The 60,948-nt window shown below is 45.3% G+C and overlaps 1 protein-coding gene across 5 annotated transcripts; it reads right to left on the bottom strand.

Annotated features, from left to right (window-relative positions):
• Positions 1-1,909: 1,909 nt before the first annotated feature.
• Positions 1,910-39,014, bottom strand: LOC142769285 (uncharacterized). Of its 5 annotated transcripts, XM_075872399.1 has the most exons (7): positions 38,894-39,014; positions 36,413-36,487; positions 34,953-35,003; positions 14,458-14,600; positions 9,296-9,378; positions 4,478-4,564; positions 1,910-2,160 (listed from the first exon to the last, which is right to left on the bottom strand). In XM_075872399.1, the coding sequence occupies exons 1-7, from the start codon at positions 38,966-38,968 to the stop codon at positions 1,991-1,993; spliced, it is 684 nt and encodes a 227-aa protein (XP_075728514.1). In that variant the 5' UTR covers positions 38,969-39,014; the 3' UTR covers positions 1,910-1,990. The 5 variants fall into 5 exon arrangements, with proteins under 5 accessions (XP_075728514.1, XP_075728515.1, XP_075728516.1 ...); XM_075872400.1 differs by lacking the exon at positions 34,953-35,003; XM_075872401.1 differs by lacking the exon at positions 36,413-36,487.
• Between the last annotated feature and the right edge of the window lie 21,934 nt (positions 39,015-60,948).

The raw sequence follows: 60,948 nt of genomic DNA, 5'->3' as shown, positions 1-60,948 counted from the left end.
GACCCCCTTACTGCGATACAGGATATGCTGGTGCCCAGCATATACCCTTATCAGCTGTCTGAGCACTATTATCTGAAGTTTGGTAATTTATGCTACTTTTCATTTTTATTACATACCATGTACATACCATGTACCATGTCTGCCTAAGTAGAAATTTCAGGAGCTGTTCTGCAGTAACTATATCATGTGTTGTTGGCGATGCGAGCGTGGCAGAAATCAGCAATTTTAACAAGGACAAGAGCAAGCGTGCCCTTCTCTTTAAGATTGTTTTAAAATGTAACGTCTTTTTCACGGGTGGCCGAAGCACGCTCAGACACAAAGCAGCACTTCATGCAGCGCTCTAGCGCCGCAGAGAAAAAATGTAATTGTATGTAACACTCTTTACCGAGCGAAGCTGAATGATGATTATTCGTTTAGAACTCGATTGCTGTGGAGAGGTTGCCTGGTGGGTTCGCAAGTCTACTTGTTTGCAAGACCAAACCCGCAAAGTTGATGCAATCTTCACCGATGACCTGGACTGCGATTTTAACAACATAGCCTCCGTCGTACACCCCCGGGCCATCGATGAGACACCGCGATATTCTGCAAGCTGTTGCTGCATACTTCTAAATGCTGGATAGAGACGCGTTTATCGAGGTATCGAAAGACGCACCCGAACTAATTAATATCGCACGGAGGACACTGCAGATTACGAGCGGAAACACTCACACAAGTTTCACTTTCGTACCAGCAATGCAGTCAGCGGCATGAGCATGCTCGTTGGCCTTCCTGGCCGTGTCGATTAGGTCGGTACTACTACAACTTCATCATTGCACTCAAAAACATTAGTTTCAGGTGTCAGTTGACCATCGCCAGGCTGTTTGTTCGAAAAAGTTCCAATCAGAAGAAAACTATCTACTCAAAGAAACAGCGGGTACGGCAGTGCAGTTGAGAGTGCAGTCCCCGAGCTTACGTCTCCCGCGAGACCAAAATCCAGAAGCGAATAGACCACCGTGGCAATTATTGTGCTCCTGTTGGCCACGCTGTTCCATTATGGTTACCACCTACTGAAAGATGCTGTATATAACTACTGTGTTGCCACTGTGCTGCAATGTAAAAGCGGAATGGTCACTGGACTAGTAACAAATGACCTGATAGAGATCGTATAGAGGAATCTCTAGGCTATCAGTCAGTTCTCTGGTAGGTTTTTTTACTAGTAATCAGCAAGACGCACAGAATATTATTCTGTTATGAAGACAACGACGAGCGATTATCTGCGCAACTATAAAAAATACTCAATTAGGCACGAATGTTCGAAAAAATTCTGGCATTGATGTTAATACGACAATAACCATGGCATGTCCAAAGCTTTTCAAATTGAATCAGCTGTATTACTTTCAAAAGGGCAGTAAGTATGGGGGCTTATTTGAAACTTTGCTGCAAGCATTATGCCCAATTGCCTAAATAGAAAACTTAGAATTGACTTAACTCGACTACCTCAGGGTATAAGTAACGTCAGCTTCGGACAGACGCACTAGTGATCGAGTTCACGCGAATAAAACTGTGGTTCACTAGGAGTGCGTCAATAAGGGAGCTTCCAGTTCTTATCTGGCACGCCAGATATGCGACGTGTGACGTCACTGCTCCTGGGGAATGCGCAGCGTCGCTCTCCATAAGCCACGCGAGACTGCTCAATCTGGGCGAGTGTAGCTCACGGTACAAAACGTCTGCCATTCCGCAGAAGCAGTGGCGTAGCCAGAGGTTGGCACGTTGATTGCATGCCCGACCCCCATTTTTTCTCGCAATGGCATAATGAAGAAATGATGACCATGCAAAAAATATCTCTTCACCCTGCCCCGGGAACTCAAGGAGGTAACTCCCTGAAATAATTTTTGTCCACGTCCCTACACAAGAGTAAATACTTCATGAATGAACACTTCATATTATTTTATTGAGATATTGCCCACAAAAATACTTGCTCATTTTTCCTATAAGTTCGAGACCTTGCTCACTAGACTAAAATAACTTTGCCAATTCTTTCGTCACACTCGGAAATAAAGTATTGTTTTGGGGTATGGGGTTTGCAGTACTTCCAGAAATTTGCTGTGCAAAATTTGAGGCCGTCGGTGTTTCTGTCAAAGAACTGATCGTTCACCCACACTTCACATACTTGCTTGTAACCTGTGAAAACAGAGTTATTGATTAGCTTTTCTAACAAAATTACGTTTTCCGACACCGTTCAATGCACTGAGAGGCACTAGTACCGTTGCATCGTGTTTGTCTAAAAACGTCTATCATTATTTAGCGTATATTTTTAATATTATCGTATTCTGTGAGCAACAATCAGATTGTAATGGGAGTAAAACTGAATCACGAATTCGCAAATGTGTTTTTTTTTCATATTTATGTTGGCTGAGAGCCGCGGTTTTTGATTTACATATCTTGACCCAGAGAACATTTATACCGCAGGACGATAATACATTATAGTAGTTTTCTCTTTTCATAATCAAAGTTAACCTACTGTAGTATTTAGTCCTTCTATTTATGCTTCATGCAGGTATATGCACCGTGTCACCGCAACTGTGCTGCTGTGCAAGATACGCTATGATAGGTGTTTGGGTGTCTTGTGTTCGAGTGGCATTCTCTAGCGTTTTGTCACTGATTTGTTTTTCTCTATGACCATTATTCGGTCGCAATTTGATGCTCTGCATAATTAAAGTTAGAAAAACATTTAAGAAGACCAATTCTGCCCATGACAAGCGTATTTTGCAGTTTTTTTTTGAGGCTGAGCATTATACAGCCCAAAGGTGACTCCTTAGAAATGTAAAAGGGAGGCTCCATTTAATAAAGCATACACTCTACTACTCTTGTCTACCTCTCCTCGCCACCCATAATTATCAACCCCCGTATATCCGATAATTTCACTTATATAATGTTAGCAGACACTCAAGTAGTATTATTGTCGTAATCTCAATGCGCTTTATAATCACACATCTCATGCTCTAACGTGTCCATAACTACTGTTTTCTGACTTCCGAATTCTTATCATTTTCCAGAACATGTGAACACGATGCATAGCATCGCGGTTCAATGCGATGTATTGATCAGCTTAGTTATCCTTTGCCTGATTGCGTCTGTACATACACTCTGAGATCCAACAGGAAATCTTCGTACTAGTGGTTTTAGAAAGAGGTCAGCCTGGATTGCCGGTGTCTCTAAAGGTGCGGTGTGGTTGTGTGATTCCCTGACGACACAGGAACTTCATGATAAGGAAGGTTAGTGAGCCCTCCAAGTGTTAAAAATTGAGCGAATGTAATAACTGCGTTGTCAAGCATCAGGAAAAGAAATAGTGATGGTGTACAATGAACCTTCAGTTCAAGTTATGCGAAACTTCTAATTAGTTGCAGTAAGTTCAAGATTGATTTGTCTGCCGTTATGCGCAGGCGGTTTTTGACTGTTCGTGCAGCACTTTGGCAGTAGCCTACGCATCATGACATGGGATGCGTAAAAAACTTGCAACATAATGTTCCTCGCACTGGTAGAATCTGATATGTGGATGCGATTTCCCGATTAGTTGCTGTACACGTCAGACGTTTGCCGGAATATAGTATATTTCACGCTGCGCCATTAAACGACGATTTGCAATCGAAAGTGAAAGACCGTCATATCAATGCAACTACTTATTGCGCTTTCTTAACAAGCGCAGTTTTAAAAAGAATAATGTACGTTTTCACGAAAAAAGATTCTCTCACAAACAACAGTTTAGCAAAGCAACGCCACATGAAAAAGCACCCCCCATTTCATTCTGACGGCTGAAATTTTAACGCTGCCACTCTTGGAATAATTGCTGTTACTGCTGAAGTATGAGACATTCGAGGTCACGCGTCCACGCAACATTAACAGGTCGCTTTTCTCGCATGCTGATGTCTCTAACTAAAGAGAACCTTTCAATCAGCATGGTTAGTGTAATACTAACATACTCATCAAGTTTGTGTAGAACAACACTTCACACAATGAGGTGTGCACTGCAGTGCTGCTCAGGCGTAGGGAGGCAGAAAATTTGGCAATGTTTGGGGTCGTTGTGCTGTACAGGCAACTTTTAGCGAAAAGGAATCTTTCGTTGTCCGTGGAAAAGTAAAGGCCCTGTACGCCTTTGTACTCATTTGTACTACCATGAGAGAGTGCGACGATGTCATTAACAAGTATCCCTTGACTTCGTAATATTCAGTCATGCTTCTTCGACCAGTCGTATGTGTTTAGCGCATGAGGAGAGGCCTTCTTTTGACAACTGTCGATATATCTATGTAGTGGTTTATTAAAACAAGCTACTGCGCATGTCCACGCACACCACTGCCACGATGTATGTACATCTCATAAAATCTTTCCCACGTTTTGATGCTGAATGAGCCTCTCTGTGTGCTTGTAATAACAATTATATTTTCACGCGGAGTTCCTTCACATATCGCGTTTTAATTTTGAGCTAGTATACGGTACTTACCTCCTCTTTTTGTATTCTTTGTCTTGTTTACAATAGCACAATCCTTATATATGTGGTGAAGCGTATACGTTGTTTTTTCACCCGTGCCTGCAATTCAAGCGCTTGATAAATACTAAGCTGTTTTAGCAAAACGTTTCAACACTAGACCACGATGTAAGGTCTCTCTTTTTTTTTGAGCAAAATAACATCGCGCAGATGTATCTGGTGAACAAGCAATGTAGCAATACCTTAATTGGTCAAACGGGATTTATTTATTATGTGTAGGGGTTCTATATATCTCTGTGGTGTTTTTGTTAATTTAAACAATATTCTAGTATACGCCAGCCTAATAACAACTTCCCTCAACATTGTTCGCAGGAACCGTGGTATAAAAACATCGCAATAATAAAGGATGTCTTGACAAACTGATTTGCCATAGTTATAGCGGTTACGTTGTAGACGTTGAAAACATTTGAAATACTAAAGCACCGATTTTGAAAAAAAAAACCTAGAATCCCTGATCTTTTGAAATATTTATTTGCAAATTCAAGAAAATGGTTACTATTGACTGACTAAATATACCGCAAATATTTGAAGTGAGAAGTAAACCTTTTTACAGCAGTGGGACCAGCCGCTCAGGCGTCATAATACTGCGGTCCGAATACAGCTGTGACGTCGCATTGAGGCGGTACTTTGTTATCACTATTTCAATCTTCTTTTATGTAAAAAAAACGTTTGATAATTCAACACCATCATTCATCCTTCATAATCGCTTTGGATTCAGGACATTGCTGGTTGAGTAACATTAAAGTAGGCGTTGCTTAGCCCGTGGAGGAGCTTGACCTACTGATTTTTTGTCTGTCTTACTTTTCTTCCATTCATGTTTTGTTCGAAATAGCCTATAATATATGTTTTCCGCTGGTTTCTTTTCCCGCCACCGTTACGTTACGTACACACACACACGCACTCACGCACACACACATACGCACGCTATATATATATATATATATATATATATATATATCTGAGCCATAATAAAAAATAATGTAATCGCAATATTTTCCGAATTGCAACACTAGTTATAAAAAAAACCGCACCTCCTAGCTTCCCCACACACCGCGTTAAACGAGTCGGCCTACGTACTGTGTTCAGCAACATTATCATCGAATAATTTCCGTACACAAATTATATACACATTATGGAGAACTCGGACGTACTTTGACATCCTCTTTATCACCCGTAAGATGGTGTGAAGGACGCGCTTTGAAGGTCGATGCCCCGCTCAATAACCGTCACGGTCGTGTGTGATGTCTAAGAGTGGCACCGGTCTTTGACGCGCGCGCAGTCGGAGCGATAGAAAGACAAAGACCGCATTAGAACAATAAAATAAAATAAAATTAACATTTTTATAGTCAGCAATTCACCGATAATTTCCGATTGTTTTCTCATCTGAAGTCAATTTTCCCGTATATTGACCACTGGTTTTATAGCTAATTCCCCAAAATGGGTAAAAGCTATATAGGAAAGATCAAGCGAGCAAGCAAATATGCAAGCAAGCTGGCCCACCAATGGGTGTTGTCTCCATCTGTTTTTTTTCAGCCTAAAATGAAGCACATTCCAAAAAAAAGAACACTTTCTATCGAACTTAAAGATTACTGAATTACTAAATTCACTTCGTGCGAAAAAAAAATGCAAGACAATCTGATATGTACTTTATGCCCATTCATCATCGACTGAATGACTCTTGATATACAGTTGACTGCACGTATTTCGGTTTGTTGTTACTGCATGACAACATCATATCGCCGAAATTTAGGAGCACTTCTGTAGGGTGTCCCTCATGATCATATTGTTGTTTTGCGACTTTAGATTGCCGCTAGTATAACCAAGCACTTTCATTTTGCAGTGAATAATTAAGTGGTTCTTATGACAGTGGAATAAAAATGAAATGTGCACAAAATTATGAAAAAAGTAAGCAGATGCGTTGACACAATGACTTCTCGCGCTGAATTGTTTGGTATTAAAAAGGCCTACCTCTTTACGCTTTTTCTCAGACATCGCATCGGAGGCGCGTATTTCATAGCAATATGAACCAGTGCGTTGGTCAACTTTCCTAATTACCTGCAGAATACGCATTAATCATGCTGTTTTTTATACCGGGTGTTCAAAATTAAGCTTTATGATTTTTTTAAAATTAGGCGCTCGAAGGCACGTGAGAACCACTTGTGCAAATAAGTTAAGCGGCCAGGGGGACAGAAAGTTAGATGATAATTATCGCTGTCAGCAGCCCAATTAACTAAAATTTAATAATTAACTTTTTACTGGCTGCGGTAAGTTGGCATGTTTATATTGAAAAAATGTAGGCAGTGGTGTTTGTACACAGTTTCAGTTGGAAGATTTTTTCTAGCACGCCTGTGTTCCGAGATATCCGGCTCCAAAGTTTAATTGTCTTTCGCACGATTACGCATGCAAGAGGGTGAGGGTCCGCGCAAAGCTCCTCCCTAAAGTGACGCATCTGTTGCGTGTGGTGTTTAGTGTGTGAAGAGGGTGGAAGCGTAGGCATAGGTGATAGCAATTACCCTTGCCCTCTTCGGCCGTCGAAATCAAAAATCGAAGAACGCTTGCAACCAGTGTCGTAACACGCAACTGCAGAGCCTCTAACGATAGTGGCAGATACCATGCCGAGATAATGGTGCGAGCGGAGAATCTGGATGCCAGTGCGCGTGCGTAATAATCACTAGAGAAGCATGCGTGGTCGTTGCCTGGGCTACGCGAATAGCGTGACTGCTGATGTCCGAGTACTGTAACTTTTATTGAAACAAGAGCAACAACTCCACCAATAATAACTGAAACAGTTTTATCCTTGCTAACGCATATTTCCTGCTGCTACATAAGCATATTTCGGTCATGCACAAATCTCATCGAAACTCTTCACCTCTCAAGACGTCAATGCCCCAAAAAGTGTTCAAAATGCCTGCCTTCGGCAGCAACGCAAAGCATGAACCGCTGTCGCGTCGACTCGATGACTCGGCGCAGTACTTCTGCAGGAATACTCGCACAGGCAGATGTTATCCTGTCCTTCATGTCATTAACATCGCTGGGCTCTGTTACGTAAACTCGATCTTTAACGTAGCCCCAAAGGAAAAAGTCGAGCGGAGAAAGGTCAGGTGATCTTGGTGGCCAAAACATCGCTCCTGCGCGCCCAATCCACTGTTGTGGAAAACGTCTGTCCAACCAGTTCTTCGCCCTGGTAGAAAAATGTGGTGGTGCTCCATCGTGCTGAAACCATACTTGGCGCAGGTCATTCAGGGAAAGACTGCAGACAAGATCATCAATGACAACACCTAATATTTCTTCTGTGTACATCTTTCCGTTCAAGTTGTCCTCAAAAAAGTGAGGTCCGATGATCCTGTCCCCGAGTATGCCGCACCACACATTCACACTCCAGCGAACTTGATGCTTGTGCTGCCTCAGCCAGTGTGGGTTTTCTTGTGCCCAATAATGGGCGTTGTGAAGATTAACACTTCCATTTCGGCAAAACCGAGCTTCATCAGTCCAAATTATCCTGTGCAAAAAGTCATTTTCTTGATCAGTTTTGATGAGGCCCCAATTGCAGAAGTCAACTCGCCTTTCAAAGTCCGCCTCATTTAGGTCCTGATGAAGGTAAACGTGATATGGATGGAACTTGTGCTTTCTTAAAACATTTGTGACTGTTCCGATGCTGCGACCGCACTGATCGGCAATCTGTCGGATGCTGAGCTCTGGCATCGAGGTTACGCACGCGACAACGTCGATTTCAAAGTCTTCATCGACGATTGCCTTCCTGGTCCGTCTCGGAAGGTGGACAGAGCCTGTTGTGCAGAAGCGTCGAAACAGGTTTGTGAAAGTGGGCCTTGTTGGAAGGGGACGGTGTGGGTGGCGAGACGCGTAAAGCTCCATTGCTAACGAAGCGTTGCCATTCATTTCAGCCATTGCAAGCACCACGTCTACTTTTACTTTGGTAGAATACCTCACGCCAGAAGCAGCCATATTAGCTCGAAAGGACTCCACGTGGATTTCCTTGGTAGACCTTCAATGCAGAGACGCTGTGCTCTAACCGGAGGCACCCTAGTGCAGGACGGTCCTGCTAACGCGTTCACAAGAAGATGTCTCAGTGTGATCTAAAGTCACGAAAAAACGTCGCGAAAAATGGTCTCCTGTTATCGCGTTCATCAGGATCATGCGTAAGGCTCATGGCGCACCGCGCTGTCACATTTTGATTTCGCCGGCCGAAGAGGGCAAGGGTAATTGCTATCACCTATGCCTACGCTTCCACCCTCTTCACACACTAAACACCACACGCAACAGATGCGTCACTTTAGGGAGGAGCTTTGCGCGGACCCTCACCCTCTTGCATGCGTAATCGTGCGAAAGACAATTAAACTTTGGAGCCGGATATCTCGGAACACAGGCGTGCTAGAAAAAATCTTCCAACTGAAACTGTGTACAAACACCACTGCCTACATTTTTTCAATATAAACATGCCAACTTACCGCAGCCAGTAAAAAGTTAATTATTAAATTTTAGTTAATTGGGCTGCTGACAGCGATAATTATCATCTAACTTTCTGTCCCCCTGGCCGCTTAACTTATTTGCACAAGTGGTTCTCACGTGCCTTTGAGCGCCTAATTTTAAAAAAATCATAAAGCTTAATTTTGAACACCCGGTATACTGCCACATATCATAAAAGCTAGAATAGTGAATACAATCTCAATACCTAGCTGCACAGAATGCCCCAAACTGAGAAGCTGTTTTGCTGTATGTTTGGAATCGAAAATGTAACAAATTTAGATTGCTTACTCTTATTAAAAGACGTGAACCCTCTAACTTTCTTGTTATTTTTCCATATTGGTGTGTAATCCACATACTCATAATCATAGCTCCTGGAAAGAAGAAACAAAAAAGAAAACTATGAACCATATCCCCAAAGGGAATTCTGATGGGATGCGAAGCAGCAGTGGGGCGCAAGGCGTTGGCCCCGTTCAAACGGGCGTCGATGCGGGTGGTAGAAGAACGGTTTGAAACGAAGCTTAGTGCAGCGTTTACTCGAGTAAACGTTTGTTTGAAACGCAGAGACGCAGTGGTGGATTGGGTTTTGTGTAAAATTTATCGCAGATAAACAAGTCGAAAGAGTGTTTCAACTAGACCTGTGGTCGAACGTTGCGGGTGGGGGAGGAGGTGAAGCGAAAGAGAAATGTTTTGCGAGTGGGCTGAGCAGCCGGAAGCTGTGGGCGCTGCAACGAGCATGCTGCGGGTGAGTAAAAGAGTGGCGTCAGCGTGCTCCTGTGAAGGAAGCATGTGAGAGGAGCGTTACGTTCATGCGTAGCGGCGACGTGCCTTCCATAGCGCTGCTCCCACTACTCCGGCGAGGTGGACGCGTTGTGGCGTGTTTGCACGGACGCACATAAGTACGGCGTTACACGCGTGAGTCAAAGAGCTGCTTCGCATCCCATAATGCATAAATAATGCGCCTACCGGCATTATACCCCTGTTTTTTTCAGCAGATAAGACTCTCACCCCTCCTCTTACGAATATATATTAACAACCTACCATCCATTTATCGTCTAATATTAGTTCATTTGTTTACAACTGTGTCATCTACCGCACAATTTTAACATTGCTGATCAAACTGCCCTCAATCAGGACCTTAATCTTGTGCAAGAGTGGTGTAATGTTTGGCCCATGAAGCTTAATCCCACTAAATGCAAAGTCGTTTCCAGTATTCGGCAGCGTCACCTTTTATAATCCTCCTATTTAAACTCTAATTCCACTGTTGAACATGTTGAATCATATAAATACCTAGGTGTCACCTTATCATCTAACCTTTCCTGGAACGCACATATCAACAACCTTATATCACCCGCGAACAGGTGCCTCAGTTATCTAAAGCATCGTTTGTGTTACGCACCCCTAGACATAGTACTTCTCGCGTACAAATTTCTCATCCGATCAAAACTACAATATGCAGCGCATCTAGAGCGTACACCAGGCATACCTTATTACCCACCTAGATTCTGTACAAAATCATACCACCAGACTCATTCATTTTCAGACTAATATGATAGAAGTATATCATCCCTAAAAAGTGAAACTGATGTTACTGATGTTTGTGTGCGTCGCCTCGTTGTCAGTCTTTGTTTAATTCGCAAACTATTTACAGTTCCTTCAATCAAGCTCCTCCCATCATCCCGTCATCGCGCATTTCTCGCCGCACTACCCATCCTTCATCATTCACACTCACACGTGCTTCCACTAATGTCTTTGCCGCATCAGTATATTTTCGCGCAGCAGCGTAATGAAATGACCTCCCCTGTGACATTGCATCCATCACGCGTACATCACCTTTTGCGGACAACATAACTGCATATTGTTCGTTGTGAAGATCACTCTCTACAACCCACATTTGCTAACCCACCCGTTGTGTAATACCGCCTAACCGGGGTCTTTAAGTTAATAAAGAGAAGTGAAGAAGTGAAGAGATTGCTGACCTACTCGCATGCCCCTTCTCAGACCCTGTCAGAGAGAGATAAAGATGCAAAGAAAAGCAGGGAGGTTAACCAGACGCACATCTGGTTTGCTACCCTGCACTGGGGAAGGAATGAAGTGGATAAAAGAGGTTGTAGAAAGATAAGAACGTACACACAATCACGAGCACACTCGGGGGAGCACACACAGTCTACAGGTGGTCGCTCAGGTTTGTTTACTTTAAGCAAAGTAGAAGTGCTTTAGTCGCTTTCTGCGCAACTGAGGCAGATGCCCAAGGTCCTGGAATCTTCTGCACCCAAAATGGTCTGGAGTCAAGTTGATACAAAACCATTCGGAGCTGGCATCGCTGTGTGTCGTAGCAAGCGCAGCTGCACAGGACGTGTTCAATGGTCTTTTCAGCTCCGCAGTAGTCGCATGTAGAGGTGTCTGCCATATCAATGCGAGAGGCATGCTATTGGTATATAACTGTTCCTTCATGTGGTGGTGCCAGACTTCACCTCGTTAAGAGCATATACTCTCCTCCAGGATTTATTTCACAAGGATATGGGATGATTTAATCCCATGGGTACAGGTCCAAAACGCTCACAGGAAACAGGGCAGGAATAAATTTTACCAGGATAGTTTAACGTATGTGCTGTATATCACATGCATTTTGATTCACACACAGTGTTTCATGCAGATGCGGTAGTGATCACATTTTGTTAGAAAGCGCCTTTCTGTAGATGCATGTAAACTGGTAGATAAGGTTTACTTATATAACTGCACAAATGGTACAATTTAATTACAGTGCTGTGCAGGAACTCGGCAGATATTTCATTTAGAAACATGAGGTGCTGTTTACCGCATACCGAAATGGCCAACAATTACTAATTGATGAACCAATAGCACCCGGTAAAAAATAGTTCCCTCGTGCGAAAGTATAACACGCATTTGAACTTCCAGTTGGCTGGAGAATAACAGTGTTTGGTTGGTACAACAAACCCAGCACGCTTTGAACCGATAAGCAGCAGAGCTGACACATAGTGCGCATTTCCAGTGAATGTGATTTTTTTCACATGATGGTGGCGTAATTAATCGCCCTTCCGGTGATGCTGTCGTTCACAAAAAGCGTGCGTTGGTGACCCAGTAAGTGATTCTTAAAGGAAAGAAACGAAGATAAAAGTGAGCCCCGTAACTGTCTGCTCACAGCGCGACACCTCAACAGTGGCTATTGAGGAATGGGGGTAAGGAGAGATTAGAAGGAATAGAAATAGAAAAAGAATAGCGATAGAGATGAGGCCAGCGACAGTGACATAAAGAAGTAAAGAAGAAATAGGAAAGATGCGGACACGGTCGAAAGATCCGAGGACGGGGCACCACTCAGCGGGAGCTCTTGCCGGCGTCAGGCGATGGCGAAGGGCGAGCCTGTCCGCCAGAGTGGCGCTTTCGTCAGAGGTCGCGGGAGTACAACCGGTCGGCATGGAATCCAGCGAGCGAGTCCAAAACACGCAGCTTGCTTGACGTACATAGTGTGAAAGAAAACCTTTATTGATGATGCGGTGGCGCACTCTATCCTGTCGTTTTCCTCTTTCAATTTCCCTTCTTGGGGTTTAACAACATTTCTTCTCACCTTACAAACATTTCCCATTCCTTGCGCGATAGGGAACGTGCACCGATCATTTATGAGTTAGGGCCATGCTCACATGCACTTTAGTTGACACACCGAATTGTTAGTTAAATATGGCACATACTACAGCCCATACACAACTCATGTGTTATCCAAACCTTGGCACTTTTGTGAGTGAGTGAGTTACAATTGATCGAGCACAATTTAGGATAAGCTTTCTCATTTTTCTCACTTAATGTGGGTGCCGGTGCGCCTTCGTGGTACCGATCTTTATATTCTCATGTATTTTTTATCAGATAAAACTGGTTGGCAGTGAACACTCGTGTCCTCGTCTTTTCTTTTTTAGTGTTGTCCATTCGCGCTTTAATCTATTCCGGAAGATGCCGGCCCGCATGGCAAATCATTTAGTTATGTTATCTGAGGAATCTGTTTACGTTATTACGAAATGTGTGTTTTTGGACTAACCCTTTCAGACGCCAACTTTTAAGAGGTGTCTGTAAATGTGTCAAATCATTATAACGTTACTTCAAGGTACTCAATATTGCATTGCAAAAAAACGAGATAGTTGTGGAATGTATGTGTGTCAATATAACTCCTTTTAATTAGGAAGCAATTAAATATCAATTTATTCCGAAGTAATTGATGCTTGCTTTTGGCGTAAATAGAATCTAATGTGAGGCTAGATATGTAGTGCAAATTCATTTTTCATTATGCCAATTGTGAGCAAGAAAATTTCTTCTTTTCACAATGCTTGCCGGAAGCGGCACATTGCACGACTCCTCAAACGTGGTAGTGCCTTCAGAAAAGTGATCATATTTATTAGTACACTGCAAATTGAGGTTAAATGAAGACAAATTAATTATGGAGGAGCATTCCTCTAATGTACGTTATATCTTGCTCTTTCTTAGCCTCTACTAGATGCAAATAACGAGAACGAGTGGTGCACACGAGTGTGTACATAGCGTCTGAAAGGGTTATAAAGAGGGGTACCTTATAATTTCAGAGAAATTTTGAGGAATGAGGAAAAAGTTCTCATATATGATTGTAATAAAAATATTAGCAATAATGTAAAAATTATCATCAGTGAACAAATGAAAATATTCATTTATGATTGCCAGTTGTCTCTACTGAACTTAAGTTAACCCGGACCGACATCGCAACCCAGCCATATACACGTTGGGTTAAAGGATAGACAGTATTTGAACAATGTAGCTAGCATTACACACTGCACCCTACAAATGTGGTGCGGCCCTGCTCAAAAGGAGAGTTCGCAAAAGGAGGCGTAATCAGGACCAGATGATACCCGAAATTAATGAAGCTGCAGAAATAGAAAGGCTGCGCATTGCGTGTGTCAGCAGCCCTTCAATTGCTCTATCACAAAGAGAAATAAATTTTTTTCAGAACGTTGGCACACTTGATGTTCATGGCGCGTTATCACTATGATTACTAGGTTGTTGGTGAATTCTGTTTTGTTTGATTTGTCTTTTCTCTTTTTATTAGATACTGCTCAAATATATATTGCATGGTTCCAGCAAATAAATCCTAATGTAAGTCAGTGCCGCTCTCTCTCTCCTGCTTTTCTTGTCCCTCGTTATTGGCGCTGTTTTTTATGTGCATTATTTCGTACCAACTCGCCCAAGCAACCACGTTAGATAATGAAATGAATTTCGGGCTGCAAGAGCACTCATTTTTTTCGTTCATAGTCACATATACCTCAGCAGTGCAACGCTTATCACAATAAACACAGAAATGTGTTGAAGGTTTGAGCGCTCTGGAAGTGTTTCCACTGAAAATATTTGTAACTGAAGTTCAATGATGTAATTGCGAGGCATATAATCAGTTTAACGAAACTGTAGTTAAAAATACTTACCACTTCTGAGAAGACTTGAACACCAATACCTGAGACAAGGTTCGTGCCGTCGGATTCATCTTTGTCCTTATTGCTTTAATGCACGCTACTCCAGGAATCCCCCGCGTAGTGAGGTGCAAATACATAGGGTTTGTAAGCATGAACTATGAAAAATAATACAATGTGACATTACTCCAATATCCTTCGCAATCTTCTAAAGCCGATGAGAAATGGTATGTATATATGTGGTATACCTGCTAAAGTTTTCACGGGAAGTATTCACGTAAGTAGGGAGTGGCCCAGCCTCTTAAAATACGCATGCATCCATAAAAAAGCAGCCAGAAACTCAGGATGCTTCAAGCTAAATGTGTGTCGTTTTGTTGTCATACAAATTCCTTAGTGTCTATTATTGTATATATAATGGCGTTCATGATAACCTTTAAATGACCGAAGCAATACCTCATCAGTTATTTTCGAAATTTGCGGAGATGAACTCAAACAGGCATGTATTAGGTTAAAAAACGCATAATGTATGGGTATATTGCACTAATTTTATTTACTTTTTGCAGCGCTTAATATCATGAGTGCACCAGAGACAAGTCTTTGGCCCAAGGAACCAGAAATTACAGTGGAGTCGCTTTCAAATTTTTATAGGGTATGCTGTTGTGGAAGGCTGATAAAATTTCAACCGGTTGGTGTTCTTTACTCTGGGCCTATGTCTGAGTAACCGGGACTCAACACAAAGTATAATTGCAGTTTCTGAAAGTTGTTCAATACGACGAATCAGTCAAACATATTATCAGGAAATCTTGAGTAGATGCGTAGAGAGATTAACTTGCGAAGTATGCTTAGCATTCTTTATCACACAGAAAGGCTACATGTCTTTGACTACCACACAATTCAGTATAGTATCGAAGACATCTATACTAAATAGTATCCCAGGTATTCTTTCAATATCTTGTGTATGATGAATGCATGTATTTCCAGAATATAAATATATTGAGTAACTCAGGATGATGATTGATATGCGTTGTCAACGACCCAAATCAATAACATGATTATGAGAGACGCCGTAGTAACTTAAGAGCTATGTCATATTGATTGCTACACCAACTTGTGAAACAATGAACATTGGCTATCCTTGGCTTCTCAAGCTGACAATGCTTCAGTAAGCCACCCGAATAAAACAAATTGCAGGGACATTTTTTATGATTTGCACAAAAGCCAATCAGCAAGGGGCTCCAAGAAGATCTCTGGGTTCCTAAAGTTAGAGCAGAGGCATGTCATGGTGCTTGCCTTATCACAAAAATACAAGCAGATGAACGTGGAGACACCGCTAGCCGTTTATTTCCTCTTTTTTTGCCTAGATCTGCCAGTGCCCTGATGCATGAAGACATAGCTACTGTCCTCAACTAGATATTGGAATTAGGTTCGACATTTAATGCCCTAAATCTGATGCCAATATTGTGCACTTATGAAAACCTCTCTTTCATGGCGCTTTGTTACGACATTGGAAGAATGTAAGAACTGAGGGTTTATATCGCATGGCTATCAAACATCAATCACTTCAATAATCTAGCGGACTTAAAGTTGGCTTACTGTGAAACTAACTTATATTCTGCAATGAAGATCCACGCTGTTATGAAATGCAGAAGACACTGGGCAGAGGAGAAAAGAAGACCATGTTCGCCTTAGTGAATCCGAACGCTTGCGTCAGTCCAAATGTTAGTTGTGCCGTGATGGTGTCTGCGATCTATTAAAAAAGCGCTGCACTGAAACGCATTCTTTTATTAGAGGGAAGCGCTAGGTACTGTACCGTCCTGCAACTTCACAAAAGTATTTTGGCTCCAGTTCATTCCATAACTACTGGCAGCGACCAGCAGCCTAGGACCCCGAGAACAACCCTAAGAACTGTTAGTTGGTCCGGTACTCTTTGGCGATGCTACCTGCCCTCTCTAGTGATACTCACAAAAAGGATGAGGATGCGTAAGGCTTGTCTAATTAGTACAATCTGTTACACGAGCACAGGAAATGATGCGCATAAGTTTAATTGTGAATTTTTTTAGTCAAAGACATCGTCAGACACTGGATTTGTTAGCACAGCGGCGACCTACCTATGCTGTCGGCCTACAGAACTGTATTCGTTGAGCTTTGCCGACGTCCAAAGAAGTGCCGGGCAGCACTTGTATCATAGAGTTCTATGAAATGGTGAAATGACACGAGAGGTGCTATGCAAGATGACGCGAGCTTCTCGGGGCCGACGATTGATTGATTGATTGGTTCGTGGGGTTTAACGTTCCAAAACCACCATTTGATTATGAGAGACGCCGTAGTGGGGGGCTCCGGAAATTTTGACCACCTGGGGTTATTTAACGTGCACCCAAATCTGAGCACACGGGCCTACAACATTTCAGCTTCCACCGGAAATGCAGCTGCCGCAGCCGGGATTTGAACCCGCGACCTGCGGGTCAGCAGCCGAATACCTTAGCCACTAGACCACCGCGGCGGGGCTCGGTGCAGACGAGTTTTTCCGAAGCTTACCCTACGGTGGCCATGAATGAGAACAGTGCGGAGTGCGTGTAAGCAGCGTTGATAAAATTCTCTACTAGAACGCACGTGGCGTAGGAAATGCATGTTGGACTTTCGCAGCAGTTATAAAAAAAACATGGCGTGTGAACACGTCAGCGAAGCCACTCAGTGAATATTTTAACAGTGCAGCAATGTTAGCGCGATTGTCGGGGCATCTTTTTTCCAACTCAGTACGTGCCTCCAACAGGCGTGTTCATGGGGCGTTTGTGCTCTTTCGGGCAGAAGTTTTCGTTCCACCCGGTGCATGAAAATTTCCACACTAGAAGGCAGCAAGGGTGCACATGCAGCATTCTCGTGCTGTTCATTTCACTTCTATAAAATATTGCAGGTGAATATTAAGACAGGTGGTCGCCAGGGGCGCTCACATCACGGCGGCTACGTCCTGATCGCGGCGGCTACGTCCTGAGTGGATACGTCCTGATCGCCATGAAATTGAATGCGAGACATTGTAGCCACGGCGTAATACCACTTTCTGTTCTACTGGGGTGTGTGCTCAGTCTGCGCGATAAAGCTGATAGATTATTGTGCCGCTAGGCTTCAGTACTGCTCCTCAGCAAAAGCAAACGTAGCGCGCGTAGCCGATCTTCCCCGCGGGCGTCTGTCAATAAAACTGATTGACGCGTCTATTCGGAAATAAGCTATATAGTTGATTCTGAGAAGGCACCAGTTCAACTCGTGACTTTCATAGTGCCTGTTCAACTGCCAAGAAATTGATGCGGCAAACGGTAAGCGGCAGCTTTTATGCGTATAAAATAATCTGATCAGCTTGCACTACTTGACCAGGCTGGAGCCATACGTGAGCTTGTAATAACCTAGCTTCTTTTAGCTTTTTAAGTCGGTTGTCTACTGATATGCTCGACCAGCTTTAAAGTGAAGATCACATCAACTCTGTCTTTATTTTTATTACACTAATTGCCCAGCCCCGGTGGCCTAGTGGGTAAGGTACTCGGCTGCAGACCCGAAGGAAGCGGGATTGAATGCCGGCTGCGGCAGCTGCAATTTCATTGAAGGCGAAAACGCTGTAGGCCCGTGTTGTCAGATTTGTGTGCATATTATCGAACGCAAGGTGGTCAACATTTCTGGAGCCCTCCACTACGGCGTCTCGCATAATCATATGATACTTTATCACGGTAAACACCACATATCAATCATTATACCAATTGACAAAAGCTTAATGACTATTACACTGAATTGTCTTCAAATCATTCACAAGGTTTCAAGTAAAAGACAATTATCTCGGGCGCAATTAGCAAGGTCATCATCAGTATGAGACTAATTACCAAAATACTCATTAGGCCAATCCTAAACATCATCATATTAGTAAGGGCTAGTTACCAAGGTGTTAGCGTACTGACGCATTAATCGGCAACCATAATTAACGTCGTGTTAGTAGCATGATTTGGTTATAAGGACTTCGTGCTGAGTTTTATATACACGTCTGCTATAACATAGGTCCGTTTGTGTGTAACGCGTCATTTATAGGTGTTTCTGATATCTTACCCTTCCACTCTCTTTCTATAGAGGTGGTATTACACTACTTCTCCAGAAAGACTTCTTGTCCACGCGAACAGAAGATTGGGCCCTAATACCCTGCTTATAGTAGGTTACAAGCTATTAGCGAACATCTCGGTGCACCGATTCGGCCAGTCTCTAACATCATTATTCGCTTCGCGCTCGGTTGGTTCCGTTCCGGGCCCAGACATAGACATTCATACTTGATTAATGCGCAAAATCATTCACTACACTACTGCCTGATTTGCCCAATAGCTGTTGGCTTCCTTAAATCAGGAAAATGCTTTTGATTTCATAGAAATTGACTACTTACTAAATGTTTTGCATGCATTTAGACTTCAGGACAGGTACCATCAGCTCATTCGCGTGATGTGCACGGATTCACAAATTATTCTTTACGTAGGTTCCAGTGAATCGCCCCTTTCAAGTCACGCGTTGGCATGCTACTAGCTTTACTACCAAGCTGTGGCGTCACCCCGTCATGTGAGAGGATATATGGGATGTATCAGCGCTGGAACACAAATAGCTTCTGGATCATTTTTCACAGTGCCAAAAGAGTGCGAAACGGAAGCAGAATGGTATCCTCTCTTTTTTAGGTATTTTCTCTTTCTCTCATAGAACCGGAAAGCACGTTGCCGCCATTGAGGGCCACAAACGCTTTCTGCAGGCACGTCAAGTCAAACAAAGGAGGCGTTGGTGAAGTAAACATGCGTTGGCAAAATTTGAAATAACAAACGTACGTTTGTGTCCCATTTATAAGGACCTTCGTGTATGGGTTCTAATAGAAGTGCTTGATGGATTTCATGCTGAACAGTCACGTTTCCGCAATTTTTGAGGCCAGGGTAGCTCTTCTGGATCAGCGCACCGTTCACCATCTCCTGACGATGCGTACAGCACACGTCAAGTGGTGCCCCGTCTTCGCACTCTTCAATCGTGTCCCTATCCTTCTTCCCTCATCTCTCGTCTTTTTGCATTGTTGTGCGGCGAATGCTCTGTCTACACATCTCTCTACTTCTGCTCTTTTTCTTATCCTCTTTCCCAACTCTCCACAAGATGTTTAGCCATGTAGGGTACAAGGCAGAGTAAAACTAGCTTTTTTTTTGCTTTGCTTCAAAAAGCACTTGCTACGGTTTTATTCTTGCACGTAACGACTGCTTATTTGCTGGTTTCTACTTCGAGTAGACGCACCGGCACCATTTTGCTTTGGCGTTTGGCAATATAACTTGTGCATTGCTCCAGCCAGGCGTATATTGAGCTGTTGGACCATTACGCCTAGAAACACGTCATGTGAAATGTGAAAGTACGATTCATCAGGGCATTTGTCGAAAAAAGGTGCAGCACTCCTCAACCGCACGTCAATTACATCTTAAAAGACGCCAAGCAGTTTTTATATTGTCTCATGCTCGTGGTGAACGGTCTCTCTCTGGTGCACTTATTTTACGCCGCTTTTTTCCAACTACATTGCATCTTTTATGCTGCTTGGGGAGCTGCCCAAAGCCCCAGCCAGTGAAACATGCTTAATTTAACCCTTTTCTCGGGGGAGGCTGGTCTTTGGGCCACTGGCTAAATCGATCAGTTGAGGCTGGGGAGCTGAGCCTGCCTAGAGTTGCCGGCGATGGGGCTCCCGGACGTCTATCACCCAACCACTTTTATAATTTGTCAATGCGCAGCAGCTGTTTGACTAGCCTGTTGTGGTGAGCAAGGGTAATGGGCCCAGGTCAACGGACGCACTCAAGATAGCCTGGTGAATACAAAGACAATAATTATATAGGACTAGGACTATATCACACAAAAGAACGTCAGAACGATGCGAGATTAAAGAGGGTCTACAAAGAAACTGCTGCCCACGTGAGATGTTGATATACGTCTTAACACCCAACGCACTTCATCCTCCTGCCAAGTTTTCAAGACCATAATTCCGCACACCGTCGTTGCAGTGGCCGTAGCACCAAGCAACGTGGCGTTGAGCCCGTCGCGGTAGCGTTCATGATGGGAACACGCCTTCTCGTGTAGCTTGCTGGCTCGAGCTTACGTCGGTGCCCGCGTCCTGACGACTTGTCGGCGTCCAGGTCATGCTCGACCGGGGCGAGTGCCCAGGACACGGTGTCCAAAGCCCCGACAACCTTCGAAGCCGGCTGAGCACGCTCTCTATACCAGTCCCACTACGGCGTCTCTCATAATCATATAGTGGTTTTGGGACGTTAAACCCCACATATCAATCAATCAATCAATCAATCAATCAATCAATCTCTATACCAGTCTTCTTTCTTTGCCCTTTTTCGTTTTAATTGGGCGCTCAGGGTTTTGCCCCCATGGCTCACTTATCACAGTCCTTACATTCTTCCCCCTGTTTCAGAAAGTCGCACGCACTTTGGCTGCTGCTGTTGAACTAGCCCACAGAGCGTGTAACTTGACGATGCCAGAAGATGTAGAAGTGGTGTTGGCTTGACACTTTGGTTGCTGACGCTCATGTGGTTGGAAGTCCGTTGCCGATTTGACGTTCAAACTCATAATTTGGAGATTGCATCAATCTGGGAGGCTGAAATTTCCAAGTGCTTCACCGACACTCATACACTCATAGATTTACCAGAATGGAAGCACACTCATTGCAGCAATAGTTCCGATGTTACATTGACTAGTTTCTCTATGTTTCACGAAGGAACATGTCATGCACAGATTTCACGTGAATCTATCCCAAAACGGAAAGCGATGCAACTCATTCTGTTGTCTTATGACATGTCACGCCCCCTAAGATTCGCTAGTGAGCACGACATATCTACACATAGAATGGGAGCACAGGCCAGATTGGTATCAGTGCACCAGGTTTATAGGCTGATTTTTTTTCTTCCAAGTGCTCGCGGTGAACCAGCGCTCTTCTTTTCTGCTAGCTTCTGGCTAACGCTGAGCCTTGTCGAAGCTGCTGATTTAACACCCAGTACTCAACCATGAAGTCTGCACCTGAGTGTCCGGTTGGGTGGCCCCCACAATGCGGCAAGCTTTATCTGGGTTCATGCACATATGTTCTAGAGTGTTACCATTAGCCATACATTAGGCTCATGGCGTTCCTAACTGCGCTATTGCTTTGGGGGTTCAGGTCTTTTTTGCCCGACCTTTGCGCTTGCGGCTGTATTTGAGGAATGTTGACAGGAACTTTCTTTATTTTGAGGTTTTGAACAATCATTTCAGTTGCCAAGATAGTTGCCTTGCTTGGGCCTAGCATGCCTCCTGCTGGCATGCTTTCGCGGAGGACCCAAGCTTCCGGCAGGTCAACAGTACCATGGTTACTGGCTGCGCAATCCTCCACATCACTCCTGCTACCACAACCACTTGGTAGTTCTGGAGTCACCAACTGAGATATGTTTGCAACACTCTTAGTTTGACGAACAGGTCCTAGCTGAGGAAGGCAAAGACCAAGTTGCTCTCTACCACTGCGACCTGTGTTTTCGTGACATGCCTGATTAACACCTGTAGTTGCAGACTGTGTATCTGGATTAACAACGTCAAGTTCTTTATCAGTCACGTTTCCGCGTGTGACTTCAAAATTTTACCCTATTCAGTGATATATGTCTCTTATTGGTGAGCTTCTATACCACCCACCTCATTAGCCTCCTTACGCGCTGCTTTACGTCTTGCACCTTTTCGTATGTCTAAGATAGCCGTGTGTATTTGTGAGAGTAGCTTCTCACCTTCCCGTCTTAGGCACTCATAGTCGTAAATTTTGCATTTGTACTGCAGCTTGAAATCAATCCCCTTGCGTTCGTTTTCGAGGTCTTCTCGTAACATTTGCCCTAAATTGCACAAAAACCATCCGACCTCCTCTTCAATACGTTAACACGCGTATTGTGCGTGACCTGCTCTAGGTTGAAAGATGGTAAGGGCCGGACCTGGCAAGGCTCGCCAATTGTGACAGCTTCGCGTGGGCACAGATGCTCAAACGACGAGAGATGTGACGTAAGCAACGACCGCACGTTTATACGACATGGACACGAGTATATGAAATATTTACAATAATATAAGGGATCCAAAGATTCCTTGCGGAAAAAATTTTCCTTTGCTTCTATAGCCTCCAGTACACGGTTCCCGCGGCCTTGACACAGCGAACCTATTTCAGACAACACTCACACGACGAGATGGTCTGACGTGCCGCCATGTCGTCTAGATGGTTCAACGTGCCACCCTGTCGCCTCGAGGTAGTGGTGCTAGAGCGTGGTTCTCCTATCACGACAGTCACCGGGACGGCCGCTTCGCTGTAGCCTGGCTGGCCAGACGCGCGCTTGCAACCACTCCTGGAACACCGGTAAGCCAGTCTCGCAGGCTTCAGTTTACCTGACTCAGTTGCTTCCAGAGTCGCCTACTTTGACTAGCCTCCGTACAATGCGCCGCGCTCCGCAGATGTTGGCGTGGCGCCTAGTAGGTGACATCGCCACTGCGCGTTGACGTCACCGTCCCCTCGAAATGCGCGCCTCACTTTTAGACCATAGCTGGCTGATAAATGGGTAAATAACTGGTTACGGTACAATTCTTCATTTTGTCAATAATTTACGCCATCGAAATCGTTTCGACATGTAATCTCGGCGAGAGAAATGCATTCGAAGTTCCTCGCGATTCCCTTCGGGGCAAAAGCGGCAGTTTTTAAAACAGTTTTATGCCTCACTTTGTGCGCTGTCCGGTATTCAGGCACCGTGCCAGTACTGCGTCTCCCTTTCACGCAGGAGTTAAAAAATGTTGTGAGCGCTGGAACGCCGATGGCGTCTGAACGATGCCAAAATAATGGGAATACTAACGCATTGGAAACAGAAACAGATTAGTCGGGTGGCTCGCTGTGATTTGCAGTAAAAGTTAAAACAAACAAGCATATTCGGGGAATGAATGAAGAAGAGGAGGAGAAAAAAATTGGCAGCATATTCACGGAGTGAATGATGGAGAGTGGGGCAAAGCATTCGTCCGTCCATTCGTTCTTGCTTCCTTCCCTCTGTGCGACGGTCCATGCGTCCATCCGCCCGTCCGTGCGTGCGTCCGTTCCTGCGTTCGTCAATGCATCTACCCCTGCGTCCGTTCATGCGTCCATTCATGCATCTGTCTTTGTGTGCGTTCGTCCATCTATTCAACACTCCAAGTACCACCATCTCGCATCTTTTCATCATATATTCCCCATATAGAAACACCGCCATCCAGCGGACATTCCAAGGACTGAATGAAGAGGTGGCACACGCACACTTTCTAACAGCTTGCGCTTCGGATCTACTTGCCACCTTTAACCACCTCGAGTTCATGGTATATACTAGTTGACTGTATTCATGGCACTGCGGCCCAACACTCGCTAAACTTTTCTAAAACCAAGGAGGTTACGCCCAGCGAGTATAACGTAGCAACCTTTTCCTGGCAGATAGAGCTCAATGTACATGCAATGGCTGCTAGTGGAGATCGCAGCGTGCACGTTAACTAAAAGCCGAATGCTCCTGTGTCTCATACTCCATTATCAGCTATTGGCATGTACATTGAGCACTATTTTTTGTTGTTCAACAACGCACAGATAGAATCTCTCACCGGCACCACCTTGGAGGTCATAGTGTTTGCAGGTCAAAGCGTAAGAATGGTTACATACTACGCGGGACGAACGGTTGCCGCTAGAAAGAGCTTCGTCCTTAAAACTTTATTTATCCCAAGAGGGAAAGGTGTGGTGGTGGAGTGTCAGAGGAGCCTCCCCGGCGTAGGTCTCCGCTACCCTCTTGGCCCAATCCAAGATCTGATCCTGGACTTCGGGTGCCGAGCTGCATATAGCAGCCTTCCACTGCTCCTTACTATTATTGTGTAGATAATTAGGTGGTGGGTTTCGAGTACACCCCCACATGATATGGTCTAGCTTAGCTCTTTTTTGACAGAAAATGCACAAAGCGGAGGGGTATATCGCAAGGTGCATAAGATGGCGAAAAGATGGGGTAGGAATTGTACGGGTTTGAAACTGGCACCATAGTATTTCATGGTAGCGCGAAGCTCCATGATGTAAGGGGGGGGGAGGCATATAGTGTGCTGTAGGTGGTAGTGATTTCTTATATCGTGGAAGGTCAAAGGACAATCTCTATCCAACGATATTTTGGATGCATGTTTTTAGGAAGGGGCGGTATGAGGAATCGTTTGCGTATGTGAATGAAGATAAGTGGGGCGAAGCGTTCGTTCGTCCATCCAATCGTGCGGGTGTCTCCGTGCCCGACGCGTTCGAGAATGCAGAAGGCGCGCGGGTAGCACCGACGAGACATGAGTGAAGAAAGCTCAGCGCAAGCGTCTTAAACGCGACCGCCACTTGGCTTCGCCCATGCTTCATCAACGATCCACCTCGTACAGCGACTATCCAGGACACTGAGAGAGGCACTCCTTCTCCACACAGACCACGCAGCACTATTCAAAGAGTAGCGATACAGCGCCATTTATAGTATCCTGACTCAATTGCAGTTTGCATGCACTTCTATAAACAGAGCCGTCTATCGTACCAGAACATAACCTCTATTATACAGATCGAGAGATACTGCCTTCTTTTTTTCCTCGTCTCTTTTCTTGATTACGCGTGGCGCATGACAAGGTTAGACAAAGAGGAGCTTCGCCCCTGAAGCTCGCACTTATTCCGTCTGTCTGCAATTCCACTAAAATGTAGAAAACACATGGCATATTCAATTGAATGGCCATAGGCTTCACTGACATCCGTTAAAAAGGCTGGAAGACGCATCCCCGCTCTCCCAGACGAACGCTTTTGAAGCCAACGAAAAGTCCCTTCGCTGTCCCGTATGCTGGTGTCTCCTGGGTGTTTTAGACGCGTAACTCAAATATTATCTTGCGGACGTTGTTGTGATGGCATTTCTTGTGTTTCTTATAACATTATCGCGATCACGCGACGCTTCAACAAAAAAAATAGGCAGATCACAGTTACAGTGGGAAGTGATGATATGCAAAGCACGAATGAGAAAAGTTGATATGTCACTTTAAAATCAGCACAACATTACGACGTGGAGCTAAATGATGCCGTACATAAGTTCCAAGTCACGACTATCATGTTTGGATATGTCGTTTCCCCTCATCATCTATTCACGTCACGTCATACCAAATATAGTATATGTGGAGCTAGCAAAACGGCCGCGAGCACGCCATGAAAGTGGTATGTTGTCGTGTTTTTTGCATGGCATGCGTGTCAGGATTATCAACTTTGCACCAGTAATATCATTCTTCATTCATTGACGTCACGTAACACCCAATTTGTTATATGTGGAGCTAGCGAAATGGCCGCGAACGCAAAACAAAGGGCCCAATATACTCCAATGTAGCGTTGACGCGGGCGTACGCTGGGCACAGCGACGCTACGTTAGCGAAACGGGAGCACTCTATAGTCTTACGCCAGGCGCAGCCAGCGTCCGTTATCGCGGTCCGACGGCAACCGGGCGAAATGCGACGTGCTGCATTTCGCGCCGATGCGTTACCCAGACAACACTGCGTCTCCCTCTTTTCGTGATGGAGGGACTCCGGACGAGCTGAAAGGCGCATGCGTCACAGCAACGCAGCGCGGCGCACGCCTGCGAACATATGGCAGGACTGGCGCCTGGCGTGACAACGCCGGCGAGCACGCGCACCACGTCAAGTCGAAATGTATTGACGCCTTGACTGTGGCATGTAGTTATGTTATCACATGACACGCATCTCGTGATTATCATGTTTGCACCAATCACATATCTTTGTCATTCATTGGCGTCCCGTAATACCACATTTGGCACATGGAAAGCTAGCGAGACGGCCGCGAGAGCATCATCAGTGTGGCATGTAGCCATGTTATTACATGACACACATGTCATGGTTATGTTTGGATCTGTCATTTACCCAAGTCGTCCTTTGAGCCGTCACGAAATACAGAGTTAGCTACATGTGAAGCTAGCGAAACGGCCGCGAGCGCTTCACGAGTGTAGCATGTAGTCATGTTGTTACATGACACGCATCTCATGATTATCATGTTCGCGCCAGTCACACACTTTCGTGATCCAATCACGTACCTTAAAACCGAATTTGGTTCATGAGAAGCAGGCGAAATGGCAACGAGCGCATCATGAGCATGGCATGTAGTCGTGTTGTTACATGACACGCATCTCAGGATTATAACGTTTGCACCAGTCACATAACTTCGTCATCCATTCACGCACCCCAATACCAAACTTAGTATATCTGACGCTAACGAAACAACCGCAAGTGCGTCATGACCGTGGCATGTAATCATGTTTTCACATGACACACATGTCATGACTTTCATGTTAGGGTCTGTTCCTTGTGTTCGCCATGCAATCATGCCATACCATACCAGTTTTGCAACATGCCATGTGAACAAAACACCGCAAGGGCTGCAAGACCATGAATTGTAAATCACGACATTCATGACATACATCTCATAATTTTCATAAGATGACTGCTCAAACATGTTCTTCATACAGTGATGTAATGCCATACCGAGTTGGGTATCGAATAGACCAGGAGAGCTAAATGTCGTGGGCGGATAGATAGATAGATAGATAGATAGATAGATAGATAGATAGATAGATAGATAGATAGATAGATAGATAGATAGATAGATAGATACGCTCAAAGCCGCCGAATTTTGATAAGAAAGGCTTAGCATTTAGGAATCACAGCATATCCATGGTGTGCATGATGAAGAGTGAGGCGAAGCGTTGTCCGTTCATTCATTCATTCTTGCTTCCGTGTGTCCATGAGTCCAACCGTGCGACCATTCATGCGTCATCCGTCCATGCGTTCATCTGTGCGTTCATCTATCAATTCATTCATTCGTTCGTCCATTCATCCATCTGTGCGCCAGTCCGTCATTTTCATCATATATTCAGCATACAGGTGGTAACAGCACCATTTCTTACGGTCTGCGCTTCGTGTCTACTTCCCACTTTTCAGCGCCTCTACTTCATGGTCATATACTAGTTTTGTATATTCATGGCATCGCGGCCCAGCCCTCGTTAAACCTTGCTAGGGAGGTAGGTAAGCAGCTTTATTGTTTCACGAAGGAATAATTTGAGGGGGGGGGGTGGCAGGGGAAGTGAAAGCAGGCTGACGACGGGCCCTCGGGCCGCTCTAGGTGGCCGGACACTGCTGTGCTTCGGTGACCCTTCTGGTCGAGCTCCCTGTCCGGAGCTGTAATCCCAGTACCCCAGTTGCAAGCTGCGCAGAGCAGCCTCTGATTGCTCCTGGTGTTCTGACCCTTGCCACGGGGGCTTGGGTTCATTCGGACAATTCAGAAATATGTGCTGGAAGTCGGTTCTGGTGCTAGGACATAAGTGTCAATGAGGCGAGGTTTCGCCATGTGTAAAAAGGGAGAGAAGGAAAGGAGTCGTCACTGTGGCCATTTGAAGTCTGCGTCACAAAGCCTGGTCACTTCTGGGAAGAGATTTATGTGGTGGGGGATACGTTAGGCGGGAATTTCGGTAAAATGGCGTGATATCTTGATAGCTGAGGAGTCGATTCCTGGCACCTCGAAGCGAAGGCAGGTGGCTGTGAGCCCGGTTGGCGAGTGCTCGGGTTGGGTGTGAGCGGCCGTGTTGCCTGGGTGTCCACAGTGCGCAGGGACCCAGAGGAGGGTGATGAGGCGATCAGGCGGAGCAGATTATTCAAGAATTTTAGCAGCTTAAGAATGAATTCGGAAAGTGACGCAATTATAAATGGCAGTTTTTGAACCGGAAAATAATATACTAAGCGGAGGAGTGAACAAGGGCTAAATCTGTTGCCACCTCCTCTGCTTCCAGGGATTCTGTTGAATTTGGAAGGGACGCCCTAGCGACCAGTTTTGTAAATCGGTCTACAACGGCTGTCGCGAAAGCTTGATAATCAGCAAATTCTGCAGCGTGTACATAGACTGCGGGAGAATTAGGAAGGAAGCGCTTCTGAAGAGACTTGGCTCGAGCTTCCCGTCACGCCCGATGATGTTCTGGGTGAGTATTCTTGGGGAGTGGCGGGATTAATAGATTGCTGCTAACAGTGACGAGAACTGCGTGCGTGGCCGTGGTGTGACCAGAAACGTTGGTTCTATGTCGGCACAGGAGCACATGTCCTGTTTCTCTGAGGGATAGTCTTTGATATTGGCTGAAGAGATGCGCATCTACAAGCTCTCCCAGAGTGTTGTGCACCACAAGTTGAAGTAAATTATTCGTGGCTGTTGATTTAGGGAGATGGAGTGCAGTTTTATAGGCAGAGCGAATGAGCCTGTTAAGTTGCTCGGCCTCCGTGGGTGAGAGATAGAGGTATGGGATGGAAAAGGTAATTCTGCATAAGCCAACGGCCTGAATTAGGCGGCGTGTGTGTGCTTCCCTCATGCCACGATGACTATATGATTTGCGCCTAATGAGGGAAGCTGTAATATGAACTGAAATGCAGAATAACTTTATGGTGTCAGCGTTCGAACCAATGTGGGAAATATTAAGGCATAAAATTTTGATTTTGTTGACCCTGCGATTAGGGGTGTTATCAAGCATGACTTGAATGTGACGTGTATATATTGCTATTTAAAGTAAATTATTAGGAGTTCTGATTTAGCCACCGAGCAGGTGAGACCAATACTGTTGGCGTGTTTGACAACAATGTCAGCGGCCAACTGAAGCTTCGATTTGATTTCTCCATGGTTATCGTCATTGACCCAGATGGTGATGACATCCGCGTATAAGGAGTGATTGATGAAAGAAAGTTTCGCAAGTTCCCACGCCAGCGGTATTAAATTAACGTTGAAGAGAAACGGGGACAATGCCGATACCTGGGGCGTTTCCTTGCTACCTAGCGTGAAGGAATCGGTTTTGAAAGTTCTTAATTGTAGGTGGACGGACCTGTTGCTGAGAAAGGCAGTGACATACCTGTGCGGGCGAGAGCCTACGTTTAGTTCGCTAAGAGATAGTAAAATCGAGGAATGAGAAACATTATCGAAAGCCCTAGTCAGGTCCAATGCAAGGATGGCTCTGTTGATATGTGGAAAAGTAGGATTTAGCACGTGCTCCTTACGCTGCAGCATGACATCCTGAGCGGAGATTGCCGCTTCGAAGCCGTACATGATGTAGGGAAAGAGTTTTTAGATGCGGAGCATCTTGTCCTCGCGCCTTGTTGTGCGCCGTCCGCGCCGTCCGCACCGCTTCTCGAACATTCGACAGCTGACGCGCGCGCATGCGCCGTCGCGCCGTCGCCCACTCTTCCACCATCTGTGCATCCCTTCCTCCTCTACACACCGCACGCGCTTCACTCCTCCACCATCTGTGCACCCTTCCTCCTCTACACACCGCGTTCGACATCTACAATTCTCCTGATTCTCCAGTGGACGCGCATGTGGCGTCGTGCTTCGAGAACATTCAACAGCTGACAGTGCATGCGCCGTCGTGCTGTATATATACTCAAGGTCGGCGCTCGCTCGCTTAGTTGCCCCTCGTCGGTTGGTTTGTACGGCGCGTCGACGTCCAAGGTCGCGGTGAAATGAATTCCAACGAATCCACAAACACAATGATCGACGTCCCTTCGACCAGCGCCGCCCTTTCGCATACGTGTGTACGTGTTCACTCATTTAACACCCCCTCCTACAACCACGTTAACCAATTTAGCCATCGACCCAAGTAAGTCGCAATTTAACACCCCATTTCACAACCACGTTAACCAATTTAGCCATCGACCCAAGTAAGTCGCACTTTAACACCCCGTTAACCAATTATATGGTCCGCATCCTCCTCAGTGTTCCCCCGAGGGAAGCTGCGGGCAATTTTTTTGTTTTATGTGCCATTAACACGATTGACAATTACATGCTATATAAGTTTTCCCGTACTTGAGGTAAGAGAGATTAGTCTAAAATAATTAAGGTCTAACGACTTATTATGGTTGGGTATGAAAGTCACCTTAGCTGATTTAAAATCCTGGGGCAGGGTGCCCTTCTCCCATTGTTGATTTTTATAATCGGTAAAAGCAGCCACTTACTTAGAGTCTAACTTTCGTAGTGTCTTGCTAGTAATTCCATCGAGTCCTGAAGCGGATGAGGTGCGAAGTTTGCTTAGTGCAGGCCAAACTTCCGCCTCTGCAATCGGTGCATCGAAGTCTAGATTGGGAGCTCCATTGTAGGTAGGTAATGATTCTCGCCTTGGGCTAGGGATATAGGAAGTTTTAGGAGCAGTTTTAACGTCTTGCCGTTGTTTTTCTACTTCAACCAAGACTTTCCTAATTTGCTTATTACTTTCAGATCGCGAGGAGCATGGGTCTAACATATGGTGAAGCAGGGACCAAGAGTTCTTCATATGTTGAGTGCCGTCGAGTCGGTTACATATCTGGTTCCATTGCTGCGATGAAAGTTCGGACGCGTGTCCAGTTACAAACTAGAGTGTTTGTGCCATTTTGCGTTTTAGTTTGCGTTTATATTTTTGCTTGAGCCATCGTTTCTCCAAGCTCTGATTGGCCTCCCATAGGTGGAGTAGCCTGCTGTCTACTGGATTGCGAATATGTGCTGCTGGGGCTACTTTTTCGCTAAGAGCTACATCCCGTTTAAGCTGAGACGCCCAGTCTTTGTTGTCTTGAATTTCTTTTTTCGGGTTTCAGTCTCGGATTTCGCGAAATTCGTTCCAGTCAACAATAGGTTTTTAATGAAACTGTGGACGAAAATTGGCATGAGACAGTGTCATTGTTAGGATGTAATGGTCACTGCCGAGGTTGACTCCACTGTGTGTCCAGTTAGCTTATCGCACGTTTTAAGTGAAAGTAAGGTCTGGGTTGGTATCTCTGCTCACACTGTTGCCAAGTCGTGTTGGTAGCATGCAGTCAGTGACTACAGTGTACCTGTTTCGCTGATTGTATTGAAAAAGGCTGGCGCCCTTTCGAGTGTTTCTCCCGTACCCCCAATCTACGTGCGGGGCAATAAAGTCACCTGTTACATATATAAGAACAGAATTTGCTATTTGGATGGCTCTATCAATTGCTTCAAAAACAGCAGTGAGGCCATTTCTAGGATGAGAATAAATATTCAAAATAAAATATATGCCTTCTTCTGTATGATGTGGGAGAAGTTCAAGAAGAAGGCAGTCACTGTAAAGATCGAATAGATCGTGCGCTATAAACGAGATATTCCTGTGTATATATGTGTAGCCCATGGGGAGCTACGGTGCGAATGTACTGCCTGATAACCAAGGAGTTTGCAAGCTTTTTAAATGCTCCTGTACAGAGATGGCATCAGAGCCCGCGTAGACCGCTCTATATTATGTGAGAGATTGTCTCTCTTGTTTCCTAATCCACAGCAATTCCATTGACATATGCAGAGTGAAGAAGGTGAGGATGAGGCAAAGGTGCAGGAGGGGGTTATGGCGGCGAAGGTGCTGGAATGGGGTGAGATTGTGGGAGAGACTCGAGCCGAGCAACTAATAACCTCTAGAATACTCTCTATCTTAGTGAAGTGCTCAGCGATTTCCGTAAAGCCTAAATCAACCTTTTGTTTCAGTTCCCGGTGTTCTTTAAGAATTTTTAGACTGATGCATTTAAAATCATCTTCGATGACTCGGGCTGCTCTGTCTTTTTCTTTTCTGCTGGCTGTGGGGAGGAATTTATAATATCGGTCCCTGACTCAGCTGCCATATCAGGCTTTATGATAGCGGCAGAAATGGATAGGGGTGGAGAAGACACAGGTGGGGCAGCTGTAAGCTGTAAGCACCAGAGCCAATTGTTGCTTTAGCTCTTGATTCTCTCGCATTAGACGTTGCATAGTCTCCTGAGTTTTAGAATTTTCCTTGGCGTCAGAGAGCATAAGACAGAAGCAGGAGGCTTGCTTTGCCCAGCTCACCTTATTGGGCTTGGTGCCAAAGTCATGGCTTTGTGATGCACTTCGTCCAGTACTCTTGCTTCTGCTGCTGCGGTTTCATCCAGGACTCTTGCTTCCGCTACAATGAATTCTATCGTCAATGATTTGAAAAAACTCCGTCTCGAGCTGGAACTCGGGCTGCTCCTGCTGGTGCTCTTGTTGTGGCCTCTGTCGTGACCGAGAGAGACGTCTGGAGCCACGCTGAAATCGTTGCTTGCATGCCGTGTTGCCCATCTTGTGAGCGTCCCCATAGACGACGCAGGAGTGCAGGGATAGTCCTCCGGGTGTTTATGTCCGCAGCTTGAGCAAGTGAGGCGATTTGGCAACGGACATACATCTCGTCGGTGGCCAACTTTTCTGAAGTTTAGGCACGCTTCCATCTTCGATCGAAAGTTGTAAACGGCGTAGAGGATGCCGAACATTTTACAGACGGAGGAGCTCCTCAGCCATGAAGTGAATGAGCACTGAGCGTGACGTACGCCCCATGTCCCTTGCTTGGGCTATTGGTAGAAGGGGATTTGCCCAACATAATTCTTGAAGCAAGTGCTGAGGTGATTCACCATTGCAAGCGCGGTAGATGATGCCCCGTCCGGCGGAGCTATGTACGCATGAAATCCCAGTTTCTTAGCACGTAGCGTGAGTTCTCGTACTTTTGCACAGTAGGCAACTCGGTCGGCGCAAGATTTAGACACGGTGAAAATATTCTTGGCCAGATTTGTGCACACAAGGTCTTCTTCGGCCACCACACAGTGGTGTCCTCTGTTGGCGACTACAGCTGCTCGTAACTCTCCATCGTTGTGCTGGGCCAGATGTACGTCAGCACTCGGACGAAAGACGATGTTGAAGTCATCGACTGGAAACTGTGGCAGTCGTTTTAAGCGAGGACGTGCCACAGCTGTGTCGTCGAGCTTTCAGGAAATGATGGGTGCTAATTCCGTTTTGCGTGCTGGCGTTACGTCGGCTGCCGCCGCTTTACTTGACTGCGTCCCTTCAGTTTCTTTTGACTAATGCCGAGGTGAGCGTTGTCGGGCATTCGGGACTACACTTCATTCTTCTGGGTTGAATTCTGTGGCAGGTAGATCCATGCCATTCACTTTGTATGCCATTGCGTTGCCGAATGAACTTGCGCACGCGTGTGGAAGCACGAGCCCGACGCCGGTGCCGGTGGCGTTCTAGCTAACGAGGTGGCGTTCCCCCGCTCAGCAAGAGTTGAAGTTTGCAAAGCTCCTCAAGAACGAAAAGCTTTGAAGCACTCACCAGCAGCGTTGGCAACTTGCAAAAGTGAAAGAGAGACCACTGTTGGAACCAAAAAAGCAGTCTTGGTTTAAGAAAAACTTCGTAGAATACTGAGCCCATGCGAGGCACAGCAGCCTTGCGAAGCACAACAGCGGAAGTCCATCTTGCTAAAACCAAGAAGGTTACGCCTAGCGGGTTTAACGCGGCAACCTTTTCTGGCCAGATAGTGCTCAAAGTGCGTCCTTCTCACACTAGGTTTTTTTTAGGTAAACATCGAATTGAAGGCAAACGGTATTGAAGATTAGGTCACCAATACTTGTCTTTTTAGTTTTACAACTATCTTTTATTTATGAATAATGTGCGCGGGATTCCTCCTCAATTGAAAAGGGTGTGCACGTGCCGTTCCTCAACTACTACTACTACTAGTACTGCTACTACTACTACTACTACTACTACCAATACTGCACATACTTCCCGGATGCACGACCCATGGCGTAGGGAGCTTCGCCCACAAAATTACAGATGCCATAGAGGCACCATATAAATACGGCGAAGTGCTGTAGTCTACAACTAGTGCATACAACACACCCTACGACTAACCATCACTTAGAACGTACAATACCGCTACACGAAAAATGACAGATGCCATAGCAACACCCTCCGAATACGACGGAATGTTGTAACCTGCAACCTTACAATTACTCATCAGTCAGGTAACAAAAAAATTGTCACAAAATCTTTTTACCCCCCCCCCTCTAAAAAAAGCTATGAGTGCATTGGTAGCCAAAATTGCAAAGGCTTGTCTTTTATAAGTGGTGCGGAAAAGAAAGCAGCACTGGGATGATATCAGTTCGAACGTGACTGCAAAACGGTCACTGCAAAGTCTGATTTCTGGAGACGGCTTCTAGTTGTCCTTCTCTGAGTTACTGATCCACTTCTTGTATATTTAAGGCCTCGAGGTTGGGAAACAGCTTATAAGAAAAACCAAACCGCTTCAACACACCTCGTAAAAATGCGAACAACTACCACAATTTTCACTCAGAATGGGCTAAAAGAAAATCTAATTTTATAGTACTGGGCGTGGAATGTCTTTGCGATGACATTTTCGGTAAATGCATACAGTTTACAGCGCTAGCTGGCATTTAATTAAAAAGAAGTGAAACGATCTAGCGCTGGCAGCTGGTGACTGTCCATGGCGGTGACTTCTGGCAAAGAAATCGTGGCTTCCGGTGGCTTCAACCACGCGCGCTGGATGTGTCATCCAGTAGAGATGAGTGGTAGGCTTTCGCGGTAATACAATTCGGAATTTACAAAGGGTCCTTAAAGGTTTAAAGTATCTTACCAGATAAGGAAGCGATTTCTGCGGTACATATTTTGAGGCTGGACGACTGACCTAGAAAAAAAAAAGAGAAATTAGTCAGCTCCACTGGAATTCACAAAAAACGTTAAACAAGAATCTATTCATTCAATTCACACACGCTTTTCAGGTATATTTGATATTGCTGGCCTGTGTAGCCGGTTATGGCGGTGTTTTGAATATCTCTCCTGACTGACAACTTCAGCGCACTAAATAAATACTAAATAAAACATCATGCACATCTTTCCAAGACTGGTGTTTGAATATAGTTTGCCCATTTAGACGGTGATTGCCTCAAACTCTTAATCACAGATCCTTGTTCATCCAGTGCGTCCTGAAATGAATAATAGTTTACGAGCGAAGGTCCTTTGAGCGTAGTCTTGTCCTAGTTTTTCACGCTACACAAAGCGGAAACTAAAGCTGTGTGCCAGCTGTGTATATCAATGAAGTATATGACAACACAAAACATGACCATCTGCGCTTTCCATCTGTACGTCCCATAGTGCGTCTGTATACCCGTCCGTAAATCTGTCCATGCAACCGTTTTTCTGCCCGTCTGTGCGTCCGTACTTCTGTGTGTCCGTTCATGAATATGTGCCACCATCCGTGCATCTGCACCACTGTCCGTTCGTCCGTCCTTGCACATATGCGTCCTTTATACCAGTCTGGGTCTTCAACGTAGGCATTGCGGAGCTTCGGACGAAGCTTCGCCCGCTGATCACCAATCATTTCGTCGAGATGCGTTTTTTTTTGCGTGGTACCGAAGCCGCAAACCACATCCGTAACTGCCGGGAGCATGCAGTACATGCTCAATGAAAACTGGAAAAGTGGTCTTTTTAGACATTATTAAAGACTGTGAGAGAGACTATTAAAAGTATATTTGCATGGTATCCACTACAGCAGAAATACGTGTGAAGTGCATAATCACGCACATTGTCATTAGCAATCACACACAGAAATGCGGTACTCGCTGCACATCCATAAGGCGCTACGTACCCTTTGTTGATGCTTCATCGTGCTCTGGATGGCGGAGCCTTGCTGGGCAGACTTTGTAGACAAGTCGCCTTCACAGATGATGGTACCTAATATGAGCAAAAGACCACAAATACTCCCCGCTCATTGCGCCAATCACCTAGACTCCACCAAATCACAACCCTACTGACGTCCCTCTGCCGCTTGGTAGGACAGGCTGCTGACTTCAAGTTCTACAAGCGGCTTTGAACAAGGCTTCTGGGTTTCACGGACGAATTGGTAGCGTACAATGAATTTGCCGCTGCAGCCTGTCAATCACGGCTAGTGGAGTGAGCGGACTATGCCGTCCTTCCATCAATGCGAGCTTCTCCGCGGTAAAGCTGTTCATCTAGCTGCTCACGCCGTTGATGAGGAATCTGCTGAGCGACTGGGCTTTTTGGCTCAATGCCAGCGCTCCGACAATCTGGTCTCACCTGTTCTTTTTGGTTTCCTTGGTCTTCTGTTAAGCAGCACCTTGCGCAAGTATTTGCGGTAGATTCACTGGCCTCCTACAAACAAAAGAGAACTACAGGTAAAATGTCTTTTGCAAAGGTTAAGTTGATATATCAACGCGCTTCCGTCTAATCTCACTTGAAAGTGATGACATGCAGTTCTTACCTTTGTTGATCACCTTGCCAAGACACGTAGAACTGAAGCATGTCTGCTGCCTTACGGCTAGCTGACTCCTGATCCCCTTTGTCAAAAAAACTTGAGAGTAATCGGCCGCATTCAGTGCTCCAACACAAAGATCGAAGCCATCTTCTTTTTTGAGCAGGCTTTCCGCTTCTTCCTGGGAACTCAAACAGTGTTGTTCAACAAGTCTCCCTCTCATATACACTTTGTAGCTGGCATCATGAGGCTTGCTGCAGAAAAACAGGACAACTTTTTCCGACACCAAAGTAGCTTCTTCGCATAACGCCGATGTGCAATAAAGTACTCCATCCAGGTTAGCAAAACAATGCTTAGTCCAGCACTCAGAAGGTGTTTGCAGGTAAAATAAAAAGTTCAAATCGTTCCGTGCCTCATCTGAGCTGGCTGCACTTGGCGCTTCTTCGCTAGCGATAAATTTATCAGCTTGTAGCAGCGACTGGTCGTCCGGGTCAATTTCAGTGGACGGCGCGTGTGCCGCAGTCCGATGTTTGGTACTGCTGGTCGGTCGGTCACCTTGTTGCTTTCTTTTAGTCCTGTGTTAGGGAGTCCTTTTGCTGAAGTACGCGGGGAGATTCGGAAGGATCGTCGGTACAGAGTCTTCTGACAGCGTTGGTCTTCCACGAGGTATGCGTACCTCTTTGCCGTCTATATTATGAACGTAGTCCCTGATTACAAAATGTGGCTCGAAATGCAATTCGCACACTGTGCACGGTTCATAAAGCTCCTTATCCTCGCGGTACAGCTTCCTTTCCCACTGTCTTTTATTTTCTTCGTCTTGAGGAACGTTGAAAAGGGACGCCTTCGGCGCGCCCTTCACACGGCTGTAACCATTCGGGCATCCCGATGCGAAACAGTGATTGTGCCGCTCGGTAGGCATACTTGCTTAGCATGCCTTAGCATGGGCACGTCAGCAGAAAACGAAGTCCATGGTTGTCCTTGACGCAAACCACTGAATTTCTCAACTATACGAAAAATCAATCGGCTTGCAGCCTCGGTGAGCACATGTGCAGCAAGAGAGCGGCAGCGGCAGACGGATAGGAGCGCGAAAAAGTTCAAGAGGAAACTGCTGCAGCACCTAGCAGCTCCCAGTACCGGCGACACGAGCTGCATTGGAGCGCCACCTGCGTAGCTTAGGGCAGAGAGCACACTACCCCCTTCTAGTACCCCACATAGTGCATAACAGATCCTACTCGGCGCTGGGTTGTGTAGGAAGGAAGCAACAAAAGGGAGCAGGGTGAGAGGCTAACCAGAAAGACATCCTATTGGCTGCGTTGTGTAGTAAGAAGAAAGTCCCCGCTGTATTCGCGCATCTCTCCAATATCGGACGCCACAGAGTGCTCGAACAAGAGGAGTTTCTTCTTATTTTCTATCGGGTGCTTATTTGTCCCCGCTCAGACAGACAGTGTTCAGTGCGCATCAAGCGAAGGACGTGGGCTTTTATTTCCTACATCACCCGCAGAAAATTTCTAATGAATCAATGTGGGTACAGTTCATGCCTACCACTAAAAATGAAGACATATAGGTTCGTATTTGTCTTCAAAATGTGTTCTGACCTCTCTGTAGCGTGCTAAGCAGCTTCGAGAGTAGTTCATTATTATAGAGTAGAACCGATGACATTTGGCAAGCATTGTCAAGCTATGCTCATTTGTAACAATCGCGAACTATTGATATGAAGCAGCGTTATATAAAATACGCGCCAAGAAAACGTTTCAACCAGCGTAGTGGAATTTATTTACAGACCCCTTCAGGGAGTTTTTCGAAAACGGAACACTCAATTTTCAGTGAATTACCAAATTCTAGCGCACGCTGCCAAAGGTTAAGTCGAAACATTATTGATTCGAAGTCTTGTTAGGTATTATGTAAATAGGGCAAAGATCCTTTTGATAATCGCATGTCGCAGCTTCCACTGATCATGCAAGTGCAACGCAAGAGAAACCAAGCTGCGGTTTCTAATTATAAGGGTTCATAGAGGAAAACTGTATTTCAATTTATAAGAAAGCAGCATCTCTATAAGTGGAACAGAATCCATGAAGTTGGATAGGCAGCTGTAAAGACCAGTTATAATATTGAGATGCTTCTGCGTATCAAAATATGTGAATACTTCTTGCTAAGTAATTAATAGGTTCAGGATCCGTTAATGATTAGTTAACTTGTAGTGTGAATAAGATGCAACTCAAGGTAGGCTTATAGCTGGTATTTCAACAGTACTTTTATGGTAACTAACATCTACAATATGTGTCGAGAGTATTACGCAAGTAACGCACCTTCTTATGAGCTGACAAATGCTGAGGTGTTACCATAGCAACTACAAGGAATATCCAAATGTTGTAGGGCTCCATAAGTGTTTCACAATAAATTAGGCTCAGTGGAGTACTAGAGTTTGAACTTCCTGGGAGTACAAAAAAGGTGAAAGCCAGTCTTTATATATCCACTGCACGGTAACCTTTTAGAGACGCAGCAAAAGTTCAATGAATAAATATAATAAAGCAAAAGAAGGATCATAAGTATCGGTAGTTGGAGTGTTATTGAAAATAAAATTTCAGCCGATCTGACCAGTGAAATTTGTGGTCAGTTTAATCCTTTTTTTGTTGTTGATAAAGATTACTAACCAGGAGCACTTTCTTTGAAATGAGCTTGTGGTTTGGATAAAGCCGTAAAACACAAAAAAGTTGCAGACCTTGAAAATCTCAGTGCTTGTTATAAGTAAAAATTCTAGCTAGAATATCGATACAATTAAGCACGAAAATTCGCGCTTATGAAGTTCTTGTTTGCTTCATAGAAAGCTCGTTCGGACTTGTTTATGAGACATGGAGTGCCACATACATTTATTCCTACGGGCGGCCCCCTACCAAGCAATCTGGTCTTTGTCACTTTCACCATCTGTCTAGCATAGCTGCAGTCCATTTTAGCTTGTTCTTCTGGGAGAAAAAATTTTTGCTTAACACTGAATAGTGGCTTGTCGTCCAGCCTATGCTCTAGAAAAAATTGAAGTAACAAAGTAGGTAGATAAAAAACGTCTTTAAAAAAGTGCAACAACAACTCTACTTTTGCGATAACAGCTTCCACATTATACACTATGAACTATGTGTTTTTCGTCACTGTGACAGAAACACCACTATGGGGTAATCCAGTCCAGTCTTTCCACGAAACGTCGTCACCTTTGTTTTAAGACCAACTTTGTCGAAGAATAAGCTTGGCCCTTTTGATGAGCACGCAAACTTTCACATCAAAGCAGAAAGCTTACCGACTTCTTCCTTATCAATTTATTGAGGCTGTTAATTTTAACGCGCAATCAAAACAAGGAACGGACCAGAAGCATTATGTGCAGTATTTAACGGTAATCTAGTTAATATAGCGTAAATGGGGAGGAATGCAAGGGGAGGGAAAACGTGGCTGATTCTTCCAGCACTGCAATAGATGTGACATGAAAGTCAAACGTGTCTGGGCAGAAGTAGTTGATAGTTTATTGCACACTCATACATGATTGATTGATATGTGGCGTTTGACGTCCTGAAACCACCTCATAGTTTTGAACTTAGAGAGACGCCGTAGAGGGAGGGCTTCAGAAATTACGACCACCTGGACTTCCTTAACATGCACACAAATCTGAGCACACGCGCCTACACCATTTTCGCCTCCAACGAAAATACACCCGCCGCAGCCGGGATTCCGTCGCGCGTCCTGCAAATCAGTAGCCGAGTATCCTAGCCACTAGACCACCACGGTAGAATGCATTCATACATGGGAGCTTGTACAAAGCGCATAAATATTTGAAAGCCACAGCTACAATTGATGTGAGTGCAACCAAGTTTACGCTTATGGGCACTTCTCCATCACAGCGAAAACGAGCATGATCATGATTTAGCCGTAGGAGTAACTGAAGTTTTTTATATGAACGCAGCTTACGGTGAATCTTCCTCGAAGATGACATTAACCAACACGTAAAAAATCCTAGCACTCAATTCGCACATCCTCAAAGCGTGGTTCAATCAGGAGAGAGATGGCAAGGTGTGCGCGCTGCAGTGATAAAGTAAGCTACGTCTTTGCTCATACATACGCCACAGCACGGCGCTTCAAGAACGCGGGGACAGAGGTTTCTAGCTTCAGGCATGAGCACGCTTACTTTATCCCGTTTCTTGCTGACCCAAGATGTGATATTCGCTTTTCGATGACGTCTTTTTGTGGCGCTTATTCCAGCAGTTCTAACGCGATAGCTTTAAAGAGCTCGTTTTGCAGAGATTCTCGCATCAGCGTTGGTGTCGGGGTCGGCGCCGTTAGTTTTGAGCGAAAATATGTCACCTTTGCGTGACCAAAGAATAAAAAAAGATGCGAGTGAAATGAATGAGAAATTCTGCATCTTAGTGGGCATCAAAGCCGGGTAGTTTGCATGGCAAGCGGGTGTTCTGTCACACAGTCACGCCTCTGTTTGTTAATACATTAAAAAATTTTATCTGGTTGAAAAGTAGTGAAAGTAATTTTTTGCATTAACACACCCGTGCTTTTTGCATGTGTCACAATACAACACGATATATTGCTTCAATAATGTGTGGTAGAAGCGTACCATTTCATTAGGAGTCAGGACAAGGAATTATCATAATTACTTCAATGTTTAGAGCCAGTCACCCACTACAAAGGGTACACAGGTTACTGCACTCTTAAAGTGAGGTAATGGGTGCGAAAAAAACTTCGAAAAGATTTCATACACATTTCGTACACTAACTACACTAAGATTTGAAGTGCGTGCTAAGAACGAAATATCGCTATCGAGTTCAACTTTTAAAGATGGAGCTTAAGAGTCCCCAATTTTTAAAACAAATGACATGGCGCTCAGCTGAGGTGATGTGCATATGAAAACTGTTGTGCTCTAATATCGAGCTGTGCCATGCTAGAATGACGCGAACGGCAAAACGTGTGAGTGCGTTTGGGGCGCCCCTTGATACCAGAGTGGTAAACGTTGCTTCACTCATATCAAAGCGCTTCGACTACCTCGTCATTATTGGGCTGCTTATCGGCCCTCTTGAGTGTCTTGATTAGTACTTCACTTCATAGTTTTCACGCAGTGGCACCGCCCCCCTCCACCCCCACACAGAGCATCATGCGGTAAAGAATGTGCGCTTGCGGAGCCTCTATCTACTTCTGAGTCAGCGTGGACCGAGGTCGCAGTTCAAATTCTGTTTCTTTTCTGTGGTCTTTTTTTTTCTAATTTTGAGCTACTCTGTACCCCATTTGCATTATGGCGGGTTTCCTTGGTTTGCAGCATACGCACAACAGTAAGCTGGGTCGATGGCTCTTATTGGAGGAAGGAATAGCTTCCTATGGTGATGTGAAGGATCTGTCCTACTTCGCTGTCCCGTGGAATCACACCTGTTCATAATGACTGCCGCAATGTACACGTTTTGTATAATTCAGTATTTATGGCAAGGTATCTTTCTATCAAGTTCACTTTTTTCACAATCACATAGTCACTACTACGTGAATCTTTGTCCATACGGTAACCAGCATTACTGTCTGTTGTTGTCAATACTATTTTATGATGCAAGACAAGGAGGAACCCTTCAGCAATGGATTCTTCTGTTCAATTGTAATTGTAGGCATATGTTGTAGACATGAAAATCCATGGTGACTTGTCTAGGCCTGCAGTACGTATGTGTGTGCATTAGCCTTTGGCCGTTAACCCCAACTAGAAAAGTTCCCGTTATTGTCTCAGTTTCATCTATAAGTCAATGACTCTTTTGTGTAGATTTTAAGCCATGTCAATGACACTATAGTTTGGCATTCTGAATTTTTACGATAAAAAGTAAGAATGGGCACCTCGATAGATCTTCATTGAAAATCAGAAGCAGGTTTTCTCTTCTCGTCAAGTACATCTTCAACAAAATTTCAGTTGATCTGCAGCGTATTTTGAACGTACATTTTAATTTCTTATAACTGTAAATCAATACTGATTTTATACATGTTTTCTTTCAATTTAGGGGTGCAGGCAAATTTCCTATACCGATCAACAATTTTAAAATCAATATTTTAACTTAACCTCCACGTACAATCAATGCTGTGTTTCAGCATGAGTCAATCACTTGAGCACGGTTTTGCTTTCAAAAGACATTTTTATAATGGCATTGATCAGTCAAAGAAGCATGTTATGACTATTGTTTCGGCACTTCCGCATATTCACGTTATTTTACCCTTCTACGTAGGGTGAGTGAGGGAGTACCAAATTTATTCACGTAGGCTATGAAAATAAAATATAGAATAGATCTTCGACGCAACGGCATAGTCGGTCTTGTTTGTGAACGTTGCCTGTACGCCAACTGTGTTGCGGTGAATTCTAAATCAAGTTGGTTGCATGAGCGATGGTTACTTAGCGTGGAACAATTGAAATAAACACGTGCGCAAAAAGCAAAGCGTCGAAAACATTCTACTGAAAAACCTATGCACATGTGAAGACAGCCTACGAAATGTTTTCCTGTAGTACAACATGCTAATACCACAGCCAAGCATTAGAAGCTTGTGGATTTATGGGAACCAAAAATAGCGTAAATCACCACAACAATTTCGCAAGGCTCCTAAGAGGGTAAAAGTAGTTAAGACTTGCAATCGCGTTAAGCCAAATCAAAATAAATGCGACCCATCAAAGACCAATACTTCGGCTTCATGGCCGGGACAGTGGTTGAAATGAATGCAATGGTTGCAGCGAATTGCGTTTGTTGCGGAGTGGTTCGGCGAACAAAACAATGGCGCTGCACAGATAATCACACAGAGTTTATTGTGGCTGTCACTTGCACACCCCACAAGTTCCTGCAGCCAAATGTTATTAGTGGCTTCGTTAGAGTGTAGTAGAATAGGTGGTCTTTTGAAAGTCCAGTGCGAATAAAAAAAAAGGAGCGAGGGCCGTTCACCGTCAACTTGCACGCCACGGCACAGCCGTGCCAGACCCGTGATATTTCTTCGCTGTGCAAGCCTCGTAAAAGAAGCGAGCGTGAGGTACGTACCCGATACTTCATTTGCTTTTAGCCAACATAGAAGTAATGGGGTCAATATTTATTATTGCGTCACTGCCACATAAATCTGTAGCGACTTATCTAAACTATTACAAGTATGTGCGCTGTGAAACGCAAATTCTATATATTATAAATAAACGTCTTTCTTGGATAACTTGATTGATAGAAATTTTGGTCTGTCTGTCTGTCTGTCTGTCTGTCACACCATTAAGCCCCCCATTGAACGTTAAGGCACTCAATCAATGCCCTGTATTCTACATGTCGTGGCTGTGTTCTTATTTGTGAGCATTGTCGATAAAAAACAAATATTACGCGCATTGGAGGTGCAACATGAATACCTCAGTATGAGGTGGTGTGTTCTTTTATTTGAAAATACATAAATGCGTAATATTCAAGAACCTAGTGTTTCTTACGCTGCGCTGAAAATGCGGTGGTATGGACGAAAAAGCGCTCTGCGACGACATGGCGCTGCCACCAGCCAGTGGCTTGGGTTCTGCACAGGCTCCTGTTTTTACAACACTATTTCTAGAAGGCATCGATATCGCACGCAGTGCCGCAAGTCAAAGTCCTATCGTCTATGAATAATATTTTTGGCGAAGCACACAGGTACGAGGCCAATTTCGGAGGCGAAGGTCCTGAAAGTTGAGCCTTATCGCACCATCGCTTGACATAGTACTTAGAGCACCGGACAGAGGCGCCATGGTTCGAGCTCACGCCCGGTGCGTGATCTCTCTCTTCGACAGCAAATCCAACGAAGTCCTCTCGCGCGGCGCGTGCTCTTGGTTTGAGTGGAGACTGCTAGAGGCAGTGCAGTATTGCTCCCTCCCGGCGCACGATTTTATTCGCGTCTACAGCGAAGGCAATGAAAACAACGCGACGAAACGGCATGCGTAGATGATGGCTTAGAGATCAGCTGCCGCACGGTAATACGGAAAACCCAATTAACTGTTCTAGAATTGGATGCTGCAGCGAAATGGCAGCACTGGCCAAATGACGTGGAGTTGAGTGCTCGCGAAGCTGCAACAGCACGGCAGCGTAGACATGCCAACCCGGAAGCGGCCAGAGGGTTAGAAGCGGCTGAAAAACACCGAAACGTTGCGCGTGGCTACTGCTACCCCTAAAACGTTACGAATTACCCACCTTGAACCACCTAGAGGAAATGTAGAGAAGCGTTTGAACCGTGTTCCCTATGTGGGTCGATGTGGGTAATGGACTGTGCGCTTCGCCTATTTATAATCCATTTTCTGGAAATACGTCTTCTCTTTTTCCTTTCTGCTAATTCACTACTGTGATCGTCCACACTTACGCCGGCTCAAAGCACACATTCACCTAGCGAACATGTGTTTCGAGCCGGCGTCACCAGTGCGAATGATTTAGCTGAAAGACGCCCGTGTTAGTGATTTCATTGAAGATTCCCTCAAGGTGTGAGCTTTACCTCGTGAAACGAGAACCTGAGGCCACCATGTATTATTACGCAATCAGAGCACCAAATGTCATACAATTTCACAATAAGCATCCAGAGTTTATTCATTCTGAAGCTAAAACGCAATTTATTATCGTGTCGCTACCAAGTACCCTTCAGGTATGACCCATATATTACATATGGGAAACATCTTCCTTAAAGTGACAGCTTTAGCTCCCCTGCAGGGGCGTCTGCGCAAGCAGGCGTTTGATGTGTAGCAATACGGACCCAAGCTCACGGGGGGCATAGACCTCTCCCACGCCTAGCCGTGCGCGGCTCAGCCATGTCGAGGGAAAAGTGGATCCTGCGGGTTGAGTCGACGCCGGGTGATCGGACCTTTAATCCCCCCCCCCCGTCAGAGGCAACACACTTATTTGGCCCCGGCTCCATGTAGAAGGCACCCCTAGGCTGAACCACCCAGTGAAATCGGCAGTCGCCTTTTCCTATCTCTCTTCACTACAACTTCGTTTTTATCTCTTACTTTTAGTCTGCCCTGTCTACTTCTGTTCCTGCTTACTTCGAATTTTTCTGGTGGTAAGGGTCAACCCTGTGCAAATAGCCTCCATTAGTCTAGGCGCGTTGGGTTATGGCAGTGTTGTACGGCTGACGTCTGCAAGCTTTCAGCATCTGAAAACTTGCAGTGTCTCCTTGTTAGCCTCCGTGGTGGGTGGCTACCAACGCTGCTGAATAAATATAAGACTGGCATGCATAGAGCATTACCCCCACTTACTGATCGTACCGGCATGAACCAGGTACGCACCGATGACATAAACGTTTTCAACAAGCCAAGAGAAACAGTTCTTGATTTCCACGTCATTCACTGTGAGAAAATTGGAAAGCAAGCCAGGACAGTATCTCCTTTCGTAGTTGCCAGGTGCCTTACCGAAACTCTCGGGGCTGGATACAAGGTAACCAAAATGGCTAACGGAGACCTCCTCCTCGAAAATCGTGACAAAGAACAATTTGAAAAGCTTGATGGCCTCTCATTTTTCGGTGACGTGCCGATCACCATAACACCACACAGATCAATGAACACAACTCCCGGAGGGGTATCTGATGCAGACTTACTTGATCAGATCGAAACTGAAATTTTGGAGGGGTGGGAGAGCTAAAATGAGACTAATGTACAGAGGATTATCATATGAAAGAATATCAAGAAAACACCAACGAAACACCTATTACTCACGTTTGCTTCCAGTAAACTGCGAGAAACCTTTCAAACGGGTACACGAAGAGCTCTTTCAGATCATTATTACCAAACCCTCGTCCTTGCTTCCAATACCAGAGGTATGAACCTGGCTCTCAAAGCTGGCGTGGTGGCCAGACTTGCGCCCAACCTTGAGTCCTGGGCCACGTGTCTGAGAACTGCAAACAACCGCCCCACTGTGTAAACTGCGAAGGAAACCATGGCGCATATTCGAGTCCTGTGCATACTGGAAGAAAGAAAAATAAATAATTACTTTGAAGGTGAAGAAGAATATTTCATTTAAGGAAGCATGACGAGGAGTATCAACATTCTGTGGACCTACATAAGCTGATTCGGCGAGTCAGGGGCACCGCCGCACCAGCCCTTTTCCCTCCTTTGGCCCCACATGACGAGCCGGTGGTTGTGGCCCCTGCAGCCCAACTGCAGCAACTGAGTGTCCACCATGGGTTCCCAAATGGCTCATCAACAGAGCCGGCTGGGAACAGTTTTATACTATAGCTCGTTTAGGTTGTAGGTTCTTCACCCTGTTCATCATCTAGGCATCCACCTCGCTACAGGTGCTTTTCGCGCTAGCCCCGTGAAGAGCCTGTTCGTGGAATCAAACGAATGGATGCTCCACCTGTAAAGATGCTATATCTCTTTTAAATATTATCTCAAAGTGAGTTGAAACAAGGAACAATCTTCACATTCCACAATTATTGACATGTCCAACCATGTTGTGTTTGAGAAACGGCCTTCTTTGAGACAGCCCTACTCATTCCGTGTGGGTTGCCTAGCGAATAAAACCGGTGTGCCACTTGAACGCCATTTGATGGCTGCCGCAGTATGCTAGCCACCGTGGCAGTGGCAGGCGATAGATTGCGACGTGTCTTTCTTGGAGGTTACGAAGCACGCGCTAGTTGCACATATTCAGACACACTTCCTAGAACTACAACAGAACTACACTCGTCCCGACTTCTTTACGGATGCCATAAAGTTCAACACTTCTGTGTTGTATGCAGCCATCTGCCCATCTGCACGCTGATGGGCCGACGGCTGCGTACGAGCCGGCATTCTGCACGCTGACACAAGCATTTTCACCGGCGAAGCTTATGCAATACTTGCTGCTTTTAAACACATTGAACAAACAAATCTACAGTGGGCTATAATATACGCAGATTTATAAGCGTAGTCATCATCATCATCATCATCATCATCAGCCTAACTACGTCCACTGCAGGACAAAGACCTCTCCCATGTTCCGCCAGTTAACCCAGTCCTGTGCTTGCTGCTGGCAATTTATACCCGCAAACTTCTTAATCTCGTCTGCCCACCTAACCTTCTGTCTCCCCCTAACCCACTTCTCTTCTCTGGGAATCCAGTTAGTTACCCTTAATGACCAGCGGTTATCCTGTCTACGCGCTACATGCCCGGCCCATGTCCATTTCCTCTTCGTTATTTCAACTATGATATCCTTAACCCCCGTTTGTCACCTAATCCACTCTGCTCTCTTCTTGTCTCTTAAGGTTACACCTACCATTTTTCTTTCCATTGCTCGCTGCGTCGTCCTCAATTTAAGCTGAACCCTCTTTGTAAGTCTTCAGGTTGCTGCTCCATAGCTAAGTACCGGCAAGATACAGCTGTTACATACCTTCCTCTTGGGGGATGGTGGCAATCTACCTGTCATAATTTGAGAGTGCTTGCCAAATGTACTCCACCCCATTCTTATTCTTCTAGTTACTTCAATCTCGTGGTTAGGCTCTGCGGTTATTACCTGCCCTAAGTAGACATAGTCTTTTACAATTTCAAGTGCACTATTACCTATCTCGAAGTGCTGCTCCTTTCCGAGGTTGTTGTAGAATACTTTTGTTTTCTGCTGATTAATTTTAAGACCCACCTTTCTGCTCTCCTTGTCTAACTCCGTAATCATGAGTTGCAATTCGTCCCATGAGTTACTCAGCAATGCAATGTCATCGGCGAAGCGCAGGTTGCTAAGGTATTCTCCATTAACTCTTATTCCTAACTGTTCCCATTCTAGGCTTCTGAAAACGTCCTGTAAGCAAGCGGTAAATAGCATTGAGGAGATTGTGTCCCCCTGCCTTACACCCTTCTTGGTTGGCATTCTGTTGCTTTCTTTATGAAGCACTATGGTAGCAGTTGATCCCCTGTATATTTCTTCCAGAATGTTTATATATACTTCATCTACGCCCTGATTCCGCAGTGTCTGCATGACGGCTGATATTTCTACTGAATCAAACGCCTTCTCGTAATCTATTAAGGCTACGTATAGTGGTTGGTTATACTCTGAGCATTTCTGTATTACCTGATTGATAGTATGAATGTGGTCAGTTGTTAAGTAGCCTGTTCGAAATCCTGCTCGTTCCTTTGGTTGATTGACTTCTAATGTTTTCTTTACTCTGTTAGCAATTACCTTTGTAAATAGCTTGTATACTAGTAGTGTAGTAAGAGCTCTCAAAACTCTTAAAAAGCCCAAAAACCCTGTCTTTGTCTCTCTTTATTCGCTCCTATGCACAGTTTACTCATCCAAGCAGCATGTTGTAGTCTGCTGGCTGTCAGGACACCGCAAAATACAAGGCTACGTTGTGGTGTACCAGCTAGCTCAATCCTCTAACAAAAACGCTACCAATACATCGATACAGATGCTTGCACTCGACTTGAAACCTTTTCTAAAACACAAGCTCAGGGGTTACTGGTAGAGCACGTGGGACACGCGCACGAGTGATAAAGTGCATGTCGTCAAGCTGCAACTTGGTCATTGGCCGACAGTATCAATATCACGCCACATAGAAGTAATTTTTACAAGGTTAAGAACAGGACATACATACACTACACATTCATTTCTTTTGTTTAATGGCAATCCATTTTTGTGTGACAGATGTGGAGAGGTACTCACCGTACTTCACATTTTATTCCAGTGTAAACAATTAGACACGCTGAGAACACAGCAGTTTCCATTAACCTACCGACTACAGATACCACTTCATCCTGCAATGTTCGTCGGTAGAGAACCACTTTTCACACATATATATTGTTGTTCGCTTTTTTGAGAGAACTCCGCACCTTTCATGTGATATACCCGAGCATTCCGTAGCACGACCTCTCCAGAGAGGTGTCCGCTGCGGTGGCTGCACTCAATAAAGGACTAGCCTCATGGCCCTTGGACGCAAGGGTGTGAAGGATCAAGGCACTTGTGCTAATGCCAAACATGTTCACCATGGTTTTTATTATCACAAGCTTTCGTCATCCATTAACACCACACACTTTTCATGGCATGGTCATGATTTTATTACTTCTATGTTTTACCCGCCTTAGCGCGGGGAATTTTAAGGCCATTTTACAGCCGCTAATCCCAATCACTGTCCACATCTCTTGTCCCATGAACTGGTACTCTTTGGCCATCAAATGGCCCTTGCGCCACAAAGCACCAATCATCATAAACATCATTAGTTTTAGCCCACATCTGTTTCAACAAATTTTGACTACACCGACTGGCTTATATTGTCTTTAGTGATGTATTTAGGTCGAATAAATTTTTAAGAACATGACTTGTAGGGTGAAGTGAGCTTGAAAACCCCACTATAGCGGAACAACATGACAGCTCAGATGTTTACAATGTGGGTACACAAAACAGTCTGTGACTGTCTAACTCCCATTCCATGACAGACTGGTGTCTTGACTGAGCCACGTAAAATGAATGTGTCCTTACAGTAATTTGACGTTAAAATCTCCACACAGTAACTTCAGTTTAGTACAGGGCTGCAAATTTCAAAAAACTTGTCTTCGCTTCCGAGCTGTGTGAATATTCTCGCGAAGACAAGTTGGAAATAATATTTATATGACTCCTATTATTGTGAATTATGAATACTACCTTTGACATAAAATATTGGTGAGTGCCAACAGAAAAGAAAATAGCAAGAATGTACAAATTAAAGGCTCTAGTCATTTTGCTTTTATTTCATTCGTTTAAGCGTCAGGAATTTAACCTCCCTGCCTTTCCTTGCATATTTATCTCTCTTTATCTCTCTCTAACCTCCCTGTCCTTCCTCATTTATTCCTCCCTTATCTCTCTCTCTCTCTTCATTCGTTTAAGATAAACAAGAAAGCGTACGCAGGCTTCAAATGAAATTCAGCCCCTAAAATTATCCAATAAAGTGACAAATAAAGCTTTTTTTGATAAAATAAGAAATATATGTGTGATAAAGTCAAACGCACAGAAAGAAAATTTTTTCTTCAAAACTGATATAAAGTTCTGAGATCACAGGCTGGTCATATCAGGACTTTTGGTAAGTGAGAAAGTGCGCAACAGCTAAATGCAAGGGGCAACGCCACCATAAAATTCATGCAACAGACGCCATCCTATATTTTCACCCTAGTGCATACGCGGTACCTAACCGGTAAAAATTAATTAGAATGATCTTTTAGGAAGCCACGACATGAAGACCAAGTTTCATAAAATTTTGTATAGTGAATGTCTCTAAAAAACTAGAAATACAGTTCAAAAGCCTTTACGTCTTGCGCGCTGAAACTTTCGCATTATTTTCTCCTCTGTCTTTGAACTTGTAAAGGCGAATTGAATGACACACAAGTTCTCAGAATATGCTATCAGTGGCAACCACTTGAGTGTTTCCATTTATAGGCCTTTCAGAATAATGCAAAATCCAGGCCCGGCCCAACCTGAGCCCGGACTATCGAACCCGTGCACGACTTTAAGCCCGCAGTTTTATTCACAGTGCTGGACCTACTTTGAAACAAGCTTGCCCGGCTGGTGCCCGGATTTTTGAGTATGCCCAAGCCCATGCAGTGCTTTAGCTCGCATCTAACAACAAGAGTTTACATAGTGCAGCCACATTCAGTGTTCGATGATGACTTCTACTTCTCTCTTGATCTATGTCTATAGAAAGCAATTTATCATTGTAGCAATGTAAGAAGATTTATTTGAGTGCCAAAAAACTTTGTGGCAGGTGGAAACAGTCACTCTTATTCAGCAATTAGGCGCATGACGCCTACGTACTTCGTCTTGTTCGCATTGAATGGCGGAGTACCATGTTGGGTGCCCATTACAGTTGCATACGTGCATGAACTCCTTGTAACAGGTTATGATGTTCTTTGTAACAGAAGGATTCTTCACCCCGAGCTCTTTGCTTTTCAGAGCATCTGCAAGGCGAAATTGTGAGCCTTTAGAATGTGGCTTCTTATTGCATGGTACAATTATTTAGGAAGTTTGGTAGACTAACTAGCTGCCATTATTTGATTCTACAAAGTTTTAAGCGTCAAACTAAACAAAAACAGTAGTAGCCTAAAGAAAATCAACAGAATCAAGACAATGACGATATCTGGTACCGCTGGGCAGTATCGCGATTAGAAAGCATCACTTCGGCGAGGTGGTGCGTATGTAGCTATATGTCGAGATGGGTCAGATCTGGCACAGCAGGACCATCGGAACCTATCTTCGAGATGCCTTCAGTATCTGTATTTCCGTATCGACAAGCACTTGAAAATTGTGTTTGAATTGTAGTTGTGAAATACTCTTACAATGAGCCCCGCTGTGGTGGTCTAGTGGATAAGGCACTCGGCTGAAGACCCACAGGTCGCGGGACTGAATCCCGGCTGCAGCGGCTGCATTTCCGATGGAGGCCGAAATGTTGTAGGCCCGTGTGCTCAGCTCTTGGCGCACGTTAAAGAACCCCAGGTGGTCTAAATTTTCGGAGCCCTACACTACGGCGTATATCATAATCACATGGTGATTTCGGGACGTTACACCCCACATACCACTCAATCAACTATTACAATGAATTGAATATATCATATGTTTGTGTTGGATGCTGGTAACTTGTCGCCTTTTTTTGTAAAATGATAACAGGTGTATGCAAAGCGAAAAGGGGTGATTTTCTGTGGTAAGCTAAGCAAATGTGAACCACCACTCTTCGACACAGGAAGGGTATAGCGAATGGTGCTCCCCTTGCACAGATTGACCAATGTACTAAAGCGTCCCAAGAAGCTGATGGTATAAACGCTGAGACAGTAATACCAGCCTTGATGACAACGTCGCTATAATTGAGGGCTGGTGAAGCACATCATATTGCTACGTGCCATTGCATGTAGTTGAAGAAGACAAAGCAGATAGACTGGCACGAGCTAGTTTGCGTGGCTGGCCTAGCTCACTTAACCGGCTGCAAATACATCGGTGTCTACCCCTTGGAGTTGGTCTCCTCTCGTAACATAATTGGTGGAGTTGTGCGATCCCCGTCCTCGCCAGGGAACTCCGAAGCGGACGCTCCCTCGCGGCTTACAACATGACCACTCAATACTCGGCTCCATCTTCTCCGGTCGCCCATACTTCTGCCCGGCCTGTCAACCCAGCCCCCGCAACAACTTTCGTGACGCTTCCCGTGGTCAAAGACGCCGGCGTGTTCTCGGTCAGCGAGGGTTCCGATGTCGACCAGTGGCCACGCCTCTAGGTACGCGTCAGCGCCACTTACAGGTGGGATCCCACTCCTATGCTCGCAAATGTCATCTTTTATATCGACGGAACGCCTCGTGTTTGGTTTTACAACCACGAGCATGACATGACAAGCTGGGACAGCTTCAAGGAAAAGATCCGTGAACTTTTTGGCAACATCTCTGGTCGTCGTGAAGCTGAGAAAATTGAGTTGTTGGCTTGCGCACAATCTTCCACGGAGCCCTACATCGGTTATATTCAGGCTGTCCTCTCACTATGCCGTCAAGCTGACGAAAGCATGTCCAAACCTGAAAAAGTGCCGCATATCCTAAAGGATATTGCCGACGATGCCTTGAACTTGTTGGTATTCAAGAATGTCTCATCTGTTGATGCAATCATTCAAAGATGCCACCGGTTCCAGCAAGCTAAAAGCAGACGCATCTCCCATCAGTTCCAGCGCCTTCCGAACACCACTGCGACGTCCTCGTGTCTCGACACATATCATCCACCATACGCCTATGACAACTTGACGTGAATGGTCAGGTGGGAACTTGAAGCGGCGGCTCCAGCCAAGGTGGGACCAACGTCCCCTGACCCGTCTCCTCCAATCTCGTTGCCTCTCATTCAAGCAGTCGTCCGGCAGGAAATCGCCAGCTTGGGAATTTACTCTATCTCACCGCCTCCCCGCACCGACTACCAGGCCTAATACACGCCTGCACCTTCCTTCCCGACCGGCTATCCCTCAACGTTCCGTAATCTGTCCGTATGACAAACTGATCTGCTTCTCGTTTCACGGAATCGGGCACATTTCTCGCCATTGCAGAAGTCGCTGGGGTCCTCCTGCACAACCGTCCTCTCGCCCCTTCTATGCACGTCCTGCCTATCGCCATGAGACCAGCCGCGACCATTTTGCCCAGGAACCTGCTTCTGAACACCGCTACTCTCGCTCTCCATCCCCCCAACATCGCCAGTCTCGTTCTCCACAGCCCCGCCGACCATCTTCTCCCACCTTCCAACGAGGTTCCCCGAAGAAAAACTAAGTGTTGCAGCCCCCGGAGGTGGCGGTGCATCGCTCGGACGGACTGAGGACGAATCAAGTTGTGCAATGGCTCCATTTTTACAACAAGAGTGAGAAAGGGCTGAGAAAAGGGTTCCTAGTAGTACGTCAACAGGCCCAGATGGCATTCCAATCAGGCTAATAAAGACATTAGGTCCGAAGTCTAAGCAGGCTTTGAGAGGGGCAGTGAGCACAATAATAATCGATGGTGAAGTTCCCGATGAATGGAAACTTAGCAGAATGAGCATGATCTATAAAGGAAAGGAATACAAAGCTGACATAAACAACTACCGTCCTATAACAGTGACATCAGTGGTCTACAGGCTGGCGATGCAAATTATAAAGCAAAGACTGCAGGCGTGGATAGAGGCTGAGGGGGTGCTGGGGGAACTGCAGAATGGGTTTCGGAAACACGGGAGGTTGGAAGACAATCTGTTTTCACTGAGGCATTGCATCGAAATAGCAGAAAAGGATCACAGGCCCCTGTGGCTAGCATTTTTGGATATCAAGGGAGCGTACGATAGAGTGGTTCAAGAGGAATTGTGGGGAATACTAGAAACACTAGGCGTGAAACATGTAGTCACTAATCTTTTAAAGGGTATCTCTTAAGGTAAAAAGGTAGTTATAAAGTGGGGAAAACAGGTATCCAAGCCTTCAGAGGTAAAACGGGGGCTTAGGCAGGGGTGCCCCTTGTCACCCTTATTATTCATGATTTACCTACAAGGATTAGAGGCAAAATTAGAGGGAAGTGGACTGGGCTTCAACCTCTCTTTAGTCAAACAAGAAAAACTTATTGATCAGGCACTACCAGCATTAATGTACGCAGATGATATAGTGCTAATGACCAACAACAAGGAAGATTTGCAGAGATCGATGGACATCTGCGGTAATGAGGGAGATAGGTTAGATTTTAGATTCAGTAAGAAAAAATCAGCAGTCATGATTTCGAATGACAACGAACGTAGTAAGCTTAGAATACAGGAGGTCACGCTAGAGGTAACAGATAAATACAAATATCTGGGCGTATGGATAAGCAATGGGACCTAGTATCTGAGGGAACACGAAATATACGTGACGACTAAAGGTAACAGGAATGCAGCAGTCATGAAAAATAGGGCAGTGTGTAATTACAATAGGTATGATGTTGTGAGAGGAATATGGAAGGGGGTCATGGTTCCTGGGCTGACGTTCGGCAATGCGGTCTTGTGCATGAGATCAGAAGTTCAAGCAAGATTAGAAGTTAAGCAACGTGGAATTGGTAGGCTTGCTTTAGGAGCTCACGGGAATACACCAATTCAGGGAGTACAAGGTGATATGAGATGGACATCGTTTGAGGGCAGGGAAGCTAGCAGCAAGATCAAATTTGAGAAGCGAATGAGAGAAATGGGGGAAGAGCGTTGGGCTAGGAAGGTTTTCAGCTACTTGTACATGTCGATACAAAATGGAGGAAGCGAACCAGGAAGTTGACTGGTAAATACTTAGAAAAGAGCAGGTGGCCAAACCAAAAAAAACTATCGGTTAAGAAGAAAGTGAAGGAAACGGAGACTCACATGTGGAGAATGGGCATGAATAAGAAGTCCGCACTAGAGATCTATCGAACTTTTAAGCAGGAAATTGCAAAGGAAAGGATCTATGATAATACTCGGGGTAGTTCTTTACTGTTTGAGGCCACGACGGGAGTACTGCGAACCAAGACATATCGGGCCAAATACGAAAGGGTAGACACAGTATGCAGTGCGTGTGGAGAGGAAGAAGAAACTGCCGAACACTGGATAATGTTCTGTAAAGGGCTTCACCCTATAGTTCATAATGATGGCGCCGAGTTTTTCAAAGCACTGGGGTTTAGGGACCGGGAGGGCAAAATAAACTTTAAGCGGGTAGACTTAACTAGACGGAGGTTATCTCATTGGTGGCTAAAGTCAAGGCACGAGGGAAAATTAAACTCTTCACTGCAAAGTACGAATCCTCAAATTTACTTTTTAAGGAAAAATAAATAAATATAGTTTTTGGTTCATTAGGTATTACGGCTTGGTGGCGCTAGCCACCGCCCGATCTAAAGGGTATAGTCATATCCATCCATCCATCCATCCATGACCGAAAATCCTCTCTTGACGATACCGACAAAACCAAACCTTATAGACGTACAAGTAGATGGCGTACATGTCACTGCTCTTGTCGACACCGGCGCTCAACTTTCCGCGATGACAAGTGATTTTCGCCGCAAGCTGAAGAAGGTTCTCATACCTGCGACCACTCAGTTCATCCGTGTTGCGGATGGTGGAATAGCATCTATTGTTGGAATTTGCTCCGCTCGTGTGAGCATTGCGGATCGACACACAGTTGTTCTCTTCACCGTCCTTGTTAATTGCCCCTACGACGTAATCTTAGGCCACGACTTCCTGTCCGCGCATTCTGCCCTCATAGACTGTTCGACCAGTACGCTCCGTGTACACTTGCCCGAAACAGAACCTCTTGCACAACGACCAAGCTGCCTCTGCACAACGGAACACGCGCGCCTCCCTCCACAGACACTGACCTACATAGAGCTCGTCTCAATACTACCAGTTCCCGACGGTGACTATGTTCCGACCCCTATCAGCGATGTCCTCATAAACCGCGGTGTTACATTAACGCACATCATTTTGTCCGTCGCAGGAAATTCTACGCGCCTCCCAGTTGTCAATTTTAGCTTGACACCTCAAGTTCTGCCCAAGCAGGATTAAATAAAAATTGCTGGAGTGGAAGCTCCCGCAATGCCTTGCCAGCAGAAGTGAAGCCACATTTTGCCACTGCCAAGATGGCGGAAACATGTTCTTTTCTGATTGTGCCCACTTATAGATCAAGTGGCTTTGATATTTTATGTAAATGCTACGTTAGCTCTATTTTAAAAGAAAGTTGTTCCCAACGAAATAACACGCAGAAATGATTATGGGTAGCTGAATCTTCAAAGAACTTTGCCTCTGATTGCAGGCTCACTAAGGAAAACTAGGAACTGTAAAACGTACTTGGAGCACTATGTGACCCGAAAAAGTTTCCACATTAAACTCGTTGGGCGTGCGAGGGAAACGCTTCGTTTTTATTCGCTGAACAGTGATACTTTATTATGCCCCGAAAAAGACTGCCGCCACAACCGCCATCTTGCCAGAGGAACGGCTTCACTTCTGCGCAATCATTTCCACTCCAGCAATTTTTTTATATCCTCCTTGGTTCTGCCACAAGGGATCTCTTTGGCGTTGCTCTGCACCTTAGAAGACAACGTGGTATATGTTTTCGCGATGGCCAATCCTGCTGACCCCCACGCTCAACATCAATGTGCCATTTGCCCCGACAGCGCTAATACGTCGATGATCGCTTCCAACTTAACGCCGCAGCAGACAGATGAGCTCCACCGGGTTCTGCTGTCCTACATCGACGTTTTTGACCTTAGCGGCCGTCCGTTGGGGAAAGCTACTGGTATTACTCATCGCATAAACACTGGTAATGAGCATCCTATTCATAGGCGTCCAAATCGGGTGTTGGCGGCCGAGCGTCACATTATCCAAAGTGAGGTGGACAAAATGCTCGCCAAGGACATTATTGAGCCATTCTGCAGTCCTTGGGCTTCTGCTGTAGTGCTCGTCTGCAAGAAATACGGTGCATGGCGTTTCTAAGTTGATTATCGACACCTCAACAAAATTACCAAAAAAAAGACGTCTACCCTCTGCAACGAATAGATGGTGCGCTTGATTGCCTCTAAGAGTCCTACTATTTTTCCTCCATAAACCTTCGTTCCGGCTACTGGCAATTAGAGGTAGATGAAATGGATCGTGAAAAGATGGCATTTATCACCCCAGATGGCCTATATCAGTTCAAGGTCATGCCCTGCGGCCTTTGTAACGCTCCAGCTACCTTCGAACGTATGATGGACTCCCTGCTCAGAGAATTCAAATGGTCCACCTGTTTGTGCTACTTGGACGACGTCATCGTCATTTCACCATTATTTTAAACTCATATAGAGCACCTCTCAGCCATCTTAGGAACCTTCCGTCGCACTGGCCTGCAGCTTAACTCGTCCAAATGTCACTTTGGACGTCATCAAATCATAGTACTTGGCCGTTTAGTAGATGCCAACCAATCAGACCCAGCCAAAATCAGCGCCGTCAAAAACTTTCCTGTACCACGATCTGCGAAGGATGTACACAGCTTTATCGGACTATGCTCCTACTTCCGACGCTTCGTGAAAAATTTCGCGCACATAGCGAGGCCGCTTACGCAGCTCCTCAATAAAGAAGTCCCGTTTTCATGGGGCTCAGAAGAGCCTTCTGCGTTCTCGACTCTCGTCGCTTTTCTCACTACTCCTCCAATTCTGGCACGCTTCAACCCTGCTGCCCCTACGGAAATCTGTACAGATGCAAGTAGACATGGCATTGGTGCAGTGCTGGCTCAGAAAAAACATGGCCATGATTGCTTAAATGCGTATGCCAGCCGCCTTCTATCTGCTTCTGAACGTAACTATTCCATTACAGAGCGTGAGTGCTTGGCTCTTGTATGGGCGGTGGCGAAATTGTGACCTTATCTATACGGCCGCCCATTTTCGGTAGTTACCGACCACCACGCGCTCTGCTAGCTCAACTTTCTGAAAGATCCATCAGGCCGCCTTGGTCGCTGGGCTTTGCGCCTGCAAGAGTTTTCCTATTCGGTGGTCTACAAATCTGGCCGCCTACACCATGATGCCGATTACCTCTCTCGGTACCCTGGCGACGATCTTGAGGACAATGACGAGCCCATGGAGAACTCTATCTTGTCAGTATCCGACTTCCTTAATATTGGGGAAGAACAGAAGCGTGATCCAGTGCTGCTTGACATCATCAGCCGTATGGAATCCTTTCCAAATGGTGCTTCCGTCCGCTACTTTTTCATTCACAATGGTGTGCTATACCGTCGTAATTTACGACCAGACGGGCCCGACCTTCTTATTGTTGTGCCTAAGCATTTGTGCCGCTGTGTTCTCACCGAACTTCACGACGCTCCCACGGCTGGACACCTTGGCTTATCCCGCACGTACGAGCGCGTCCGGCGCCGTTGCTTCAGGCCAGGCCTTGCTCGCTCGGTACGCCGATACGCCGCCACGTGTGACCTATGCCAACGCTGCTACCCGCTGGCCATCTTCAACCAATTGACATACCCGCAGAACCATTTTACCGCGTTGGGTTAGACCTGCTTGGTCCTTTTCCCACATCAACATTAGGAAACAAATGGATAGCCGTTATTACAGACTATGCTACACGCTACGTATTACGCGAGCTCTACCAACCAGCTGTGCAACCGACGTCTCAGACTTCTTGTTACGAGACGTTATATTGATGCACGGTGCTCCGAGACAGCTTCTCACAGACCGTGGCTGTACATTTTTATTCCAAGTCATCGCCGACATTCTGCGTTCTTGTTCCACGCAAGACACACTGACAACCACTTACCACCCTCAAACAAACGGCCTCACGGGACGATTTAACCGCATTTTAACAAATATGCTCGCTTTGTACGTGTCGCCCGACCACCGAGACTGGGACCTTGCCTTACCCTACGCAACTTTCGCGTATAATTCATCCCGTCATGACACAGCGGGCTGTTCGCTGTTCTACTTATTGTACGGAAGAGAGCCGACGTTACCACTGGACACAGTCATCTCAGCTCACACCTCGTCCACCAGCGAGTATGCCCGCAACGCGATTGCGCGAGCCGATCATGCCTATCAGCTCGCTCGCACTCGGCTGATGGCGTCGCAAACCAACCAATACCGTCAGTATGATGCGGAACATAGAGACGTACATTTCGCTCCAGGTACCCTTGTTTTACTCTGGTTTCCTCATCGTCGACTAGGCCTATCAGAAAAACGTCTGTCTCATTACACGGGACCCTACCGTATATCGCGTCAAGTAACACGTGTCACCTACGAGATCAGCCCCATCTATCCATCATCATCTGCTATGCGGCCCAGTAATATTGTACACGTCTCGCGGATCAAGCCTTACAAGAATACGTCAGCTAACGACATTTAAAGCACCGGGACGGTGCCTCCGCCACCAGGGGTCATGCTACGTGCCAGTGCATGGAGTTGAAGAAGACAAAGCAGATAGACTGGCGCGAGCTAATCTGTGTGGCTGGCGCTGCTCACTTAACCGGCTGTAAATACATCGGTGACTACCACTCGGAGTCGGTCTCCTTCTTGTAACAATATTTTGTTTTTGGGGTGCTGAGAAGGTGGCAGCCATATGGGGAGCTTGGAAGTTTTGTGGTGAAGCTAAACCAACACTGTCTAGCAAAGGCATTGAGAAGCTGTTGCTGTGCGCGTTCACTTAACGGAACCTCCTTAGCTAGGCACATCTGTGTAATATAAATGCGTGCTTACTCTGAATTCGCTGGTGTCAGTGATTCGAGCAATTCGATTTACTTGCTTGTTACAAGGCACTGCTACGTTATCTGCAATTTTATTTTGCACTTAGGAATGTTTCTTCGGACTATCAACTTCCTCGTAATAAAACCTATTCCAGTATTTCTACCTGAATTTCATCTCTATTCCGCAATACTTTCTTTGGGTTTTACTAATAAATCCCTAAAATATTCCTTTATGTCAAAAATAAAAGTAGTTCGTATCTGCATTGCAGTCTTTCAGCACATATATTTTAATATTCACATTCGTGAATACTTTTCCAAATATTACTGCCTACCCCTGGTATACGGTACGTTAACTGTACTTTTTCGGATGCATAGTACTGATTATGATATAAATTTAGAGAAAGTACTGTGGAGAAAAGGCAAGCTGACACCCGCTGGTACCCAACTTGTAACTTTCGAATAACGCACCAGGTGATCCACCTATCGAGATACGGCGGCCGTAATCCTATCGTCCACTTTATCGGGTATTCATTTGCACGCTAGCCTAGAAGTGTTGGTTGGCATTACTTTGAGCCATGACGGCGAGTGGCGAACACTCTTTCTAACCAGCCGGCATCCCGTGGCACTTGAGCTTTTACAGAGGGGACAGCTGATCTAAGCTCTTGCTATTTACCTGATTCCACCATAACTGCCAGCGCGAGACCAGCGCTGTGAATGATCTAAATAACAGAAACCGTAGGGCTAATTTCTTCGCTTGATACTACACTAGCAAGAAACTAGA

This window comes from Rhipicephalus microplus, chromosome 8 (genome assembly GCF_043290135.1).
Source record: "Rhipicephalus microplus isolate Deutch F79 chromosome 8, USDA_Rmic, whole genome shotgun sequence".
In the NCBI taxonomy this organism is placed as follows: Eukaryota; Metazoa; Arthropoda; class Arachnida; order Ixodida; family Ixodidae; genus Rhipicephalus; species Rhipicephalus microplus.
This window is presented reverse-complemented; position numbering and strand designations above follow the sequence as displayed.

Bases quoted from the DNA above. Each gene is read 5' to 3' on its own strand.
- LOC142769285 (XM_075872399.1), bottom strand. From the start codon at position 38,968: ATGGAGCCCTACAACATTTGGATATTCCTTGTAGTTGCTATGGTAACA. The intron at 4,565-9,295 runs GTAAGCAATCTA...CTTGAATTGCAG, and splicing joins GTTCACGTCTTTTAATAAGA to GCACGGGTGAAAAAACAACG. The intron at 2,161-4,477 runs GTAAGTACCGTA...CTGTTTTCACAG, and splicing joins AAAGAATACAAAAAGAGGAG to GTTACAAGCAAGTATGTGAA.